Source organism: Glycine max, chromosome 2, assembly GCF_000004515.6.
Source record: "Glycine max cultivar Williams 82 chromosome 2, Glycine_max_v4.0, whole genome shotgun sequence".
Taxonomy (NCBI): Eukaryota; Viridiplantae; Streptophyta; class Magnoliopsida; order Fabales; family Fabaceae; genus Glycine; species Glycine max.
In genome coordinates, this window is record NC_016089.4 from 26,129,157 (window position 1) to 26,201,245 (window position 72,089).

General features: G+C 38.3%; 1 protein-coding gene and 1 pseudogene across 1 annotated transcript; both read left to right on the forward strand.

Annotated features, from left to right (window-relative positions):
- Positions 1-2,442: 2,442 nt before the first annotated feature.
- Positions 2,443-34,379, forward strand: LOC100809099 (pre-mRNA-processing ATP-dependent RNA helicase prp5). The gene is made up of 7 exons (XM_003518981.5): positions 2,443-2,653; positions 4,062-4,700; positions 5,275-5,363; positions 19,246-19,345; positions 26,550-26,804; positions 27,304-27,464; positions 33,832-34,379. Exons 1-7 carry the CDS (start codon positions 2,504-2,506, stop codon positions 34,127-34,129), a joined length of 1,692 nt encoding a protein of 563 aa, XP_003519029.1. The 5' UTR covers positions 2,443-2,503; the 3' UTR covers positions 34,130-34,379.
- LOC102668212 (uncharacterized) lies at positions 12,460-14,542 on the forward strand (annotated as a pseudogene).
- Positions 34,380-72,089: the final 37,710 nt, after the last annotated feature.

Genomic DNA, 72,089 nt, shown 5'->3' on the forward strand with positions numbered 1-72,089 from the left:
TCTACATTAGCATGTGCATCTATAAGTGCTTCGTCCATAGCCGCTACCGCCACCAGCAGTTGAGGAAGATCTGGTTTAACAAATGTGTCATCATGCACCACGAGTGGATGTCTAGGAGGATCCCTAGGCTGTGAGGGAGTCATGAAGGGATGAGATATCATGTAAAACCACTCCATGTAGTCTGCTGCACATTGTCTAAGTGCAACACATATCTGACCCATTGGTGTGAGGTATTCATAAAACTAAATCCATCTATCATCAATATCTTCTACACATAGACATGGAGCAGCAGAGTGTGATGGAATGGTTTGCACATACCCAAACTGTCGCACAACCCTTTCTGGTCGGTGTACGATAATAGATGGACACCAACGGATATGTCTAAAAAATAAAGATATCAACTCAAATTCTCTGAATGCACGGTGATCACTGTAAGGAATCCAACACACAACATTGGACGTCAATCTATCCAAACGCTTATGATATGTTGACACTAACAATTGCTTCCCATACTTCCAACGACAAGCACATGGTTTCCTCTCATCATAGTCTTTAGTAGCAATAGAAGAAGCAACAAAAGGAAAATGCCCGTAGACCCAACACTGCACATTTTAAAAACAACAAACAATCAAAACAACACTCAATATAAACTAAAGAACTATTTTTTTTAAAAAAATAAAATTACCTGTAAAAGTGTGATATATCCTACAAGTTGCATTGCATTGCTCTTTGACGTATCATTCAAATTCTCATACATATGGACCAGTGCAGTAGCTCTCAATGCGTAACTTCCATTCTACATCAGGTCATGAAATGCTACCAAGAATACCACATGAACGTGTGTGACACTCTTGTTAGCAAAGACTATGTAACCTACCAGATGTAACAAATATGCTCGAGTTGCTACAGTCCACCGTGTTGCGTCAAATTTGCTCTGATATATGTCTCGCAGCCAGGATAGCCGAACATATGCCCCATGACATTGTACTGTCTCAGCTCTGGCCTCTTCAGAACTCACTTCAAGCAATTCAACTAAGAGGAGGGCGACATCATCCACATGAAGAGCCTCAAAGCTATGGAAGACGCCTGTAATGGGTAGATGTAGCAACGATGTCACATCATTCAAGGTGATAGTCACCTCTCATACCGACAGATAGAAACTACTAGTTTCCTTATGCCACCTCTTTGCAAAAACAAATATAAGTTCCCGATCACCAGTGTCCAGTGAACATGCGATCAGATGACTTAATCTTGTGGCTGCCATTAAGCGTTCAATCTGTGGAACAAGCTTGCCAAATTTCTCTACCTCCCTTCCATGAGAGGACAACTTCAACTTAGGACGTTCCTGAAAATAAAATTTTTAATCATTATAACAATAATAACAAATAGTTATGAAAATATTATTTCTATCAGAATATAAATACCTCTCCATTCCAAACTATTAATACCACATGATGAACATAGTCCATCAAAACTGATGTGTCGTGGGGCTCGCTTGGAAAACCCTCGACATCAGTAACTACATCATCAACAGCTACCTCTATAGGCTCTTCATGCACCTCATCAGTCGCATGATCCACATGCTCAACATCCTCAACAATAGGTGCAACTTCTCGTTGCCTACATGCAGATGTTGTAGGCCTTTGCTGCTTGAGGGCTTCACTCGCATCACAACTCCCTAAGGCTCTTCCTATAACCCTACCTAAAGTCTAACCCAAACCTCCGTCGTAATCATAATCTGCACATTAAAATAGTCATAACAATTAATGTCATTCTTCAAATAGTATTTCACTTTCATTAATATATATTTACCAATTTATTATTTAACTTTTTAAATACTTTTACATATTCATAAATCAATATATAATTTTTTTAAATATTTATAGACTACATATCACTAATTCTAGTAAACTTAAATATATGATAAAAATCTTACAAATAACTATTTCAAATTTAAAAAATAATTAATTTGCATAAACAAATAACAAAAAAATATAATTTATTGAATTAAATAATTATTACTAGCCAACTTAAAAAAACAAATTTAATTAATTAATTAAAATTAAATAAATTACCAATTCGTATAAGTCATATAGGTTGCCAATCCGTATGATTTATACAGATCCCCAACCACACCCAACAATGACAATGGCAACACACAAACAACGACAGAGACGAAGAGCTACTTACGCCACAGAAGGAGAATACGACGACGATTGCAATGGAGTGACTGGTGAATGAAGGAGATAGTGACACAAACTGTACAAACAACACGAGGAAGAAGGAGAATGAGAAGGAAGGGTTTTTAAAATTAATGTGAAGGACATTTTTGCCACTTCACATTATTTGCTGGGTGCAGCAGCATTTCTGCTGGGTGCAGAAAGCAAAGGCCGTAAATAGGAGAAGCATATATATAACAGCGCCGCCCATAGAAAAAGCATATATATAAGTAGCCGCACCGTATACAGCCTCCTTCCTTTTCCACTCACTGTTAGTAGCAGCAATGGCGAAGGGTGAAGACGCTTTGATTCGAAAGAAGAATAAAAAGCTTCGAAAGAAGAACAGCAGCGGCTCTTCCTCTGTCTCCGCCAAGGTTGCCGCCGTTATCGCCGCCAAGAAGCGCCGCAAGGCCGGTAAACGCCGCATGTGCCAGGTACAAAACCTATCATCACTCCTTTTCTTTTTGCAAAATGTTTTCTTTTTAGTTAATTTTTCATTTTGGTGATTTAGTTTCGTTTTCTTGTTTGATCTCTTGTGCTTCACTTTTGTATTATTCTCGTTGCAGAATGTTAGTTAGCTCTGTTTGGGTAGTTTTTTCAATAAGCATTTATATGGAGGAATAAGTATGCGGACTGTTTGGCAAATGTGAGACTCAACTCTTCTGGTTTCTCCAGATGGAATGAAATTCCTCATTTTATTAGACAAACCTATGTTAGGGATAGGATTGACCTTCCTAATTATAGGTTTCGTTAATTTTGTTTTTGCTCTTTCATGGGTTTTGGTCTCATCCCCCCATGATCTTTTTTGTTTTTCTTTTTCCTTTGATTGATAAATTTCTGTTGGCTAGTTACAGAGGATTCATAGTTTACAGGATGGCAACATAATTGGGATGTCATATTTCCATGAGGATGGGCTTGCCTTCATTTAAGAAAACAAAAAAATTAGCTTTTGGAGAAGCTAAATGAGAGAGTTTATGTGAATTACTTATGCATAAGTTAATTGTGGGGGAAATTTAATTCATTTTACAATGGCTTTCTTTTTCTTATAATTACCACAGCCATGCTTTCACTCTCTGGTTCTTTCTTATTCTTTTTTAACTGTCTTGATTATATTATATATTATTGCCTTGCATTCCTTGGCTGTGGTTCTGACTTTTGTGGAAAAATGACAGAACTATGGCTTATAAGGGTTTTTTTTTGGTTGTCTTTGTTCAACACTTATGTCTATATTTAATATAAGTTATCCTAGGCTAGTACCCGCACATGTGCATGTTGTATGTGTAGTATTATTTCAAAAGTTTGGAAATTGCATGAATACATTTTTTTTTGTTGCTAAAACACAATCAGAATTGACATGCATTGAAATACATGCTGAGACATTTGCAATGATTAATGCAATGTCTCATGTCAGTATAAACTTGGTTTGAAGTTTGATAATGATTTAGCCTTTTTGGTCTTTATCTTTTGTTACCTGCATAGTGAGGTTCATAAATGATTATCTTCTGTAAACTGTACGCTTAGAGCCCCTCATCACCTATCATTTTTGGGAACAAAAGTACAGATTTTATCAGTTACTATTGACTATTGATGTACTGGTTGAAAATTTCTAATTGTCCCTCATTGTAATGGATAACTTAGGTTATTAGATATGATACACAATATTGGTGATTTGAACTGTTGGGTTGAAAGCAGTTTAATGTATTGTTTTCTTTGTTGAGTATGTTAATAAAGCATTGGTGCTGTTATTTCCATAAGCATTTGCTGAATTGTATTTATTGTGATTTCTTCTTGACTTCAGTAAAATAAGAATTGTACAAGTGATTTTTTTTCATGATATTAAAGGGGATGTGCTTTAGTCTACCTACTCTGGATGATCCCTTCAATGATCGAGGTGGGAAAGAGGAAACCAAAACAAAGGGTCCTAAAAAGAAATCCCATTCAAAACCAAAAGACAAGATGGATCATCTTAATGGGAAGAGTGCAGATGGAAAGAAAGGCGCAGTTGGTGGGAGGAAAATTGCAAGGGAATTGAATGATTTACAAAGGGAAAATGAGTCTGTCACAGCCAGCAATAATCTTACTCATAAATGTATCATTAACTCAGAAAGGAAAAATATTGATATGACTGAGATGGCTCATCTTTGCGGTACCAAACAGCGTGATTGTGACATTTCAGAGTTCCCTTCTAAGTTTATTTTTTGGTGTTTGAGTTCCATTGAAAATGCATTGCGACATGGTGATGCCTACACTGATGGAGAGGGTAACTCTTTCTTTTTGAATCCATGGGGATTAGAATTTTTGAAGTGTTATTCTACAGGGAAAGATCTGATAGAAACCAGTGGAACCTCTGCTACTGCTGAGCAAATTGCATGGATGGTTTCTGGTGCAGCTGATACTTTTGTCAGAAAAGAGAAAGAAGGGTTGTCCTTTCCCGGGCCTTTTCTTTTATTCCTTGTACCCTCCCAAGAAAAATCTACCCAGGTTAGTTAAATTTCCTCAAGTGCTTACAATTTCATTGCTGGTTCTTTGGGTGTTTTTCTCTCCTTGTATAAAAATCACTTTACTGACATGTACACCCAACATGTCTTCCCTCCTCCCCTTTTATTCTCAAAAGGAAATTGAGTCATGGGACCCCATAGGTTTTTTCATCTTTAAATTTGATGTTTGATTTGAAGCTTGACATTGTTATTAGGGATTCTGAATTTGATTCTTTTAATTATAAGATTATATATTGAATGACATTGCATTTTATTCTTTCATAATCAGTTAAACTGTTTATAATGAAAAAGATCTATGTACTTAGTCATTTAGTGATTTAATCTGAATGTCACCTAGACAGTTCATAATAGTTCACGATATGACCTTTTCTTGTTCTATTCAATAAAAGTCAATATTAACAAAACGGAAGAAAGTTTCACAAATTTCTTCATTGCTTGTTTCTAGTGGGATGGGGCTATTGTTGTTGTTTGCTTCATTGCTTGTTACAGTGGACCTTTACAAACTACTGACTTGTTTGTTATATCTTTGATTCTAAAAATTCAAAATTGATCCACAGGTTCGAACAGTTTGCAAGCCTTTAAAATCTGTTGGAATACATACAGTGAGTATTCATCCAGGTGCTTCCTTAGATCATCAGATTCAAGGGTAATTGTTGAAATTTCATTTTCTTTTTTTTTCCTTGCATTGCACAAGATATTGATGTGTGTGATGACTGTGATCAAAAGGGCACAATATACTCAGATAATAGGGAATCTTTAGCATTGATAATTTTGTTTGGTAAGGTAAGGCACACTGGTTCTCATTCATTCAAGTTTATTGTCCTTTATTTAGCTTTATTTAGGTACACAGAGGAACTGGCTAGAAAGAGTAAGGGAAGTGTTGTGGTGTGCAGTCACTAGGACATCGGCTATTAGGGGTAGTGTGATAGAGACTTAGGTATTATGGGGTTCCTAAATCCCACATCAAGTTTGAGTAGTATTTGGATTACTTAAGTGGCTTGGTTCTTGACAGCTAGCATTTAAGGGAGGATTTTTTAAGTTAAGCCTTAAGATGAAATTCTAATATGGTATTAGAGCCTATCTTAAATTCATTGTTGGAAAATCACCTTAATTTTGGTCACCATCCCTCCTTAATTGCAGCCTCTTTGGGTTTGGGTTGCCTTGATTGCATCCTCGAGGGGTTTGTTTGTCTCACGTCATCTAGAGATATGACTTAAATATAGTTTATAAAGCTTGGGTAATCATCACCTTACAATTCAGTTTTTGGGGGTTGAGTTAAGCTGTAAATTCAAATTCTAATAATATTTGTAGTGTTTTCAGGGTAATTTTAAGTGTAACTACCAGCCTTTATAACATAGGATTGAATCACTCAATCACTTTGATACATCCATGATTTAGGAGAAGTCATTGAATCATTAACCGACCATGAATGGGTGTGAGCCATTTTTGTCATATTTCTTACACACAAATTGTTGACATCTTTGTCTTCAATCTTATGTGCATGTGCAAGTTTATGTGAGAGTCAATGCAGTACCTGTGTAAGTGGTTTTAATTTGTATGTGTGTATTCTCTTTCTTTTATAGAATAGGAAATTATATTAAAGAAACAAAGTAGGGGAGCACATCTGTTGATGGTAAGCTATCCTGCTAAAAGAAACAAGAACAATCTAAACCCAAGCAAGAAGTGCACAGTTGTCATATTTCTTTTATATAAATTGTAGTCATCCTTGTCTTGAATCTCTCTTATCTGCATGTGTCAAAGGAAATCCCTAAGGACATACAATAAGGAAGCCAAAATGGTCATCTTCCCTTAGAGGATACTGAGGTAGTGATTGACCCTTCACCCTTGTCAAAAGTTCTAGATTTTATTCCTATCATAAGACTCTAAATAACAACATACGTTGTACAATGCCATAAGGACTTGATAGGAACTCATATGAAACAATGGAATGTAGCTCTTTACAATATGGAGGATCCATCTTGATTACACTGAAGAACTGAAAAAAAAGATAGAAACACCTGTAGGTATTTGAGGGTTTTCAAATCTACAAGCCCAAAGGGCCCAAAACTCTTCACACAGTTTCTTCTCTCCTCTCCTAGATCTATCTCTACTTTCTCTATCCTTACACCTAACCAATTTGGCAATGCCCTCTTCTCTCCTTGCCATGCAGGCAAGCCAAGCCTGCTACAACCCTATATAGTGCTATAGTGCAAGTAATAGTCATGAATCCTCTGACAGATTTTCATTTCTTTCCCTTTTCCGAACTCTTCCAAAAAGTGGTTGTATCTATCTTGCAGGACAGAGGTAACAACAAGAGAATAAGAATAAGATAAGATATCCAATTGGAAATATGTGGTTCCTAAGTCAAATCATGTAGTGAATATATTACAAGAAGAGAATATGATCAGATATTAACAAAAAAAAGAAAAACTATGAGAGATAGGTTTATTTGAGAAAAGATAAAAAAAAGGGTTCAAGAGAGTGGGATAAGATATCCACTTAAAGAAAGAAACTAACAGATATTGGGGGGGGGGGGGGATACAAGATACTAGGATAAGAAATCCACTTAGATTAAGTCAGAGAGAGAAGTGTAAGGAGAAGATCTCTTACTTCGCATGAGAAAAAATGTGGTGAAATTTTCTATTACATTACATGAGGGGGACAAAGCTTTAAAGACAATTCAACACTGAAGTAATATACACAATTTTGAAATTTAGCAAGGGGGCATTTGTCTGGGTCTGTCCCTGCCCACTAGGTGAGGAAAAAAACCTTATTTATGAGAAAGGAAGACCGAGTTAGATAAGACAACCGAAAGAGTTAAACAAAAAGAAAACAATGAGCCAAAGCAGGGAAATGCAGTGCATATTTGCCTAATCGTTGTACTTCTTAGCAAGGGAATTGAAACTCCTTTGGAAAAACAATGTGCAGAATACCAATGCAAGGCCTTAAACACTAACTTATGCCCCAACACATCATATGTAAGGGCAAAGAGATGCCCTTTTTGCATCTGACTGCACCTGATAAAGCAAAAGCAATACACAGTCAGAAAAGCTTTCACCTTTCTTATTCTTTCTTAAACATTTAAAATGCAAATGGCTCCTAGGTTGATGGAATTGATGCATCCAATATTGACCAAGAAACATAAATTTTTTTTTTTTGCTCAGCAAAATTAGGTATATATTGAAATGAAATAGTACCAGAGGTACTAGAGATACAACTATTGAAATAAATGTATAGCTGGTTCTTGTGTATACACAGACCCAAGCTATTACCCATATAGTTATTACATGATTATAGACCACCCTTCCCCACCTAGCTAATGAATGCTTCCTTTAGGTTTGAGGACCATTGATTGAAATGTACAGCGAAATCCTTCTCCATAGATTTGATCCACGTCCATAGTACGAGTACTGCATCATCCATAAGCTGATTGCTCTGTTTACAAGCAGCTGAGGGGGTGTTTGGAAGAGCTTATAGAGAGCTTATGAAAATAGCTTATGACTTCCATAAGCTTTTTTTTAGCTTATTCCAAATTGCCAATATGCTTCTTGATGTAGTTTATCAAAATCTCTTTTTAACTTATTCGGACAAGTTTATGGTATAAGATATTGTGCGATTGAATAAGTGCGTAGTTAAGTTGTTTACCTAAATGAACCCGAAATTAGTTTTGCAAATAACTCAAAATAACAATGAGGTCTTTTGTCCAATCAAACAATTTGACTTTGGAATCACGAATTACTTGTTTGGCTTATGATGAAAATACATTTTCTCATTAAGAGTAAGAAAAAGGAAATAAACATAATAGTAGAATAAAGTAAAACAAGGGATTCTAAAAGATTCATTAATTTCTCTATATTAGAATATTAGAGCATGTATTGTATAACTGTATAAACAGTTTTGTAATTTTGTGTACTTGTAAGGGCTGTTAGCCTTTGCTAACAACACTTCTCTAGCATTAGATATCTGATAACAGATTAGTTAGTTCAGTTAGTTTGTTAGTTAATTCAGTTAGCCTTTGCTATTAGTTAGTTAGATTCTGTTACTGCTAGTGTAAAGGTTCAGAGGTCTACATATACCTCTCATTGTAACCAACTCAGATTAACTTTTTATTCTAGTAATAATATTAGTCTTTTCTCTCAATTTTCTCATCTTCTCAAACACTTTCTCACCTTCTCAAACACTTTATCACTTAGATTTATCAAATATGGTATCAGAGCCTAGCACGCGCGACAAGATTGATTTCGAGAGTGTGGACTGCAGCCAAACAAGAAGTGTTTGGTCCTGAACTTCCCAAGCTTCATACTCAGGATTCACACGATCTGCAATTTATGTGCCTTGATCACTGGTTCTACATGTTGTCGCCAGTGAAGGTAGTTTGAATCATCGAGCTTCTCGGCAACGGTGTTTGGGAACGACTGAAATACAAGATTTGAAGGTGCGGAAGCCATGGATACTCAAATCTTGAATGATAACTACAAAGGATAGGCTCTCCATACCATTTTAGAATCTTTAGAATGTAAGTTTAGGTCTAACTCAATTCTAAAAGTTAGCTCAAGGGGTGAGGGTTGCCCTTCACTTATATACTCTAACTTGGCTTTATCTTTAGCCGATGTGGGACTTGGGTTTTTCCCAATACACTCCCTCACACCCAACACTTCTTGGGCTTGGTGCGTGGATAACATGTTGGGTGGCCCTTGGAATTAATATTGGATATTCTTTGGTACCAATTTTGTCATACCCTTTATCGCTCTCTTTAACAAGGATCCTGATTTTCAATTCCTTAAAACATTTCGTTGTGCTTGTTTTCCCTTGTTAAGACCTTATCATGCACATAAACTTGATTTTAGATCTCAAGAATGTTTATTTTTAAGGTATTCTTCATCTCATAAAGGTTACAAATGCCTGTCTCCTTCTGGAAGAATATACATCTCCTAAGATGTGTTGTTTAATGAATTGAGATTCCTTTATTCTGATCTTTTTCCCTCCTCTTCTAATTCAGTAAAAAATCTTGACTCTTATTTCACTCTTACTTCTAATCTATCTCCACCTTTAGTAGTCACTACATCTCAATTGTCTCAGCCATCTCCCTCTCATTCTACTTCTTCACCTCTTGTTCCTCCTGGTTTTTCCACTAATCCAATTCATTCACCTACAATTCCTCTTCTTGAATCTCATTCACTCACCCCCTTTGAATCCACATCTGTTCATCCTCAAACTTTACAGTCCACAACCATTAATACATCCTCCTTTGAGTCTCCTTTAGTACCAAGCTCTATACCAGCTAACGCACATACCATGCAAACAAGATCCAAATCTGGAATTCACAATCCTAAACTACATCTTTCATTATTTCTTACTCATTCTGAACCTTAAACTGTGAAGCAGGCTTTGGAAAGTGCATATTGGCTTGCTGCCATGCAACAAGAATATGATGCTTTGTTGAAAAATAAAAGTTGGGACTTAGTTTCTTTACCTTCTAATAGACTATTGGGTGCAAATGGGTTTTCAGAGTAAAGAAAAATGCTGATTGTTCCATCAACAAGTTTAAAGCAAGGTTGGTAGCAAAGGGGTTTCATCTAGTTCATGGCTTTGACTTTCATGAGACCTTTTCTCTTGTAATCAAACCTGCCACTATTCGTGTTGTTCTTAGCCTTGCTCTGTCACATGGGTGAGAGTTATTTTAGCTTGATGTAAATAATGCTTTCTTAAATGAGGTTCTTGAAGAATCTGTATTTATGACAACCTCCAGGTTTTGAAGTTGCAGATAGATCCCTGGTCTGCAAGCTAAATAAAGCTCTTTATGGCTTGAAACAAGCTCCAAGGCAGTGGTTTGATAAGCCGAAATCTACTCTACTTCAGTTTGGATTTGAAGGGAGCAAATGTGACACTTCTCTTGTCATCTACACGCAACAGGTTCATATTGTTTATCTTTTGGTCTATGTGGATGATATAGTCATCACGGGTAGTTCAACCTCTCTAATTCAGCAGCTCACAACCAAACTTCACACTGCATTCTCTCTCAAACAACTAGGTCATTTGGATTATTTCTTGGGTCTAGAGATTAAATATCTCCCTAATAACTCTATATTGATGACTCAGAGTAAATACATTTGAGACTTACTTTTCAAAACTCACATTACTGAAGCTTATTCTATTTATTCTCCAATGGTATCTAATTGCAAACTATCTCGACATGGTATTGATATTTCTCATGACCCAACTTTATACAGATCAGTGGTTGGTGCCTTACAATATGCTACTCTCACTAGGTCTGAAATCAGCTTTGCTGTCAGTAAGGTTTGTCAATTTATGGTTGCACCTCTAGACTCTCATTGGGCAGTAGTGAAAAGAATATTATGGTATCTCAAGGGCACTTCATCTCGTGGATTACTTCTTCAACCTGCTCTTGCTACAAGGCCTTTGGTTATCCATGCTTTTTGTGATGTTGATTGGACACCTCAGGGGCTGCAATATTTCTTGGTCCAAACGTAATATGATGTAGTTCCATGTGGAGTTTGTAGGCCTTGAATCTTCTTTATCAATGGAGTCCTTTGCTTCTTGAATTTAGATGTCAGCGGAATAGAGAAGGAAAAAAGATGATTAGAGATATCACTTCAAGGAGAAGATGAGTTAAGAAGAAGCTCACCACCATAGGAAGCCATGGATAAGAGTTTGAAGGTAGGAAAAGATGAGTAGAGGGAGAGGGAGAGAAGGGACACAAAATTTTGTGTCTCAAATGAGGTCTAAACTTTGAAGTGTAATACTCAAATGATCAAAGTTGAAAAAAAGCACACACATGATCTCTATTTATGGCCTAAGTGTCACACAAAATTGGAGAAAAATTAGAATTTCTATTCAAATTTCTCTTGAATTTGAAATTGAATTTGTGGAGTCCAATTTTGGAGCCAAAATTTCACTAATTATGATTAGTGAATTTTAGCTATGGTTCAACCCACTAATCCAAGATCAAGTCCAAGATTCTCCACTAAGTGTGCTTAGGTGTCATAAGACATGTATAAAGCATGAAGGACATGCACAAAGTGTGACTATATGATGTGACAATGAGGTGTAGCAAGCAAATGCTCACCTCTCTCTCTCTCTAAAATTTAATTGGATCGGGTTTCTCTCAATTCAATTAAATTTATTTTCCAATACACACATCAAATATTCACTTAATGCATGCGAAATTACAAAACTACCCTAATACACAAACTATAGTCTAGGTGCCCTAAAATACAAGAGTTGAAAAATTTTACATTTTTAGGGTACCCTATCTACATTATGGAGTCCTAAATACAAGGTCCAAAAATAATGAAACCTTAATCTAATATGTACAAAAATAAGTGGGCTCATACTTAGTCCATGAGCCCGAGATCTACCCTAAGGCTCATGAGAATCCTAGGGCCTTCTCTTACATCTCTGGTCCAATCTTCTTGGAGTCTTCTATCCAATGCGGGTAAGATTGCATCATAATATCTTGGTAATCCTGCAAACAAAAATTTAATTGGATCGGGCTTCTCTCAATTCAATTAAATTTATTTTCCAATACACACATCAAATATTCACTTAATGCATGCGAAATTACAAAACTACCCCTAATACAAAAACTATAGTTTAGGTGCCCTAAAATACAAGAGTTGAAAAATTCTACATTTCTAGGGTACCCTATCTACATTATGGAGTCCTAAATACAAGGTCCAAAAATAATGAAACCTTAATCTAATATGTACAAAAATAAGTGGGCTCATACTTAGTCCATGAGCCCGAAATCTACCCTAAGGCTCATGAGAATCCTAGGGCCTTCTCGTACATCTCTGGTCCAATCTTCTTGGAGTCTTCTATCCAATGCGGGTAAGATTGCATCATAATATCTTGGTAATCCTGCAAACAAAAAGTCACAGCTAGATCCAGCACTGAAGCTGAATATCGCAGTTTAGCTCAAACTTTCATTGAGTTGGATTTATGCTCTCTTAACAAAATTACAAGTACCATTCACTACTCCCGTGCTTTTCTGTGACAACGGAAGTGCTGTATCCATTGCTCATAACCCTGTGTTCCACAGTCATACAAAGCACATGGAAGTTGATGTCTTCTTCGTTAGAGAAAAAGTTCTGGTCAAATAGCTTTCAATTGTACATATTTCAGCCTTAGATTAATGGGCTAATGTGCTGATGAAGCCTTTTTCTTCAGCAATAGAGACAAACTCAATGTAAAGAGTATTTGTTTTGAAAACTCTTCCCCTTGAGTTTGAGGGGGGATATTAGAATATTAGAGCACGTGTTGTATAACTGTATAAACAGTTTTGTAATTTTGTGTACTTGTAAGGGTTGTTTTTCCTTTGCTAACAACACTTCTCTAGCATTAGATATCTGATAACAGATTAGTTAGTCTGTTAGTTCGGTTAGTTTGTTAGTTAATTCAGTTAGCCTTTGTTGTTAGTTAGATTCTGTTACTACTAGTGTAAAGGTTAAGAGGTTTGTATATACCTCATTGTAACCAACTCAGATTAACTTTTTAGTCTAGTAATAATATCAGTCTTTTCTCTCAATTTTCTCACCTCCTCAAACACTTTATCACTCAGTTTTATCAAATACTCTATTACATAATTGTAAATGTGAAATCTCCTGAGAATATTAGAACTCTAAATATGCAATCAAGATTTTAATGAATTTTATAAAAAATAAAAATATGTATTTTTGGTGAATTATGTAAAGCATACACTTGAAGGGAGCATTTGATTTGCTAAAAAATGAAGGACAAAACGGTACAATAATGAGTAAATAGGCATTTTGGTCCCTAACTTTTGGCCCCTTTTGCAAATTAGTCCCTATCTTTTTGAAATGTAAAAAATAGTCCTTATCTTTACATCCGTTATGCAAATAAGTCCTTATCGTTAAAATCCAATTTCCACTGTTAGTCATATGTCTATGTGGCAAGTCTTTGTCCATGTAAGCAAACCCATGTGACAAGTCTTTGGACTGAATTGAAAAATTATGATAAGTTAGGATAAAAACCATTCAAAAATTAAGTAAACCCATTTTCCCCAAAACGGTTTCACTGCCTTAGACTACGATTGCATTGGGTTTTTTCAGTTTCATTATCCACTCCAAACTTCTTGCGTTGCCCAAACACATAGAACAACAATGGTGACAATAATGAGAGTCGCAGCACAAACCCAGACACAGTTACAGTTGAAGAAACACATGATAGAGGGTTTCGGTTCCAAATACATGGAATTAAAATGGGTAAGGCGAAGAACAAGCAAAAGCTCTCAGCTTGAGAAGCGAAGAAGCTATCATCAAAACCACCTTTCCCAATTTACATTTCCACCAACCCACGCCATGTGGACCCGCACCATCTCCGAGACCTCTTCGCTGATTGCAACCACTCTACCCACCGATTCCCTACCCGACTCGAACCCATGGATATCCGCAAGCTCTGCATTGCATTGTCTCACAGTGTCGTTCTTGTCTCTGTCTTCTGCAACCCTCAACATGTAAACGGCGTTTTCCTTCAGAATTCATCGTCGTCTTCAATCGCGGATATCTTCATGCCGGTTTCTCCCACGAATCTTCAAGGAAAAGAGTCAAGCTGCATTGTATAAATAACAATGAACAAGATTGTTGCTTGATCAGCTACAGGAGGTTCAACATTGCCATTTTTTAAGTCATCTCATTGTAGATCTGAATTCAACTGATAGATAGGTAAAACATGTAATTGCAAGATTTTTTTCCCATGCTTTCAGTGCAAACATGGGAAAACTTGTGGCTTCTAGTCTCTGGAAGAATACATTTTTGTACAAAGCACAACCGAATATGGAATAAATTGCCAAAATTGTCTGTCTAAAGATGTGTCTTCACGTTAGTCCGTTAAAATTTTGTTTCTCATATCAGTCTCTTGTAAAATGTATCTTTATTCTTTATTAAAGACTAAAGTGGTGTGACAAATATAAATAAATTTGATAACGGATTTGTCTTTTTGAGAGACTAATTTGGTAAAAAAAAAAAATCTTCAGAGAACTATTGTAAAGGTGTTTGCACCCGCCTATTTTTTTTTTCTGAGGTAGTTAGTTTTTACTTTTTACCTTTGCATATGCCCACCTAATACGAGTGTAGAAGATTCCTGTCTGGCTGTGATAATGCACTTATAACAAGGGGGGAAAAAGTTAGCATCATGGCATGAGCCATGAGGGTACCCCCAAACGGAGTTTTGGTATAAAAAAAATTCTGATATCAAAGTAAAGTATCCTTCGAAACGTAAAACACGTTCATTTCTTTTGCTGCCCAACCCTTATCTAAAGAAGCTTACAGAAGACATCATCCCTTGAACATCTCATTTTTTCTTTCCTGCACTTTCTATGGGGATTATATGGGTGGAGGTCTGCTTGATATCTGCACATGGACTCCAGCTTTCAACCTCACTTTGGAAGCGTCAATGGTTTGCTGTTGGGTGGATTGATCATAACAACAAATATTGCACCAAAGTTGTTAATTCTGGGAATGCAAATCCTGTATGGAGAACCAAGTTTGTCATTCCTGTTGATGACTCGGTGTCAAACATCCAAGATTTGGCCCTGAACGTGGAAGTTTACAGTATAGACCCCGTTTTCTTCACGGAAAAGCTTCTAGGCTCAGCAACAGTTTTTCTAAGAGAGTTTCTTGTCAAGCGGGTAAAAAATTCTGAGGTGTCAAAACCAAGGCAAGAGGAAGTTGGAAGATACCAATTACGAAAGAAAAAATCCAGCAAACCAAGAGGTTTCATTGATATTTTAATTCATATTTTTGACAAAAAGAAAGCCAAATTCCCACCCAGGTATATTTTTTTTTTGATCAGCAAAAATAAGTAATTATATTAATGAAGTACCAGAGGTACTCTAAAGTACAGATATAGGGGTCAGATTTTTGGTTCCATGGCAGACTTAATGTAGTCTAACATAGAACCAATCTCTGGGTACAAAAATATAATAAACTCTAGTAACAGTCTAACATTACACCCTGAGCTACCTACTAAAACCACTTGTAATGTTACTAGACCAGTGGTTGTAATGGGTAACAAAATCCTTCTCCAAGTTTCGAAGCCATGTCCATAACAAAAAAACTGCATCGTCCATCAGTTTGGTAGCGTCAAATGTATCATTAGCAAAGATGATTTTGTTCCTGTGCCGCCAAATAGTCCATGTCAGGGCTAACCACCACCATTTCCATCTATTGGTCCTTATCCCAAGATTCACTCCAAAAATGTGCTGGAGGAAATGCTGTTTTGGGTTCATTGGGAAGGCCCCTACCATGTTCACCCAAGACCATGATGCCCACCAAACTGGTATGACCTTGCTGCAGTGAAAAAACAGGTGCCCTTCAATCTCATCCGTACTTCGGCAAAAAGGGCAGCTGCTGTCATTTACCTCTATATGTCTCCGCTGCAAATTAGCTTTTGTCGGGAGTCTATTGTTGAGTAGCCGCCATGCGAATACAGAAATTTTAGATGGGATCTTGAGATTCCATAATTCTTCAAAGGTGCTGTCATGACTCTCCTCCGCTGACTCAGCCAACATCATTTTGTATGCGCTTTTTACAGAATAATGGCCAGTTGGGTCTGCTGTCCACAACCATTGATCTGCTGTGTGAGGCTGAATTGACTTTCCTTCAATATCTTCTAGAAATGATACAGCCATATGTATTTCACTGTCGAACAACGATCTCCTCCACCTAAAGTCCCACACCCATCCTGAATCTTGCTGAAACCCCATCTGCTGAATAAGTTTATTTTGCTGACAGGATATGATGAACAGCCTGGGGTACTTAGTTAGTAGGGAGCCCTCACTGTCCAGCCAATTATCCTCCCAGAACTTAATCTTGTCTCCACGTCCAACCCTCCATGAAATTGCACTTTGTAATGCGTGACCGTGTTGTGGATGTTGGAGAGCCAGCTTTAGGTCCCTCCACCATATGGACTCGATGCTGTCTCGTGATGCTTCATTCAATTGTCTCCAGCCACCATACTTGGACTCTAACACCCTGACCCACAGTTCCCCTTGATGCTGGAACAAGTTCCACTTCCATTTTGCGAGTAGTGCCAAGTTGAATGTTGGTATGTCCTTGATTCCGAGTCCCCCTTTCTCCTTTGGTATGTCCTTGATTCCGAGTCCACCCAGGTATATGATAATTTCATATTTCACAACCTATTAATGTAGCTGCTCTTCTACATCTACAATCATAATTTTTTCTCTCCTTTCAGTAAGCTATTATTTCAGCGAGCTCTTATAAGTTATAATCACCTATTCAGTTGTCATCTTATAAATACAGCGGGAAGTATGCTTTACTTGTGTTGTTGAAAACTGCCTGATACCTGAGAAAAATAAAGGACTTAACAGAATAGAAGATAGAATATTCACATACCCCACTAAAATCACCTTCTCAGCATTTAGTAATTTAATGAAGTGAAGGGTAGCAAGCACAGAATAATAGAATATTCACATACCCCACTAAAATCACCTTCTCAGCATTTAGTAATTTAATGAAGTGCAGGGTAGCAAGCACAAAAAATGCCATCGTTTGTTGTGATTGTGAGTAGCATAGTTTGGAGATATTAGAGGAGAAGGATGTGAAAATGTAGAGATATTGCAGCGATGGGATAAACAAAGAGTAGAAGTAGAAGGGGTAAGCAAACCCAGTTCCCCATAACACATCCCTATCCTTACCATCATCACCTCACCCCAATTGCTCCAATTTCCTATCAGCTCAAGCTTTATGCTTTTCAAACGGATATAATACAATACAACTACCAGCAACACTGAAATAAGTAAACAACAGTGCCACGGAAAGCTGACAGTATTACACTAACTAGTTTTGACCAGAAACAAGATATTTAAGGAAAATGTTATGAATATATGATATTTGATCAAGTTGAGCATCATTCTATTGTTCTGCAAAGTAATTGACAGTAGATAGACCCAAATCAAATTTCAAATGAAAAACTTGAGGAACTGCAAAATAACTGACAATAACAACAAAAACTTGAGGAACTTCATTCACAATATTTCTTCAGCAAAACAATACTTATAATATCAGAAGATGCTACTACAAATTTTTCCTAAAATATATTCCTCCTAAAACTAACATTATAATTAAAATTGAAAAACCTAACAACACAATGTTTGTTAAATTTCTCTTTTTCTTCTGCAATGCTTCAATTTGTAGGTTCAAATCAGCCACTATCATTGATTCTCTTGTGACAGAAGAAGATTAGAAACTTGGTTTTCTTCTTCAACCCATTGAAAAAATTGACAGTTATTTAGGTCTTTTTGGGGCAATTCACAAGTATAGAATAACCTTCCTGAGTTCTTCCTTGTTCTTGCAGTTCGAATAGCTGCACGTCTTCCATGGTGGCATAGGCGAATGGTTTTACCAGAAAATGCAAAAGAACTACCACTTGCAGACATGGGGAAATCAAAGCCCACTAGGAAGAAGATGGAGTGAGGGGAGGAAAAAGATGGAGCGAGGGGGACAAATAAGACCAGGGAGAAACACACACACTTAAGACTCCACCATGTTGGAATTGAGAGGAGAGAAGCTTTAGAAACCCTAATTTGAGGAAGAAGAAGCAAGTGAAGAAGAAAATATTTGATAACTTTTTAAATTTTGCATTAAAGTCCAGTCTACATGTCACATTTTGGGACAATTTGTCACGTTGGATAGTCTATGTGACACTAAAATTGCCAATAATGCACCTCACTAACGCGTTACTTTTAAATTTAACGACAAGGACTATTTTGCAAAACTTATGCAAAGATAGGGACTATTTTTTACATTTCAAAAAGATAGGGACTAATTTGTAAAAAGGGTCAAAAGTCAGGGACCAAAATGCTTATTTACTCGTACAATAACACTTGTTCAATGTTTGACTAAAAAAATTGTCATGAGACAACACAAAAAAAAAACGAAGCATAGGACAAAGTCTAAAATTCTTGTTACTCACCAAACCACATGACAACTTTTTCCATAGCATATGTTATGAAAGTCAAAATTATACCACTTTTTCTTTATTGTGGTAAGCCACTTCTTTCACTCCCACATCATTCAATTACGTTGTGTATTTGGTCTGGCATGTGCAAAATTACTTGCTATTAGTCCCAGTAAGAAATCCCCATCTTCTCTATGATTTCTGGACAGTCAAATAACTGGCTGGCTACTTGTCTAGCCTGAGAATTCCATTACAAGAGATACCAATTAGGGAGATCCTATGTGGTGTGCAAGGCTGCACAATATTATTTTGATGCTAATTTTAGTAATTACTGCGGTTCAATTGATTTAATTTACTTTGGAAAGATCCTTTGATTTGCATGTGACATTGTAAAGAGAAACATGTCCCTGTCGGTGGAATAAATAGTAAATCCAAGGATATACATGAAAGATATAATTGTTTGCACAAATATTTTGGGCATGTGAATGCACATAATTGTTTTAATGTTTTATTGACTTACACTTTATGGTATCCAACTTCTTATTCAACATTTGTTTTGTTTTCAACAGTCTGAAAACTTGTGAGCCTGAGTTTCTTGTTTCTACTCCTGAGAGGCTATTGGAGCTTGTTTCTACGAAGGCAATTGATATTTCTGGGGTATCCATGCTGGTAGGTAGCCTTTTCTTCCAATGCCCCATTTATACAATCTTTTCTCTTTCGGTTACTATCTTATGCTTATTCCTTGTTATTGTATGTTAAATAATTTTTAACAGCAAGCAATCAGGAGGTTGAAATATGATAATACAAACTTTTGTTTTCAGTTACACTGTATATGTCATCTTTCTTAAACGGAAATTTGCAAGCACAATTCAAATGGTTTATATGTAATAAATTGGTTTCTGTAATTGTGTGTTGTATCACACAAATGATCCTTCATTTATAGTGAAATTGATTACAAAGGAAACATAATATTCCCTAATAATGATTATAATCCCTAATGATGGAACCCTAATTTGCGGATTGAATTTTTAGCATCAACAAATTGGAGAATCTATTTGGGACTTTCTGAAATTGGAAAAAATAAAAAAGAAAAAGACAGAATTAGAAATGGAGATGGAAAGAACAACGCCACAATCTTGGAAGATTAATAACTTGAGAATGATTCGTCACAAAGAATAGAATTCTTTGATAAGAACATAAGGTTCCACACAAGAACCAAGAGAGACATTCTCTCAATTGTGTCTAATATGAAATTTCATCAAAAGCTACCAACAAGTGTTCAAAGAATCTATTTATAACTCTTGTTAATAACCCCAAATTAGGCCCAAGGCCCAATAACTAATCTAATAATCAAAAGACTTGAAAATAACAATAAAAAGGTAACTGTCCATCACAGGTCCAAAAATAAGCCCAAATATATATATATATATATATATATATATATATATATATATATATATATGAACAGAATTTAAGTACCAGGGGTACTATGTACATAGATAGGATTCCATACACATGGTTCCTCAGTGAAACTAATATAGTTTGATTAGGAACCATATTATGGCTACATATGTAATACAATTGCCAGAAATCCAAGCAAAACTACCCTCTACTGATACATAAAGCCTTGTCGAATGTGACTTGATCATTGATTAAAGTGAATTGTGAAATCTTTCTCCAAGTTTCTAAGTCAAGTCCAGATTAAGAATATTGCATTCTCGAACAACTTATTGCCATTGAAAGGTGCATTGGAGAATATAATTCTATTTCGCATCTGCCAAATGGACCATGCTACAGCCATCCACCACCATTGCCATCTCTTGACCCTTATGCCATCCACCTGAACAAATGAATGTTGGAGGAAATGATGTCTTGGGTTTGATGGAAACACTTTTAATATTCATCCAAGACATAGTTTCCCACCAGATAGGCTGGATCTTCATGCAATGAATGAATAAATGGGAAGCCTCCTCCTCCATACAACCACAAAAAGGGCATGACAAATCCATGATCTGCACTTGTCTCCTCTGCAAATTTTTCTTTGTTGACAGTCTATCTCTAAATAATCTCCACGCAAATACAGCAATCTTACTAGGGATCTTTAATTTCCATAACTCCTCAAAACAATCCTCCTTACTTCCAACTGCTCCCCCCTCCCATAACAACTGATAGGCACTATGAGTAGAATATGTGCTTGATGGGTGTCCTATCCACTCTCATTCATCATCTCCTTGTTGCTCTATGGTCATGCCTTCAACCTCTCCAAGGAAACTGATAGCCGAATCAATTTCACAATCGAACAATGGTCTTCTCCAGGTAAAGTGCCACTTCCACCAATTATCCTTGTGAGATCCCAGTTGTCGGATAGTCTGGTGTTGCTGTGATGAGATGAGGTAAAGTCTAGGATATTTTTCTGCTAATGATTCCTCCTGACATATCTACCTATCCTCCCAGAATTTAATTCTATCTCCAACTCCTACCTTCCATCTAAATCCATCTTGGAGAACCCTTCCCTGGTATGAATGATGTACAACCCTTTTTAAATCCATCCTCCATGCTGACTCGTTGGCTGCCCTACCTGCTTCCTCCAAAACCCTCCATCCACCATATTTAGACTCCACTACTTTAGCCCAAAGTTCCCCTTGGTTCGGTAAAAGATGCCACTTCCATTTGCTTAGGAGAGCGAGATTAAAAGTGTTGATGTCCTTGATGCCGAGCCCTCTCCTTTCTTTTGGTAAGCACATTGTCTCCCGCCTAATCCATGCAATCTTGTTTTGGTCAGAATCTCCTCCCCATAGGAATCTACGTTGTATTTTCACTAGCTTATCCACCACTGATTGAGGCACCCTGAAAAAGGAAAAGAAATAGATAGGAATTGATGTTAGTACTGATTGTATTAATGTCACTCTCCCCCTAAACGAAATGTGCCTTTGCTTCCATTTTGCTAGTTTTCTCTTACATTTTTGGATAATCGAATCCCACATCTGACACTACCTCGGGTTGGCCCCTATGGGTATACGAAGATAAACAAAAGGAAAAGCCAGCAAACTACAGTCCAGATAATTGGCCGCATCTTGCTTCCATTGATCTGTTACTCCGAAAGCTCCAAAACAGTTCTTAAAAAATTGATCTTTAAGCCAGAGACCAGCTCAAAAGACCTTAGGATAACCTTTATAGCTTCAACATTCTCCTGAGATGGTTCCCCAAAAAAGATTGTGTCATCCGCATACTGTAGGATGCTGATGGGCACATTATTGGCACCAACTAGGAAGCCCTTGTACAGGTTTTCCTTAATAGCTCTCCTATCAACCTAGTCAAACCTTCGACAACAATATTAAATAGGAAAGGTGTGGGTCCCCTTGCCTGTCGGGCTACCATTCACCAGAATAGAAATAGATGCAGATTTCACACACCCTTCAATCCACTTGACCCATTTCGGACTGAAACTTGTTCTCTTCAGCATATATAGCAAAAAATTCTATGAGACTGAGTCATATGCCTTTTCATAATCCACTTTGAAGATAAGGCATGATTTATTACTCCTCTTGGCTTCATCTATCACCTCATTTGTTATGAGTGCACTATGAAATAAATGTCTCCCTTCAGTGAAAGCAGATTGGGCCTCGTTGATGATAGATGGCATCACCTTCTTCATTCGTTTAACCAATAGTTTCGCCACAATCTTATACATACAACCTATAAGAGAGATAGGTCGATAATCGTTCAAGAGATGTGGATCAGACACCTTGGGGATTAATGCTAAGAAGGATGCATTACAACCCCTAGGGAAAACACCATTGGCATGAAATTCATCTAAAAAGCGAAGCACATCTGGTTTAAACAACTGCCAAAACTTCTTTATGAACTTGAAGTTGAAGCCATCAGGCCCTGGGCATCGGTCACTTCCACAATCCCAAATAGCTTGCCTTACTTCCTCCTCTTGAAAAGGGGCCACCAACATACTATTCTGATGTTGGTTGATGGTCTGAAAATTAATACCATCAAGCCTGGGCCTGCAATAATCTGGTTCTTGAAATCTTTGTGAAAAGAAAACCTTGACTTCCTCCTTCACCTTATGTGGCTCATCTATCCATGTTCCATCAAGCATGACCCCTTCTAGAGAATTATTCCTGCGGTTAGCACTAATCAACAGGTGGAAGTAGCGTGAATTGCAATCACTCTCTTGGATCCATCTTGATCTTGCTTTTTGCCTCAACATAAATTCATGAGCTTGGGCCGCTACCCATAGGGCTTCCTGTAATTGTCTCCTCTTCATGCCTTCTTGTAAAGATAGCTGCCTCTGAATTGTGTCTTCCTCTAGTTTATTTAGTTCAGACTCAATCTTTTTGACCTTTTTGAAGGTATCACCATACTGTTCCTTGTTTCAACTCTTCATCCTTTGTTTTAATCTCTTAAATTTATCTTTGAGCACAAATCCTCCCTAACCTGATTGCTGATGAGATGTCCAACATTGATGAACGAGTTCCTTGAAGGAATTGTCTGATAGCCAACAGTCCAAAACCCTAAAAGGTTTAGGACCCCAATCAATAGCCTTAGATCGAAGTAGAATTGGACAATGATCTGAGAAATTTCTGGTAAGAGTAGTTTGGAAGCTTGCAGGCCATCTTCCAAGTCACTCTGGGGATACCAGAAACTTGTCCAACCTGCTCCTTGAAGCATCATTTGGTTTGTACCAAGTGAACTTTCTACCCAGTCATGGTACCTCAAGAACCTCCATATCATCTATCCATTCATTAAATTCATTGATGTTGCTATTTGCAAATACCCTTTGGCAACTGCCAAATCTTTCATCAAGGTCCCTGATGGAATTAAAGTTGCCCAAGATGCACCAAAGCCCCCTTGACACTGCTTCTTTTAGCTGCTTTACGGTATCCCAGAGAAGTCTCTTATTATGGATGTCACATGGTGATTAGATGGTAACTATGTTGACCTGCTGTGCTTCTCTGATCCATTCCCTCACCAAGAGAATAAAACCATTTCCAATAACTTTCCTCTGAAGCTTAAATAATTTTTCACACTACGCACAATATACCACCTGCTGTGTTAGTAGCAGGCTGAATCTCCCATGAAACCTCTACATCCCCCCATAACGCCTGACACATAGCATTGTCAATCATTTCTTTCTTTGTTTCTTGAAGACAAGACATATCCGCAGCCTCCATCTTTCTCAATCTTCTAATTGCTGCCCATTTTACACCCCTCCCCAAACCCCTAACATTGTATGAAACTATATTTATTGACTCCTTATGCTATCTCCCCGCCTTTCCGCTTCTGTCCTGTCCCTTTCTTCCATCTGCTTAATTTTTTCAATGATTATTTTCTGCTCCTCCACACCTGAAACCTCCACTTGTTTAGCCTTGCTCCAGATATGAACTACCTCTTGATTGTGCTGGATTTCGGATTCTGAATTTGCACCTAAATCTCCATTTTGAATAATAAGGGATATGCTCTGATACCATCTTAAGATTCTTTGAATGTAAATTTAAGCCTAACTCAATCCCAAAAGCTAGTGCGAGGGGTGAGAGTTGCCCTTCACTTATATACTCTTAAGTGACTTTATCTTTAGCCAATGTGGGACTTGAGTTTTTTCCAATACAAAATATGCAGCTAATCAAATCTTATAATTATGGGATTTAAATCCTATCTATAAAAGGAAATAAAATATATAGTGGGATTTTGACAGTATCCATTTTTCAAATCAATTTTGGAGAAATAACTAGAACCATGCAACTCATCTAACATGTCATCAAGTTTAGGGATAAGATGTCTATACCTTACAGTGATGTTGTTGATGACTCTACAATCCATGCACATTCTCCAAGTTTCATCCTTCTTTGGCACCAAGATGATGGGTATAGCACATGGGCTCAAGCTTTCTTTCACCCATCCTTTTTCCATCAAGCTCTCCACATGCCTTTGGATCTCTTTTGTCTCTTCTAAATTGCTTCTATATGTTGACTTATTTGGTAAGGACGCTCCTGGGATGAGATCAATTTGGTGCTCTATCTCTCTCAAAGGAGGTAACCCATGAGGGGTGTCTTTGGGGAAGACATCCCCAAACTCCTTCAATAATTCTTCCACACCTTAGGCAAAGAACTAGCAACAGAAGACAAACCATAATCATGAAACATTAGTAAATACATAGGTTGCCTAGCTAGCATCACTCTCTTCACCTCTTTTTCTCTCATGAACAAGCTCTGTATTTTTCTCTCTTCTTGATTTTCATCTTTTTTTACAGTTTCGCTTTTTTTTTTATCTCCACTCTTTTCTTTCTTTTCTCTCCTTTCATGCTTTCTCTTTTCATCAATTTTGTTTTTCTCTTCTTTTCTCTCTTGTTCTCTTTTCACTCTCATTTTTATTTGATCCTCACAAACCTCACTTGGAGACAAAGGTGTGAGGGTCACCTTTTTTCCTTTATGTACAAATGGAAATTTGTTTGTGACATCATTATGGACAACATACCTATCATACTATCAAGGCCTTCCAAGTAAGAAATGGCTAGCCTCCATAGGGACTACATCAAACAGTATCTCATCAACATACTTTCCAATGGAGAAGCATATCAAAACTTGTCTATCTACAATTAGCTCCCTATTCTCACTCAACCATTGTAGTTTGTAAGGCCTAGGGTGAGGGGAAGTTTTCAAAGCAATTAAACGTCTCCGCATCAGTATCTCATCAACTGTCCATGTTGTTTGTAAAATGTCTCCGTGTCAGTAGTAAAGGACATAAAAGTGGAATATTCCACAATTAAACGATCCAGCTTACCTAGGATGTCTGCATGTCCATGTTCTCCAGCTTAATGTTCATTAGGCTGGTGAGTACACAGTAGAAGTGATGGACATTGTAGGAATAAACTTTCTTGGACTTGGTCCACACATATTAACAGTTTGTCAAAGCCTAGTACCATGGTTGGAGGTTAGGGGCAAGAGAGAACCACAAGACACTACATAAAGAGGTGTCAATTTGCTTCCAACGAGCTTGGTTGTTGGTTGGAACATTTGTCAATTTTTTCGTCAAGTGATCGGCACGGCCTTGGCCTCGGAACCAAACTAAACAACAGCGGCCCAAGTGCTATAGCTGGCTGTCCTGATGAGTTTTTTGCACAGGATCAGCGGAACAGTGGTAAAAGTCACAGCGGAACTCAAGGCGGATGCGGTAGCCATGAGAAAAGTGCCAAATAGCAGTCAAAACAACCAAATGTGGTCAAACAGTAGCCAAGCGGTGCCAAACAGTGCTCAAACAAGGCCACCATAAGTGGAGGGTCATGACGGGAGGGTCGCCGGAAGAGGGTTTGTCGGAAAAGGTGTGCCATGCACTGAGAGATTGCTGGCGCATGAGATCCATGCCATAAATAGTTTTTCTGACATCTAGCTTCGAAATATTATTGTGTTTCTTTTTCAGCATCTGCTTGAACTTTCTGACTATATATAGTTAAGTAAATTGAGGAATGACTCGATCATTGTTTAGTTGTAGGGAAGGGAAAGGATTTGGGGGGATAACATTTCCGTGGAATCAACTGATTTTTTATCTTCAACATTGCTATATTTGGGTGGTAGAAACTTAGTTGATTTTACTCAAGTTATGTTCCACTTTTGCCATGTTATTTCTGTTATTGATCCTAAGATTCACATTTGTGCTTATTCGTTATTATTTTAAGTAAAAGTCATATGTTTTGAAATTGAGTGAAAAATTATGAGCATCTTTTTATATATGAAAATTACTGTATCTGCTGGCATATGGGTTTCTACAAATAAAGTATTCCATGTATTATACATAACTGAGTTCTAATCATCTCTTATTATAATTTATTCCATTTATCATGGGTTGACGATTCTTTTGATGTTAATAGGTTATTGATGGGCTTAATACTATCTGTAGTGCTGGCCACGCTGATACAGTAAAATCCATCAAGAATTGTATTTCTGGCAATCCCCGTGTTGTGATTTTCAATGATTGTGTCAGCCACATGTCGATCCCAATGGTTCGATATCTTCTGACAGGATCAATTTGTAGAGTCTCTCTCAATAATTCAATTAACAGCCTAAGTTCGTACATTATCCAATCTGTTGAAGTGTGTACGTCAGAAGAAGATAAAGTTGTTATGGTAAAGTTTATTGGTCTGCGTGGCATGAATTCTATTTCATAAATTTGTATCGTAATTAGCACTTAGGTAAAAAAAGGTTTACCAATTTTGCTTGATAGTGTGATATGTAGATTACCTGGGACTTTTCAACAAAGGAAATTTAATATAACAACTTACATATATTTGCAAGGTCTCCATAGGCTCAAATTATTTGACCTCAACTAGATATATTTTTCCCTTTCTATGAGGCTACAATTGCATTAAATATTTTGTTGATCTGTGCATCAAGTTTAGGATTTCAATTGGTATGTGTTTATTGTTCTACTTCTATGTTTGAATTTTCTCAATAACTTTATTTCCAGAACATTTACAATCTTTGTTTCATCTTTCACAAACCAATGTTTATATCTTCAAAAGCCTAAGTGCATATTATTCAGCTCTGGATAATGCTTGCATCTAGTTATTCATTTGTTTAGATACTTAAGTTTAAAAGCTCTAATGAGATTATTAATTCTTGCAGAGCATCGAAGCCCTGGATCAATTTCAGAGCAACAGTACACAGAATTCAAACATGCTATATATTTTAAGCAAAGATGTCAAGTGCCATAAATTGGTCAAGACTCTCAAATCCAAGGGTTATTCCGTTTCACTTGATTCTGATGCAGCAAATATTAATGATAGGTAAAGCATCAAATTTGGTTTTACATATGTTGGTTTGAAATTTTTTATTTTGATATCTAACATATCCAAGAGAACATTGTAGTAAGTTACAGGAAATCTACTGTACTGAAAATAGAAATGTATTCTCAGTGACTATTGCAGCTATCATCTGTTATTATGATTTTAAGAAACCTCCAATTAGGTCCAGCTTTGGTTGGCTCATCTTAGTTTCTAGTAACTTTCTGTGATCGAATGTTCCAACCTATTTTACAGTTTTCAAATCCAAAAATCACCATTATGCTTGGTCCAATTAAGAATGTTAAGCAATGGTTGATTTTGTTTTGTGCACCAGTAAAGCTGTTGTTTCTGTTTCTAGAGGCAAACTGGATTTCTTCTAATTGTTAACAATGGTCCATGCATTCAATTAGGATCTTATTAAGAACCAAAGATTCTTGCTGAATGCCTGGATGTATATGAAAGGACTTCTGTTTGTAAAATCAACCCTTGGTGAAATAAGGGTTGGGGTAGGGTTGTGAGGGAAGAAGCAACAAATAATATTCACTAGTGAGCCCAAGTTGACTAGTGGACCCTGAGCATTACAGAACACTGAGAACAGACAGCTGGCAGTGTGTGAATGCAGAGGGTCCTGGTTGGGAGAGAGCTGAATGTTTATAGGGAGGGTGTAGGAAGTTGTGAGAAGAGGAAGAAAAGTTTTGGTGGAAAGTGGGTGGGCATTGGCATGGGTGGAGATTGCTTATTGCAGTCTCTGGATATCTTTCTTTTGTTTCTTCTCTCCAATCTAAAATGCTACTGTTTCCGTGTTTTCCAGAGGCTTTCCCTCTTTTGTTTCAAACTGAGCTCGCATTTGCTGAATACATAATATTCACTCTCTTTTATACATGATTCCCAGTAATATTTACTCTGGTCCTTTTTAGAAGACCCAATTAACTGATTCACAAGGAAATTAGTTAATATAGTAACATTAAATTTGTCCTAAAGTTATGTATTTTTCCAAAAATTACTCCCAACATTAATGAAACAGTTGAAGCTTGAAATTTGAGTGAGGAAAAAATGTCTCTCACTAAGCTTATTCATAACTTGGTAAGATTACAAAATATATAGAGAAAAGATGGAAGAGAGAGACAGCCTACTCTCAGGCATATCTCTGCTAATTTCTCAGATAAGCAAGATATTACATCAGTCATACATCAAGTAAAGCAAGATATTCAACACTCCCCCTCAAGCTGGAGCATATAAATCATATGCACCAAGCTTGGAACATATAGACTGAATCCTAGGTCCTCTTAGGGACTTAGTCAAAATATCTGCTGGTTGATCATTGGAACTAATGAACTCAATGACAATCTCCTTGGACAATAGTTTCTCCCGAATGAAATGACAATCAATCTCTATGTGTTTAGTTCTCTCATGAAAAACAAGATTTGAAGCAATGTGAAGAGCAGCCTGATTATCACAATATAACTTCATTTGTCCAATTTCACAAAATCTCAACTCTTGGAGAAGTTGCTTAACCCACATAAGCTCACATGTAACCATAGCCATAGATCGATATTCAGCTTCTGCACTGGATCGAGCAACAACCGTTTGCTTCTTGCTTTTTCAAGAAATAATATTCCCTCTAATGAAGACATAATAATTTGATGTGGCTCTCCTATCCATGGGACAGTCAGTCCAATCTGCATCACAATATCCTGATAGTTGAGTATTACCCTTGTCATCATATAACAATCCTTTCCCAGGAGCTCTCTTAACATATCTAAGAATACGCATGACAGCATTCCAATGATCGACATGAGGATTCTGCATGAATTGACTAACTACTCCAACAGCAAAGAAAATATCAGGTCTTGTAATGGTGAGATTAATGAGCTTTCCTACAAGTCTCCTATACCTCTTAGAATCAGGATAAACTTCACTCTGATCTGCCATGAGCTTCAGGTTTGGGTCCATAGGACTATCAACAGGTCTACAATTTTGCACGTCTGTTTTCTCCAGAATATCCAAAGCATACTTCTTTTGAGAGATCATGACACCATCTCTAGATTGAGCCACCTCAATACCAAGAAAATACTTCGAATGCCCTAAATCTTTGGTCTGGAAATGACTGAATAGGTGCTCCTTTAGCTGGACAATCTTAGTAGTTTCATTCCCTGTAATCACTATATCATCAACATAAACCATTAGATAAACACACTTTCCAGGGGATGTATGACAGTAAAATACAGAATGATCAGCTTCACTTCGTTTCAGTCCAAAAAGCTAATAACATGACTAAATTTACCAAACCAGGCTCGAGGAGATTGCTTCAAACCATAGAGAGACCAGTGAAGCTTACACACAAGACCAGACTCCCCCTGAGCAACAAACCCAGGAGGTTGTTCCATATAAATATCCTCTTCAAGATCACCATGGAGGAAGACATTCTTAATATCAAGTTGATGGAGAGGCCAGTGGCGCATGGCAGCCATAGCAACAAACAGGCGAACAATAGTGATTTTGGCTACAGGAGAAAAAGTATCACAATAATAAAGACCATATATTTGTGTGTAGCCTTTAGCTACCAAGCGAGCCTTAAGTCGATCAAATGCACCATTGGGCCCAACTTTAACAGTATAGACCCATCTACAACCCACAATTGTCTTGCCAGGAGGAAGGGGAACAAGTTCCCATGTACCATTATTTTCAAGAGCCTACATTTCATCAATCATAGCCTGTCGCCAGCCAGGATGATCAAGTGCCTCACGGACAATGGAAGGGATAGTAAGTGATGATAATGAGAAAACAAAGGAAGTATATGAAGGAGACAAACGGTGATAACTTAAGAAATTATAAATAGGATGGGGATTACGAGTAGAACAAGTACCTTTCCTGATGGCAATGGGCCAGTCTGAGTCAGAATGAGGAGAAGAAGTGGAAGGAGAGGAATGACCCATGAGTTGAGGACTGGTTGAAGAAGGATGTGGATCACGAGAAGAGACTTCAGGTACGATAGATCCAACTTGTCTTGTCCTGTGTTGATATGTCATAAGAGGTGGAGGAGCAACTTCAAGTGAATTTGGTGGAGAAGATGGGATAACTCTGACATTTTGGTCTGAATTACCTGTAGGACAAAAAGAAGGAATTGGAAGAACTTCCTGGAGAGAAGAGGGATGATCCATGGAAGATGAAAAGAAGGGTGTGTCTTCAAAGAAGGTTACATCTACAAACATATAGTATTGTCTGGTGGTTGGAGAATAGCACTTGTAACCCTTTTGAAGACGAGAATAACCCAAGAAGACACACTTGACTGACCTAGCAGAAAGTTTGTCCAAATCAGGAGAAAGATTATGGACAAAACAAGTACAACCAAACACTTTGGGAGAAATATGAAACAATGGATCATGAGAAAAAATAATTGAATGACGAACTTGGTTGTCAAGAGAAGAAGAAGGCATCCTGTTAATTAAGTAACAAGCAGTAAGCACTGCATCTCCCCAATGATGGGTAGGAACATTGGAGTTTAACATTAGGGAGCGTGCAGTTTCAAGAAGATGACGATTCTTCCTCTCTGCTATACCATTTTGTTGAGGTGTATGAGGACATGTGGACTGATGTAGAATACCTTTTGAAGATAAAAAGGAAGAGAGATCATGAGAGAAATACTCTTTAGCATTATCACTTCTGAAAATCTTAATTGATTTGTCAAATTGATTCTCAATTTCCTTAAAGAATGATATGAGTATAGATAAAAGTTCAGATCTGTCTTTCATTAAGTAAATCCAAGTACATCTGGAAAATTCATCAATGAAGGTTACAAAATATCGAAAACCAAAAGATGCAACACGACTTGGTTCCCAAATATCAGAGTGAATGATAGAGAAAGCTGAGTCACATCTTTGTACAGTTTGAGAAAAAGATGATCTACCATGTTTTCCTAGTTGACAAGACTCAATCTAAGACTCTAAGATTCTTGAGACTAGGGATCATCATTTTCAACTTTGGTAGACTTGGATGGCCCAGACGATCCTGCAAAAGCTTGGGTTTTGAGGATGCAAAACAAGACACAGGAAAGCTGGATTCTAAATAATAAAATCCTTGTGATTCACGTCCTTTTCCAATTAGTCGACCCGTCTCATGTTCCTGAATAACAAAAGAATCAGCGGCAAAGGTTACTAAACAATTTAATGAGCGAGTCAACTGACTTAAAGAGATTAGATTATATGGACACTGAGGAACAAATAAAACATAATTTGATTGCAATGAAGGAGATAATGAAACTTGACCACTTCCTTGGGATGTAACTTTGGAACCATTAGCTACAGTAACAAGGTGAGGAACTTTTGAAAAAGAAATGGATGAGAAGGAGGACTTGTTACCAGAGATATGATCAGAGGCATTTGAGTCAAGTATCCAAGGACTAGGACTTCCAATGAATTGAGAAACACAAGCTGTTGAAAAACATGGTGCTGATGAGGATGATGCTTGATTGCTGGACTTCTCGGACTTGAGCCTCAAATACTCCTGATACTTTTCATTAGAGAATCCGGACTCCGGTTTTTCTGACTTAGACACCTGTGCTACTTTTTCAGGAGAGCCATGTAGTGAGTAACAGTTTTCTTGAGTGTAGCCCATCCTCTTCCAATAGGTGCAATGAGGACTTTCACCTCTTCCACCACGACCTCCTCTACTGTTACGGCCTCCCCCTCTCCCACGAGGTGCAACCATAGCCGATGTTTCCACCGCATCAGCTAGGTTTTCATCTTTCAACATATGTGGCACACGAAGCAGTCTAGTGATGAGAGAGTCCATTGATGGGACTTGATCTCCAGCAAGAACCTGATCTCGCACATGGTCAAAGTCTGAATGTAGACTCCTCAGGATAAGGACTATGTAGAACTTATCTAGTTTTCTATTCACTTCCTCTAACGAATCAGCCACCAGAAACCTCTTCAACTCTTCTACTGCAGCCCGAGCTTTTCCTATATGAGCAATCATGCCATGGCTGGTTTGTTTGAGGGCTGTAACCTTCATGGTTGCATCAAACAAACTCTGAATATCATTGACAAAGATTTCTTGGGCCTTCTTCTAGAAAGAACAAAATGTTTTGAATGATCTAAGGATCTTCAAAACGTCTGGCAAAACTGATTGTCATAAAACTGCACAAAGCTGATAATCCAGCTTCTGCCATTCAGGTCTTTTATCGATTGGAACCTCCTCAGCACCTTTCTCCAAGTGGTAATGGTGACCTTGGCCGAGAAACCACAGCTCCATTGAAGCAGACTAAGATAAATAATTTTTCCAGTTGAGTTTAGTTGTTGTGATGATTGGAGTTCCGGAGAAGGAGAGAACTTGACCAGACGAAGCCATTTCTACTCAAGAACACAAAATCCTAAGAGTAAACGGAGAGATGAGCAAGGTCGACACGTTCTGAGTGTCGAAACCAAAGACTGAAGGCTGGAATGGCCTCAGGACGCGCCGACGAGACGACTGGCGTTGGTCTGGCCGGATTCCGGCGCTAAGAAGACAGCGTGTGGCGACCACGCGCCGATGTGGGTGACGGACGGTGAGGGTGTGTGGTGACGCGTGGGTGACCTGTTGGTCATGCGACTTGTGGGGTTGGGTTGTGCTTCTCGAGGCGCACCAAATCCTGCTTGTCACCGGAAAAATGGCGATGACGGTGGCGGCATGGTGGCCGATGGCAGCGGACGGCGGCGTGTATAAATTCAGCTCTGATGCCAAGTTGAAGCTTGAAATTTGAGTGAGAAAAAAATGTCTCTCACTAAGCTTATTCATAACTTGATAAGATTACAAAATATATAGAGAAAAGATGGAAGATAGAGACAGCCTACTCTCAGGCCTATCTCTGCTAACTTCTCAGATAAGCAAAATATTACATCAGTCATACATCAAGTAAAGCAAGATATTTAAGCAAGATATTCAACAGAAACAGACTCTTGTTCTTTTTTGAATTCTTTTAATTCTCTCACCAATAATATATTTATTACTTTAATTTTTATGGGCTATGTATGTCAAGAAGCAAATTAGGGTTCTCAAACTGCTCTTCATACAAGGGAAAGATAGACTTCCATAGAGCTTAAAATATTAATGCATTCCACCTATTATTTGTTGAACTAAGAGAAGTGACTCATAATTAAGCATTTTTCTGTTAAAAAAATAATAATAATACTAGAGGCATTTCAAATTGGTTCTTATACAAACCAAGCAAAACCTCTAATTTGGTTCCTTATGAAAAGGACCAGAGGGAGTATTGTTTTTTCATAACTGATTTGTTGGATTTGGTAGGAGGCAGGGCTAGCTGATTGTAAAGTTTCCAACTAATTATCTTTTTGTTGAATGTTCAATAGGAGCTTACTGTTTTGTTTTACAGGGTGGATTCAGACCGCAGAGCAGCGGTTTCTTTGATTGATTTGGTGCAAATCTCTACTACGGATATAGGGACGTATGATGTGGTAGTCCTACCTAGTTTTGTACCCTCAATTGACACTTACGTGCATATTTTGACAAAGATGGCTCGCACAAGTGTCAATGGTGTATTGCACAGTTTCTTAACAAAAAGAGATACAGAACTTGCTGCACCGTTGATTGCGGTTCTTGAACAATGCGGTCAGGAAGTGCCTCAGACCCTTCAGGATCTGAATCATACATCGAACATGTTGGAAGATTGAATGTTGAAGGTGCTTAGTCATCAATTTTTTTATGTTCATTCCGTCTCTGCGGCTCATGATATCAAAAGATCAATTCCTTTTACTTTGGAATTTGGGCTGGGAGCTGAGTGGTAGGGATTGTAGGTTTCCTATGCTTGGAATTTGGAAACCTTCACGTTAAGAATCCCATTAAGAAATTTTTTGCAATATTATCTCTGCTTCTGTTTCAAGACTGTATTTTACTGTAATCGAATGAGCTTCTTTGTCGCAACATCATTTTGTTGCTTTTGTAGCAGCATAGAAACAAACATTTAATTCTTTAGATACTATCTTTTATTAAAATTAAGATTTTATTTTAGTAACTTATTAGTAAGTGTTTTAAGATTAGCATTAATTTTTAAAGTGAAATTTTAATTATAATTAGGAAACAGTGCTAATATCTTAAAACTGAATTTAAGTTTTTTTTTGAAAGCATCTTGTCCCACTGTATTGTGTACCAACTTGGCATCCATGCATTTAGGGCATCATCATAATTCCAGCAACTTTTTCACTTCGAGTTTTTAAATGGGTTTCACCATTATATACCACTTGCATACTTTTAATAATTAATTTGTCGGTAATCCGGTTATTTCACTAAATGATTTTTTATAAAAGAATTAAAAAAAAGGTACTGTAAAAAAAGTAAAAAGACTAACATTCATATATTATTATTATTATTATCATCATCATGTAGGCTTTGGGTTCCTTAAAAAAAGGATGCACTTTGGGACTTTATTCTTCTACATTGTTATGTGAATTTTATTGTTGCAACCCTTGCATGGGTAAAACACCATCACCTTGAGCACTGCCATTGCTACTACCACAAAAAAAGTAAAAGAACTGTAATCAAAATTGTAAAAAATAGAATGAAGATCAGAAGAAAACTCTATCAAAAACAGAAAATCCAACACACGACACATTCCGATCTTTAAAGCAAACTCACTCATTTGATATTGTGATTCTCTTGTTTTATTGTGCCCGCCAAAGATGCAACACACTTGTTGGGAACAATAACCGTGATTATTTATTTACAAAAACAAAATTAAAATATCAAAATAACAAAAACAAAAGATGGATGAAAGTTGGAGAAAGAAAAGATTAACGAAAAGAGAGAGTAATAATAATAATAATAATAATAATAATAATAATAATAATAATAATAATAATAATAATAATAATAATAATATGGTACGAAGGTTGAACAATATATTTGTCACCAATGCTAATGTCTAGTGTAGTCGATCACATCTGCTTAGAAAAAAAAGATAATAAATCTAAAATTGTCCCGCAAAAACATATACCATATTTTATTCTATAATGATTAATAAGCAAATTAAAAATTATCTACTAATACATCAGATGAAGCTTGTCCACTCAATATTTCTTCAAATATAGTAAGTCATATACACGTTCAGGAATTTCAAGAACCTCATGTTTTTTAGTTGTACATCCACCCAATAAAGCATCAATTTATTTTCTTCCCTATTTTTTTATTTTCTGATTAGAGAAAAAATAAGAAACTATAGGAGAATATAATAATAATAATAATAATAATAAAACAAAGCACACAAAAAGAAACTTGATCGTTGAAATATGATACAATGATTCAACAATTAATTACGTTTATATTAATATTTAATGAATTATTATATATAGTAATCAATTATTATATGTTAATAAATGTAATGAAAGTCATAATTTCTTGATGCTGAATCATTGTATGTTAAGATGATTTGATTGGATAACAATTAAAGTAATTAAAAAAATTCAATTGGAATAATATGTTTACTATTACTATTAGCATCAACATTGAATAAATTAAATAAATATTAATTGATTACATGTTAATAAATTAATAATAACAATTAAAGTATTATATATTAACCTTAATGATACGATAAACGCTGCAATCATTGGGACTCCGTTAGTTTCTCTCAATTCCCTGCGCTTTATCTTTTTGTCATTTGATTCAACAACTTCTCTTGATTTATATCAATTTTTGTCTCTTTTAATTATGGGTCTACATTATACAACTCACTCATTTCACCAACCAATAATATAATATGCTATTACTATAAGCGAAGAATAGGTTGTTTATTTTACAAAAGTGAGAATAAAAAAATGCATAATCTCGAGAAGAAAAAATTGAGTAAGAATCAATGACTTATTTGTCATATAAGAATAACAAAAAACAAATAGTTTCCAATCATTGGTTGATGGAAGAGATACAATAACTTCAATTTTGTGAATATTGAAGCAAGAATCCTATCCTTGCCAGAATGTGAAAGCCTAAAAATTGATATACCCAAAGTGAGAATAAAAAAAATGCAGAATCTTAGAAAAATAAACATTAAAACACAAAAAAAGAATGTTGTTTTAATTAATATAATTTTCTGTTTTCATCAAGCAAGAGCTATGAACAGATTGCTACTTGAGAAATTCTTCTTCCACCATCTTAGTAACTATGCATGCAGCTCATCAATAACACTTGATCAAGACACAGGGTTCCACATCTCTGACTCTGAAATGCTAATAAAAACTTCTAAAAATAATATTACATCATCACACTTGATCAAGTAGGAGAAAAAACATAATAAAATAGAATCTATCAATAAAGCCACAACTGCATGAAATTTGAATTCCAAAAAAAAAAATAAAAAATATATGAAATTAAAAAAATTATCAGACACAAATAATACATGAATATAGAATGAAGGGGGGGGGGGGGGATTGTAACAATGAGAATTAGGTATCAATCAAATTTTTAAGAAAATAATATATTATTTTAAATACTTTTCTATAGAATCAGTCTCTTTTTCAAAAAAAGAGAAAGTTTGTTTTTTTTTAAGATGGTAAACAAATAGTATAAATAAATAAATTAAATTTTTTCTTAAATGTTTTAAAAATAATTGATGCAACATAATTTGGGAATTATTTTTCTTATTATGTAACTATTTTTTTTAGTACATGCAAAGGATCACATAGGAAGTGTTGTAAGGTTTGCTATGGTGGTGTTTTGCGGGTTCCAGTTTGTGTTCTTGTTTCAGGTTTTCATTTTTCATTCCAAAAACAGACATGCACAGTTAAAACATTATTAAAGAAACTGAATACCTTTCTGTAGATTCTATTGTGAGTCCATTTGAATCACACCTCAGAGTCTGAAAAACTTCATCAAGTGGCACGATTTCCTGCAAAGAGATTAAAAGGAAAAAAGAAAAAAAAAATAGAATAAAACCATAATCCACACAAAAATTGAGGAAATTTGCCAAAAAAACAAAACAGAACTTAAAACTTCCAACACCAGGAACATAAAAACAAAACCCAGAATCACTCATCAATCCCATGCTTACTACTCGTATTTTTCAACTGCAAAAAGAAAAAGGTAGACATGAATGATATGGCGGCAAGAAACACATCACCGACCAGTGAAGCAGAACATAGTAATGTCTTGGAACATAATACCTGTTGTAGCAAAAAATAAAGTAAAAAACATTAGCTACCAAGCTGCAGTGAAAATGTTCATATCCTTTTTTGTTGTTATGCTAGAAAAAAAACAGCAACAACAACGTTTTTTTCCTTATTGTTTTTTTACCTGTAACAACAGAAAGCAATAGAGTAGTAATGTCTTGGAACATAATACCTGTTGTAGCAAAAAATAAAATAAAAAACATTAGAAAAACAAACATGCATGAGAACGAAAACCAAACATCCATGAGAACATAAAAAACACTAAACAAACAACCATGAATTACCAGGAAAACATCAATAACAGGAAGCAAAAGTCAAAACTTCTCCACTCAACAAAAAATGGACAACAGCAAAGGGACCAAAAACACAAAAAAATGAAAAGTTAACATGCTTGAGAACAAAAATAAAACATGCATGAGAACATCAGGGAAAGAAAAAAAACTCATATTGTCAACAAATCATTTCCTTACACCTTCGATGCAAAAGGAAAACCATCTTGGCCCTTTAACAAATGGGAATGGAGGCTCCTAAAATTACCCTCAGTACCTGATCAAGCAAAAAATAAAACTTGTACTGTCAACAAATCTAAAAGAACCTGAAGAAGCAGAAAAATAAAAAAAAAATCTGAAGAAGCGGAATGCTAGAAATACCTTGGCAACTCTGGTTGTAGCTCTAGACCAATGGGAAATGGCAATTGAGGGAAATAAAAAACAAAAAATAAATATGAAATTTAATGGAAAAGATCCATATAAGTGTGAGGAAATTCGGAGACGCGTTCCATCTCCATGATTAAGAGAACCACGAAAACTTCAAAGAGATTTGAAGGAAAAGATTCAAAAATAGAAAGATAAAAGATAAAAGAAAAAGAGGAGAGGATTGAGGAAGAGAAAAAGAAAGAGGGAGAAAGAGAAGATTGAGGAAGAGAAAAAGAAGATTGAGGAAGGGAGAGTAACATGGAGAAGACTCAGGAAGAGAGAGGAGAGTTCCGATTATTAAGTGAAATTAAATGGGGAGTGAAAATCCGCCAATCAAGGAGTGACATATATTCGAAACTGCACTTGCAACGCGACATGTGGCGGGGGCAACAGAAAAAAGGTGCAAAAAAATAAAGGGGCAAAATGATCAAAAAACCGAAAAAAGTGACATGTGTCGCAATTCTAGATAGGGGCACAATAGGCTTTTCCAGATACTTCTCTTTTATAGATAGTATATAGATAATAGGCTTCTCTAGTAACTTTGGGTATTGGTTGTTGCTAGGTGTACCCAACAATATTGTTTGTGCACACAACAATTTCAGTGAAGTGACAAAAATGTCCTTCACTTAATTTTAAAAATTCTCTCCCTCTCATCTCCCTCAGGCATTCTATATTCTTCCGCTGCAACGTAGCTTCCTCCTTTGTCTTTGCGTTATCGTTGTCACATCGTCGCCGTCTCAGTCTCCATTGGCTCCGTTCAGGTCGTCCGCACCACAGCAGTGGTTTTCTGCCGTCAAGGTAAGTTTTTTTTTTGTTTCGTGGTTTATTATTGCCTTTGGTATCCGTGTAACACATACAAATTATCTAATTCGTAATCCGTATAACTCATACAGATTAGGTAACCATATGCTTTTTTAAAATTATTAAATTAATTTTATTTATTTTTTAATAGTAAATGTTTTTTATATTTATAAAAATATTATTTTGATTTTTGTTTTTAAATATTTATTTTTTATTAAATATAAATAAGTTTGTAAATCATTATTGTTTAATTTTTAAATAAAAGATTATTTTTTTATGTTTTTAAATAGTAATTTTTTTAATTGTAAATATATTATTTTGTTTTTTGTTTATAAATGATTATTGTTTATTAAAAAAATAGATTATTTTGAATTAGATCAAAATTAATTGTTACAAAATTTATTATGTAGATTTACATGTGCATTAAATATACGTTAGAAATTTTAGTGTTATATATAACAACATTAATTATTTTATAAGATAATTGATTTATTAGCCTAGTTGGTTAGAGCGTTATGCTAATAACGCGAAAGTCAAAGGTTTGATTCCTACATGGATCATTAATTTTAAATTAATTTGTAAAATATGCTTTTGAAAAGATTCTTACATGGACCATTAATTCGTAAAACATACTTTTGAATTTTTTTTTTTAAAATCGTATGGGTCACTTATGGATTTTGGATTTCAATTGACCATTTTTTGAAAAGAGTGATATATTTGGACGCCTATAAATTTAAATACTATTAATATCTCTCATTTCTCTATCACTCTTTTCCTATTATACTAAATCATCAATCAAATGAGTTACTTATTTCTCTTTCTCTTCCTTTCTCTCTCAAGGTGTAGATATCTCAAGGCGTGTTTAACAAACATTTTCTTTTTGAAAAGTATACAAAAGATGAAAAAAAGTAAGCAAGTGTTATCTTCACCCTTATTATTTTTAGGGGTATTCAGTCTCTTTAAACTTTAATTTTTTTTAAATATCATCCTAAATTTTAATTTTATCTTAACTATTTCTTGGAATTTATCTCTTTTATAAATAGAAATCATGAACTTTGAATTGTTATGATTGATCTTAGAGTTTAATGGTATCAACACTTTTAATGTATGATAGTTTTATACTGTTACAACAATGTTGGTATAGAAAAATGTTGATCTTAACAATGTTTTAATAAGACGATTTTTCAAGGATTATTCAACAATTAAAGCAAGACAATTTTAACAAGACAATCTTAACAATGTTTTAAAAAAATGTTATCTCAATGATGTTGATCTTAGAGTCCAATGGAGTTTTAACAAGATAATTTTTCAAGGATTATTCAACTATTAAAACAATGAAAAGGACATAGAAGCAAGCTAGGATTCAAAGAGAAACTTAGAATGACTCTAGAGTAAAGTAAAAAAAAGTTAAAAAAAAGACTAAAAAATCTCTAGCTTTGACACTTGTTTTCGCACTAATTTTAAATTGAAATTTCGAAACTAAGATTGGTATCAAATAGGCACCAATTATAGAATAAATTTTGAGTCAAAACAACAAGTACACTTCTCTTTCACCTTTTTTTTTTTGGATACTGATTTTTCTGCCAACTTGTGTGATTTTTCGTATTTTTTCCTTTTATCCAAATCACTTGGTTCTTTTTTTCTAACTTTTTTTCTAGATATTTCGTATTTTTTCCTTTTATCCAAATCGCTTGGTTCTTTTTTTCTAACTTCTTTTCCAGATATCTAGATAATTCAGTAAAAATGTCTGCTCAAAATTCATAGTGATCAATTCTCAGTAATTTTTACAAGTTCGTATGTCCAAGCTGCCAGCACCAGCGATTTCAGACTTAAATTTTTTTTAACATGGAATATTGATTGCCTTGGGCTTACTTTCAACCTTCCTATGTATGTTGAACTCTCTAGGCTTGTTTATCACAGTTTTAGGAGTTCAATATTCACTTAGAATCTGTAACATCCCATTTTTCGTAAACTAATTTAAAAAAGATTGTTATTTGTAAATAAATAGAGTTTAAAAATGATGAGGTTTTATAATTAAATAAATAAGGGGAAATAACTTTATTAATTAAAATAATGATTTGAGAGAAAATAAAAAGGATATTTTATTATTCATTTGATGGAGAATAAAATAGAGTTTCTTTTTTTATAAAATAATAAAAATAAATAAATAGAGTAAATAATAGGTTGTGAATACCCCTAGCTATAAATAGAAAAAAGCTAGGTCAGTTTTCAGACTAACTCTGCCGCCTCCTCCGCCTCTCAATTTCGTTCTCCCTTCTCAACCTCTCTTTTCCCACAGACCACCAAACATATCTTAGAAAAAAAATGATCTCGGACTCATTAACCGTTGGATCATCGTGAAATTTAAGAACCATGTTCTCAGCCCAATTCCGAGCATTCTCACCGTTGAGAATTTTAAAATCATTTCTAAGCTTAGAGGAATACCCTTCGCATTGTAGCCTTTTATTTTCCCGCAGAAACCCAAAACTGTCTCAGTAAAACTATGATCCTGGATTTGTTAACCGTTGGATTATATTCGAATTGGGATATGTTGTTAGAAATTCAATTGCACAAACTTTCACTGTTGGGATTTGCAAGATAATATTTGTGGAGGGAGAAAAATGAATCACATGAAGATAGTGCAAGTGGAGACTTCAATTCCTTCTCATTCTCTCTAACGTTTGGGAACCCTATCAGAGCAACCAGAGGAATCTCAAGAACTTGTTATAGATGTCTCTATCGCTGTCGGAAGACATGTGAACCCGCTTAGAGGTAAGGGATGGGTTATTCACAATTGGGGGTTAGTGAGATCATGTATAGGGATCCTTAGAGAATTAAATTAGGGTTTTATTTTGGGATGTTTATTAAATTGCAATTTTTCCTTTATGATTATAAATAAAATATTGATGTTCTAATGAAAATTTCTTGATAAATTGTGCTCCTGATATTTGTATATTTTGACCTATGATTTTGATATAATTGTGTAATATTATTTGAGGGGTTTTACTCCCCAGGTTGTGATAGTCTTTTGTATAAATTGTTATATTGAGGATATGAAATGATGATTCAAATTGTGAGTATGTGATGAATTAAACATGTGATGAATGATGGAATACATGTATATTGATATGTGTATTGTGTTGTGAGCTATGAATCGTGCAATCACACAACTGTAAGACCCTTTAAGGGCGACGAGTATTGTGATGGGATCCACTGTGGGAACCCGACGGGTTAAAATGACTTTGAAAACAATTAAGTAATTGTGTGTATTGCATAGTTCGTAGGTAAAGTGTATATGATTCATGAGGTGTGATAATGTGTTAAATTGAGATTATACCGTTGTGATTGAGATCGAATGTATGTGATAAATTGAGTATGTATATGATTGAGATATATATGCGCATTGAGATGTTGTGTGCATTGAGTTGTGAACTATGAATTGTACAATCACATGACCATAAGTCCCTTTAAGGGCGACGAGTTAATGTTAAATCCCTTTAAGGGCGACGAGTTAAAACTATTTTGAGAACAATTGAGGAGTCGTGTGTTTTGTACAGTTCATAGATAGAGTCTGTGTGCTAAAATGTTTTCTGGGTTGGACCTGAATCAGGAGGGAGAGGCCCTGATGGACTCTTCGGAGTGTAGGCCTTGGGGGTCACCCGGTTTGAGTGCTCCTTTAAGCCTGTGCCTATCCCACATGGTTGGAGCATTCTCGCAAAACACTGTGACTCTGACTAGTCTCCCTATGATATTACCTAGTGAGAGTGACTTGACTTGCTAGTGTGTGGTTCGTCTTGTCATGTACTCCTCGGTGCCTGACGAGGTTTTTCATTGACATGGTACCACATTACATATAGGATTGAGTCTTAGTGTATCTGCTACATAATGCTTGTGTATTGTTCTATATTGATTGATTTGATGATATGATGTTTTGACTATTGAGTATGCGAATGTTGTGAAAATGAATGAGACGTGTGGTGGAATAACGTGAGTTATGCTCAAGTAAATTGTATTTGTTATATAATATTTATACCTATATGTTGTCTTATTTTTCTCTATTAGTTAGGAATGTGATAACTCACTCCCTCTGCTGTCTGTGTTTGGATCCTGTAATGATCTTGAACTTTGTGTTCGGAGGAGCAGATGACTAGGTGAATTACTTTAAGGAACCTTGTGCTGAAGAATGTCGGGACACAATGCTCTGATAGGATGTGACATTACCTTGTTTTGAGCCAAAATAATTTATTAATTATTTGAACAAGTTTTATTATGGTGTTAGAAAAGTGAATGTAAGCCTTTTACCATTTTGAAAAGCTTGTATTTAAATGTATTTTAAAAAAAATTAATTAAATTTGATCTCTTATTTCTTTTATTTATTTATATATATATGTCGGGGTAGAGGGGGTCACATGATCAAAATTTCAGCCACCAATTCATTCACCAAAACTCAAATTCACAATAGACACAATCATAAGGAAACCTAAAAGTTCAAGAAAAGGTTCACAATCAAAGACTCTCTAAGAATTTTGAATGAACATGTTAAGGACTAATTAACATGCAAGATTTGACTCAAATCAAATAATAAGTTAAAAGAATTTCATACACTCATGAACAAATGAGTTAGACAAAGAAACAAGAAAAATAAAATTTAGCACAACTTAAGAAATCTTATGTGACAAGTTTCATGACTAGACATGACTTCTATGAAAAAACTACAATAGGTGAACAAGTCACTCTAGATTTTTGAGATTTTATTCTACTTTAATGTTTTTGTAAGAATTTTATGGTTTAGGTTTCTGCCACAAAAAATAACAAGATAAAACTCAAAGGAAACACAATTCATGGTTCAAGAACAAGAACAAGAAATTTGAACCATAGAAAATCAAATATAGCTTCTACAACAAGTTTAATCGGTGGAAACTCTAAAGAATCATGTTAGCAACATTTAGCACAAGACATGTGAGGAGATACATGGAGAAAAATGAAGAAACAACAATGGAGGAAAAGGTAAAGTTGAAAATTAATGGAGGTTTAAGGAGCACTTACTTGAAGCTCTTGTGCTTTGATTACCACTTGATGGAAGCTTGCTTGTGAAACTTCAATGGAGGTTGGATCTTTGAGCTTCAATGAGTTCCTTCAATGGTGATTTTTCACCATGGAGATGCAACGGAAGACAAAGGAGAAGTGGTGAGAGGAGGCGCCATCCACTAGGGAATAAGCCATGGAAGAAGGAGCTTCGCCACCAAGAATGTGCCTTGGATAAGAAGCTTGGAGGGGATGCTTCAATGGAGGAAAAGAAAGAGAGAGAGAAAGAAAGAGGGGGGAGCACGAAATTGAAGGAAGAAAAAGAGGGAGAGAAGTTGAACTTTGAGTTGTGTCTCACAAGACTCTCATTCATTAAAGTTACCACAAGTGTTACACATACTTCTATTTATAGCCTAGGTAGCTTCCTTGAGAAACTTCCTTGAGAAGCTTCCTTGAGAAACTTCCTTGAGAAGCTACTTTGAGAAGCTTCCTTGAGAAGCTAGAGCTTAGCTACACACACCCCTCTAATAACTAAGCTCACCTCCTTGACAAACTTCCTTGAGAAGATTCCTAGAAAAGTTAGAGCTTAGCTACACACACCTCTCTAATAGCTAATCTCACTTCCTAAAGTTGAGAAGCTAGAGCTTTAAGCTCACCTTCTTGAGATGAGAAGTAAGAGCTTATCTACACACCCCCTATAATAGCTAAGCTCACCCCTATGTCAAAATTCATGAAAATATAAAAAAGTCCCTACTACAAAGACTACTCAAAATGTCCTGAAATACAAGGCTAAAACCCTATACTACTAGAATTGCCAAAATACAAGACCCAAAAGAAGGAAAAACCTATTCTAATATTTACAAAGAAGAGTGGACCCAACCTCGGCCCATGGGCTCAGAAATCTACCTTGAGGCTCATGAGAACCCAGGATGGTCTGTGTCGTCCCGACATGGGTAAGTATGCATATGGTTCAACTGATTTCTGATACCATCTATTGTTTGCAGGGATCGCACCCACAAAGACACCCAGTGGACCTGAAGAAGTCCAACAGGGCCCTGGGGTTTCCAGCTCTGGTTACGGGCCTCTGTCGGCCCTATAGGGCGCCCGTCCCCCCAGCAAGCTCATGCCATCATGACATAGGTAAGTATGCACCTCCCCCAACTGATTTCTGATGTCATCTATTGTTTGCAGGGATCGTGCCCGCAAGACACCTAGTGGACCTGAAGAAGGCCAACAGGGTCTTGGAGTTGCCAGCTCTAAATACGGGTCTCTATCAGTTCAAGGGAGTGCCTGTTGCCCCCAGCAGGGTCATCAAGCCCCCTACCAATCGAGCTTTCATCAAGAAGTGCTGCGCCCCCAGGCAGGCGCAGGGCGAAACACCACAGCAGCATTGGGATGGCCGGTAGCGGGCAATAGACACACCGCCACCACCTCTAAAGTTCACCTCAGCTCATCCATAAAAAGGTTAGAGCGTTGCCTACGACACATGGCCGACCAATAGGCGACCAAGTCCAAAGCCAAAGGTAAGCAAAGTACTAGGTCCATGACCGACAAATCATTAGGCGTCCAGCTCAAGATGTTAAAGAAGCGCTACTAGGAGGCAACCTAGTAACTTTTAAATTTCTGCTTGCTATTTGATCACCTTTTGTTTCTCAAGTCTTATTGGGACACACCTAGTTGCTCATGATCCTAAGAATTTAAATAAAACGAGCACAAGCTCGGAAGGTAGTCATACCTCACAAAATATATATATGTATGTTTAGGTAGAAAGATACCTTAGATATGCATGTATGTAAACAAAAAGACACTTCACAAAATATATATATGTATGTTTAGGTAGCAAGATACCTTAGATATGCATGTATGTAGCAAAAAGATACCTCACAAAATATATATATGTATGTTTAGGTAGCAAGATACCTTGGATATGAATGTATATAGCAAAAATACCTCACAACAATATACACATGTTTAGGTAGCAAAATACCTCATGAAAAAAAAGGAAAAAAAAACAAAAACAAACAAGAAAAAGAAATAAACAAATAAAAAAAAGAAAAAAGAAAAAAAATAAGTTGTCAAGCTGAAAAACCAACATGCTTTTGAAAAGAGATGACTTCCAACTTTTCTTTTAAAAAATTCACTGATCATAACTAGTTTTTGAAAAAATGTGTATACACCTGAAGGGTGAATGCTGTGAAGATTTTCCCGGACGCCCAAAATGGATTCGGATGAATGCACAAATTGATAAAAGAGCATATTTTGGAAACATTGGGTTGACTAAAAATAGAGGAAATGAATCCTGAGCCCTAGCATCACATGACCATAAAAATTCGACACTTGAGTGTCCACATAGGTGCATGCATGACCAGTTTTGCATAAAGTTTCCAAATCATCATTTTTGCATTTGTGTCATGGAAATAATGTGGGGCATCCCTTTTATCCTTGAACCAAACCAAACCCTGACATGTATCATGTCTAGCCATTCTACAAGCCTTGAGCCAAAATCCTGACTCACCATAAACCTTGACCCAGGGTGAGAATGTCAATCCTTACCCTCGGAAGCAAAAAAAGAAAAGAAAGGGAAATTCCCAATCAAAGAGTGGGAGAAAGCAAAAAGAAAAGAAAGGAAATTCCCAATCAAAGAATGGGAGAAAACAAAAAGAAAAGAAGGAAAATTTCCAATCAAAGAGAAAGCAAAAAAGAAAAGAAGGAAAATTTCCAATCAAAGAGAAAGCAAAAAAAATAAGAAAGGAAATTCCCAATCAAAGAATGGGAGAAAGCAGAAAGAAAAGGAAAGAAAGCTCCTGATCAAGGATCGAAAGAAAACAGAAGAAATATGCAGAAAGGTCTTTGGACCAGACAATATCTGAACATCTACAGAATTGTCACCAAATGAACAAAAAGGAAAGGAAACCATGACCTGAAAGTGGTCTTCTCCCTTTGATTACCAACCAAAATCCTGTGCATCGGTGGCTTGCTCGCCTCGCGCAAAACAAAAACAGAAAAGGAAAAGGCCAAAAACACACAAAAGCCGAAAAACACACCAAAAGAACCCATTCCCAAGGGAAGTCCTATTGATCCATGATCACGCATATAATTTTTGATTTGATAGGAAATAATTTGCAAAGTCAAGTCATGACATATCTATGGTTCGGAATTAGGATGAAACAATTACCTGTGCGAGATTGATACACTTTGAGTGGATTTCTTCTATTTTTGTCGAACCCAGTGTTTCCTCTAAATGGTCATTTAGAAACGAAATGCTAAACATCCAAAATCTCATTTGTGGTTATGAGAAAATTTCATCAGCATACTCTCCTTCCCCGGTAGACGCATTGTTTTTCACTCAAAAAAGCATATGCTGCTCTAATCGGTTGGAATATTTGTCTCTTTGCTAAAGCATGTTTGCATTTTAGTGGAGAAAACATCGAGACTTTTTCAAGTCTCACAAGTTATCAAGAACTACGTAGGTCTGAGTTCCTCATTGGAGGATACGTAGGAGCAAAAGCCTCGCTTTTGTCGACCACACCGCTCTTTGTTACCATGACCCAAGAGCTGGTAGCCCGCGAAGACACCTTACGGTTATCCGCACCTCGTCATTCAGTGACCCCAAGTGTGATTGACGAGCAGAGGCCAATGTGGTCATCTGCGCCCTTTCCGGAGATGTCAGCATCTTCCGGTGGAGACTTTTTCAAGTCTCACAAGTTATCCAGAACTACGTAGGTCTGAGTTCCTCATTGGAGGATACGTAGGAGCAAGAGCCTTGCTTTTGTCGGCCGCCCCACAATCTCTGTCATACTGACCCTGAGGTCATATGACATGCGGAGACAAATTATGGTCATTCCGCACACCTTTTTGCCATTCAGACACAGTTGTGTCCGATGGCACGCAGAGACAAATTATGGTCATTCTGCGCCCTTTTGTCATCCAGAGGCGGCGGGCCCGATGACATGCAGAGACAAATTATGGTCATTCTGCACCCTTTTGTCATCCAGAGGCGGCGGGCCCGATGACATGCAGAGACAAATTATGGTCATTCCGCACACCTTTTGCCATTCAGACACAGTCGTGTCCGATGGCACGCAGAGACAAATTATGGTCATTCTGCACCCTTTTGTCATCCAAAGGCGGCGGGCCCGATGACATGCAGAGACAAATTATGGTCATTCTACACCCTTTTGTCATCCAGAGGTGGCGGGCCCGATGACATGCAGAGACAAATTATGGTCATTCTGCACCCTTTTGTCATCTAGAGGCGGCGGGCCCGATGACATGCAGAGACAAATTATGGTCATTCTGCACCCTTTTGTCATCCAGAGGCGGCGGGCCCGATGACATGCGGAGACAAATTATGGTCATTCCGCACACCTTTTGCCATTCAGACACAGTCGTGTCCGATGGCACGCAGAGACAAATTATGGTCATTCTGCACCCTTCGTCAATCGCGGCTGACAAGCCCGTTGACAAGCGGAGATTTACATCATCTTCCGCACTTACAAGATCTGTCATACTGACTTTTGAGTCACGCTGACGGGCGGAAATACCCAAGTGGTTATCCGTATAAACATTCTTTTGCTATCTGTAAGACAAAACGCTTGATAGCATGCAGAGACTGACATCGTCTTCTGCACCTTTTGTTCCCCCGGGAACAACAAGTCATTTGCATGCGGAAATTTTATGGTCACCCGCGACTCTCGTCAACCGAGAGGAACAAAATTAGTGTCTTATCTTTACTTTCCTTTTATCTCCAATAAAAGACAAGTAAAGAGGGGCAACTGTCATACCCTAATTTCGTCCGGGGACCTTTGCTTGATGACATGCGACTTTTGTTTGGTCCTTGTGAGGTGCTTGGCACCCATCATTAAGCAATTTGTGAAATTCCGGGACATGCCGGAAAACAAAAGAAAATATTGATGCACAATCCGTAAGGTTCCGTGACACACCGAAAATCAAATGGAAACATCGTCGCACAATTAGTGAGGTTCCGTAACATTCCGTAAGTCAAAAAGGGGATGATTATGTAATCTGCAAGGTTCCGTAACATTACGGAAAGAAAACAAGTATCGTTATGAAATTCTTAAGTTTCCGTAACTTTATGAAAAAAGAATCACCAAAAAAAGGCAGGGGGTGTACTTAGTAAAAATGGGGGTGCAAATAGCAACCAGGCCCACTTGGGCCCTCCAGAAGATTCCTCCAGAAGGCTGTTGCTTCTGGAGAAAGCAACCCTGCTCGCTTGGGCGAGCTGAGCTCGCCTGGGCGAGCTGGGTGGCAAGCTTCTCCCCCAATTTTCTATAAATAGGGGGAGAAGTGAAGTGAAAAAGGGTTCAGCCCCTTAGGCACTTCTCTCTCTTTCGAATTTGCTTGGAAAAATTGTTTCCGTGAAGAAAATCCGAGCCGAGGCGCTTCCGAAACGTTTCCGTAACGTCTTCGTGAGGAATTTCGCGAAGGTTTCGTCCGTTCTTCGACGTTCTTCATTCGTTCTTCATCGTTCTTCGATCTTCAACGGGTAAGTACCTTGAACCAAGCTTTTCGATTCATTCTATGCACCCGTGGTGGTCCACATTGTGTTTCGTGTATTTTTATTCTAGTTTCATTTACTTTTTATACCCCCCTTTTGACGTGCTTATGCCATTTTATTTAAGTCATTTCTCGCTTAACCTAAAAATAAAATAAATTTCCACCGATCGTTTGAATTATATTATCCGTTAACTTCGGTTAAAATGAATTCCGACCATTCGGTCGTGCCGTAACCACGTTGGAAATAAAAAAAGAGGTAAAATAATAATATAAATAAAAAAAACGTCTTTTAGTAAAATAAAGCGGAAAATCAATCAGACGTTTTCTCTTTGAGATCTCTCATTCTTAATTGAATTGACTAATAACTAAAGTGAAACTAAGGCTAAAATAAACTCGCCTAGTCAAGCTCGTCCATAAAAATAGGTTTTTGAAGTTTGTCATTTCAATTTCTTACTAAGTAAAATGGCTCATTTTCAAGGTCCAACGCCTTAAAATGATCACCTTTTAAGTAAAAAAGAATCACTTGATAAAAAAGAACTACGTAGGTCTGATTTCCTCATCGCAATTGAGGAATACGTAGGAGCAAAGGGAAACACCCTTGTCGACCACAAAAAGGAGAAAAAATATAAAAAGGGTATAAAGGATATAAAGACATAAAAAGGGAACATAAAAATCAAGGTCATGTTTGCACATTCGATTAAAGGCTGCCGTCCCTTGGGACGGACGTGTGGGGTGCTAATACCTTCCCCGTGCGTAAATACAACTCCCGAACCTTTCACTTAAAAGTTCGTAGATCACGTCTTTTCCGGTTTTTCCGACGTTTTCCTCAAATAGACGTTGGTGGCGACTCTGCGCGTATTCCTTTCGTGGAACAGGCATCCCGCGAGTCACGCGTCGCCCTTCCGCTGAAGGGTAGGTTGCGACACTCATAAACCTGAGCCTTAAGGTTTTGGGTTAGAGTGTGGTGTCAGGCTTCCTTATGTGGTGGCTCGTGGTCCACAGGTGTACCCCTCGAATCTCCCCAACAATTGGTATCAGAGCCATTGGTTCAAGTTGGTGACTGGCTCAGACAAGTATGCAAGTACCGCAGGTGGCCAGAATGGCTAGCGGGCAGGGCAAGTACCGCAGGTGGCCATGGCTATACTCGTCGATGATAAAAGACTTCCGCTAGAGGGGGAGATGTGGAAGAGACTCACACTTGAGGGGGAGATGTGTTGGGTTACAAGTGTGAGGTGAAGTCCCACATCGGGTAGAAGTGGAAAGGTTGAGCACCATATAAGTGAGGAGAAGACCCATAAACCTGAGCCTTAAGGTTTTGGGTTAGAGTGTGGTGTCAGGTCTCCTTATGTGGTGACTCGTGGTCCACAGGTGTACCCCTTGAATCTCCCCAACAGCATGCCAACAAATAATGGTCCCCGGACAAAATTAGGGTATGACAGTTGCCCCTCTTTACTTATCTTTTATTGGAGATAAAAGAGAAGTAAAGATAAGACACTAATTTTGTTCGAGCGAAACATCATTCGGCCGATCAATATCCCAACTAGCGGAACCTGTCATTCAGAAAGAATAAAAAAGGCATCAGGGGCGTCAACAAAACTTCCATGCCTTGAAAGCGATAAAACGAGATAACCATGACGTTTCCACATGCTATCAAACTCGATCGTCCCTGCCTAGCAGAGAAGAATCTTGCACGTCATCGGACTTGAATGTCTCTGGATGACGAAATTAAAACCTACAAAGATTTTCAAAATAATCAGAATCAGACGACCAACATCATCCCGATATCATCGGACTCCTTCGCCTTGGTTGACGAAAGGTGCGGATAACCATAAAATATCTCTGCATGTCATCAGACTCGTCGTCTCTCGATGACAAAAGGTGCGGATAATGAAAAAAGGTGCAGAAGACGACGTTAGTCTCTGCGTGTCAACGGGGTCGCTTGCCTCTGGTTGACAAAAGGTGCGGATAACCATAAGGTACCCCCGCATGTCATTGGACTCACCGTCTCTAGATGACAAAAGGTGAAAAAGATGACGTTAGTCTCTGCGTGTCAACGGGCTCGGTTGCCTCTAGTTGACAAAAGGTGAGGATAACCATAAGGTACCCCCGCATGCCACATGACTTCACGGGTCAAGATTAACAGAAGGTGCCCGCATGTCATCGGACTCGCCGTCTCTGGATGAAAAAAGGTGCGGATAACCATAAGGTACCCCCGCATGTCATCGGACTCGCCGTTTCTGGATGAAAAAAGGTGAGGATAACCATAAGGTACCCTCGCATGTCATCGGACTCGTCGTCTCTGGATGAAAAAAGGTGCAGAAGACGATGTTAGTCTCTGCATGTCAACGGGCTCGCTTGCCCCTGGTTGACAAAAGGTGCAGATGATGACGTTAGTCTCTGTGTGTCAACGGACTCACTTGCCTCTGGTTGACAAAAGGTGCGGATAACCATAAGGTACCCCCGCATGCCACCTGACTTCATGGGTAAGGATTAACAGAAGTGTGTTTGTATGGATAACCACTTGGGTATCTCAGCCTGCCACCTGACTTCACGGGTCAGGATTAACAGAAATTGTCTTTGTACGAATAACCACTCGGGTATCTCCGCCTGCCACCTGACTTCATGTGTCAGGATTAACAGAAGTGTCTTTGTACGGATAAGCACTTGGGTATCACCGCCTGCCACCTGACTTCACGGGTCAGGATTAACAGAAGTGTCTTTGTACGGATAACCACTTGGGGTATTTCCGCTTGCCACTTGACTTCACGGGTTAGGATTAATAGAAATGTGTTTATATGGATAACCACTTGGGTATCTCCGCCTACCACCTGACTTTACGTATCAGGATTAACAAAAGTTTTCTTTGTACAGATAACCACTCGGGTATCTCCGCCTGCCACCTGACTTCACGGGTCAGGGTAACAAAAGTGTGGGACTAAAAAAAGTCTTGGCCGGAAGACGCTGGCATCTCCGACAAAGGTGCAGGTGACGACGTTAGTCACTGCATGCTATCGGGCTTTGAGTCTTACGGATAACAAATGAGACTTTTTTGCAATCTCAGCCGGAAGACGCTGACATCTCCGGGAAAGGTGCAGATGACGACGTTAGTCACTGCATGCTATCGTGCTTTGAGTCTTACGGATAGCAAATGAGACTTTTTTGCAGTCTCGGCCGAAAGATGCTGACATCTTCAAGAAAGGTGCAGATGACGACATTAGTTACTGCATGCTATCGGACTTTGAGTCTTATGGATAGTAAATGATATTTTTTCGCAGTCTTGACTGGAAGACGCTGACATCTCCGGGAAAGGTGTAGATAACAACGTTAGTCACTGCATATTATCGGGCTTTGAGTCTTACGGATAGCAAATGAGACTTTTTCACAGTTTCGGCCGAAAGACGCTGACATCTCCGGGAAAGGTGCAGATGATGACGTTAGTCACTGCATGCTATCGGGCTTTGAGTCTTACAGATAGCAAATGAGACTTTTTCGTAGTCTCGACCGGAAGACGCTGACATCTCCGGGGAAGGTGCAGGTGACGACATTAGTCACTGCATGCTACCGGACTTTGAGTCAGGCGGATAGCGAACGAGTGTGTGCGGGTTACCATATATGGCGTCTCCGCATGCCAACGGACTCACAGGTCACAATAGCAAAAGATGGGGCGGTCGACCAAAGCGAAGTTTTTGCTCCTACGTATCCTCAATTTGGGATGAGGAACTCAAACCTACGTAGTTCTTGATTTTGTGATGTGTGAGACTAAAATAGTCTCGTTGTTCTTTTACTAAAATGCGAACATGCTTTAGTAAAGAAATAAAACCTCCAACTGATCAGAGCAACATATAATTTTTGGTGAAAAACAATGTGCCTATCGGGGAATGAGAGTATACTAATGAAATTTTCTTATAACCATAAATGAGATTTTGGATGTTAGCATTTCGTTTCTAAACGACCATTTAGAGGAAACATTGGGTCCAACAAAATAGAAGAAAATCACTCAAATTATATCAATCTCACACATGTAAGTGTTTTATCCTAATTCCGAACCATAGATATATCATGACTTGATTTTGTAAATCATTTCCTATCAAATCAAAGATTACATGCGTGATCACGGATCAATAGGAATTTTTCGGGAATGGGTTTTTTTTTTGGTAGTCATGGTTTCCTTTCTTTTCTTATTTGCTTGTGACAATTCAAATATTGTCTGGTCCGAAGACCTTTCTGTATATTTCTTTGTTTTCTTCCGATCTTCGATCGGGAACTTTTCTTTTTCTTTTGTTTTCTCTCGATCAAGATCTTTGATCGGGAATTTCTCTTTTTCTTGTTTTCTTCCGATCTTTGATCGTGAACTTTCTTTGTTCTGGAATCGTGTTAGCAACTCAATAGTGAATGACTTTTTTTCTTGGGAGACCCCATTGTTCCTTCTTTCGAGGACAGGGATGAAAATTCTCATCCTGGGTCAAGGTTTATGGTGGTTTGAGGTCTTGGGTCAAAAGGCTTGCAGAATGGCCGGACATGATGTATGTCAGGGTGTTGGTTTGGCCAGTGGTTTAGGGATAAAGGGGATGTCCCACATTTATTTCCATGACACACATATAACAATGATGATTTGGAAATTTTATGCAAAACTAGTCATGCATGCACCCATGTGGACACTTATGCATTAAGTTTTAATGGTCATGTGACACTAGGTGTCGCAACATGCCCTTTTGCGGGCGAGCGAAGGCGAGGCTCACGGGTGCGCTTTCCAAAGGAGGAAAGATACGCGGAGTCGCCACCAACGTTTGTTTGTGGAAAACGTCGGAAAAACCGAAGGAAACCGGTCGAAATGAAAATTCTAAGTTCGGGAGTTGTATTTACGTTTGAGGAAGGTATTAGCACCTCTTACGTTTGTCTCAAAGGACAACAGCCTATTTTTCAGAATTGTGGAAATTGTGTTATCTTAACTTTTATTTCCTTTTATTTTTTGAGGTCGACAAAAGCGAGACTTTTGCTCCTACGTACCCTCCTTCGAAGAGGAAATCAGACCTACGTAGTTCTTTCTTAAGCGTGAATCAAGCGATTCTTTTTACTTGAAAGGTGATCATTTTAAGGCGTTGGACCTTAAAAATGATCCATTTTACTTGGTAAGAAACTGAAATGATAAACTTTCAAAACCCTATTTTTTGTGGACGAGCTTGACTAGGCGAGTTGATTTTAGCCTTAGTTTCACTTTAGTTATTAATCAATTCAATTAAGAATGAGAAATCCCAAAGAGAAAACGTCCGATTGATTTTTCGCTTCATTTTACTAAAAAGGTATTTTTTGATTATTATATTATTATTTTACCTCTTTTTTTTATTTCCAACGTGGTTACGGCACGACCGAACGGTCGGAATTCATTTTAACCGAAATTAACGGATGATACAATTCAAACGATCGGTGGAAATTTATTTTATTTTTAGATTAGGCGAGAAATGACTTAAATAAATGACTTAAGCACGTCAAAAGGGGGTATAAAATGCGAATGAAAACGAGAATAAAAGTACATGAAACAAAATGTGGACCACCACGGGTACATAAAATGAATTGAAAAGCTCGGTTTGAGGTACTTACCCGTTGAAGACTGAAGAAAACGAAGAACGAACGATGAATGTTGAAGAACGGTCGAGAATCTTCGCGTAATTACTCACGGAAACGTTACGGAAGCGCCTCGGCTTGGATTTTCTTCACGAAAATAATTTTCCTCAGCAATTTCGAGAGAATGAGAAGTGCCAAGAAGGCTGAACCCCTTCTCCCTTCACTCCTCCCCCTATTTATAGCAAAATAGGGGAGGAGCTTGCCACCCAGCTCGCCCAGGCGAGCAAGGTTACTTCCTCCAGAAGCAACAACCTTCTGGAGGAAGAATCTGGAAGGCCCAAGTGGGCCTGATTGCTATTTGTACCCCCCTTTTTACTAAATGCACCCATCTACCTTTTTTGGTAATTCTTTTTTCGTAACGTTATGAAAATTTACGAATTTCGTAACGATACTTATTTTCCTTCCGCAAGGTTACAAGTCCTTACGGATTATGTATTTACTCTTTTTTAGCTTTCGAAGAAGTTACGAAAACTCACGGATTGCGAAAAATACCTCCTTTCGATTTCCGTCACATCACGGAATTTTCATGGATCGCGTAAGCCTGCTTCCTTTTGATTTTCGGCACGTCTCGGGACTTCACATATTGTGCAACAAAGGGTGCCAAACATCTCGAAGCGGCCAATCAATGGTTGTATATCATCAAATTATAATCCCCGGACGAAATTAGGGTATGACACTAGGGCTCAAGATTCATTTTTCCTATTTAAGTCAACTCAATGTTTCCAAAACATGCTCTTTCATCAATTCATGCATTCATCCGAGTCCATTTTGGGCGTTTGGGAAAATTTTCACAGCATTCACCCTTCAGGTGCATACACATTTTTCTTCAAAAACCTTATGTTCTGAATGGCAAGTTCATTTCCTTTCAAAAGCATATTGGCTTTTTAGCTAACTAATTTTATTTTAATTTTACCTTTTTTGTTTTATTTTCATGAGGTATTTTGCTACCTAAACATGTGTATATTTTTGAGGTATTTTTGCTATATACATGCGTATCCAAGGTATCTTGCTACCTAAACATACATACATACATACATACATATATATATATATATATATATATATTGTGAGGTATTTGTTTGCTACCTAAATTACATACATGCATATCTAAGGTATTTTCGCTACCTAAACACACATACACATATTTTGTGAGGTATGACTAACTTCCGGGCTTGTGCTTGCTTTATTTAAATTCCTAGGATCATGAGCAACTAGGTGTGTCCTACTATGACTTGAGAAGAAAAGGTGATCAAATAACAAGCAAAAATTTAAAAGGTACTAGGTTGCCTCCTAGTAGCGCTTCTTTAATGTCTTGAGCTGGACGCGTGATGACTTGTCGGTCATGGACCTAGTACTTTGCTTACCTTTGGCTTTGGACTTGGTCACCTGCTGGTCGGCCATGGGTTGTAGGCAACGCTCCAACCTTTGTAGATGAGCTGAGGGGCTCTGGAGGTGGCGGTGGTGCGTCTATTGCCCGCTGCTGGCCATCTCCAGGCTGCTGTGGTGTCTCGCCATGCGCCTGACTGGGGGGGGGGGGGCGTAGTACTTCTTGATGAAAGCCCAGTTAATAAGGGGCCTGATGACCTTGTTGGGGGCGACGGGCTCTCCGTAGAACTAAAAAAGGTTCGTAATCAGAGCTGGAAACCCCAGGACCCTGTTGGACTTTTCTGGGTCCACTGGGTGTCTTGTGGGCGCGATCCATGCAAACAATAGATGACATAAGAAATAAGTTGAGCGATGTGCATACTTACCTATGTCACGATGGCGTGACCTTGCTGGGGGGGACGGGCACTCGGTAGGACTGATAGAGGCCCATAACCAGAGCTGGAAACCCCAGGGCCCTGTTGGACTTCTCCAGGTCCACTGGGTGTCATGTGGGCACGATCCCTACAAATAGTGGATGACATCAAAAATCAGTTGAGCCATGTGCATACTTACCTATGTCATGACGGCACAGACCAACTGATACTTCCGCAGGGGGAGATCGACATTGTGGTCGCTGGGCAGAATGTTGCTAAGTAGCAATGTCATCCATATCTATGTAAGAGTGGTCACGTTGTTGCGCATGATCCGCACTCGTCTCTTTGCAACGGCACGGGTGAAATCTTGCCCCGGTATGCATAGTAGCTGCGTGATAGCCTCCTCCTATGGTTGTGCTCGCACAGTTGGTCGCCCTCCAATATTGGGGGGTGGCCCAAGAACTGATAAAAGTAAACTACTAGCCCCTCACCCGGGACCACAAACCTCGATTAAGCATTAAGGGAGGAGGCCCTTGAGTTCTTTGAAGGAGCAGATGTGGAGCCCTCTGAAAGCGAGGACGTAGTCATCTGAAGGGGAGGGCATCTAGCCCTCTGAAGGTGAGGACATGTAGTCCTCTGAAGGCGAGGACGTGTAGTCCTCTGAAGGCAAGGGCGAGTAGTCCTCTGAAGGTGAGGCTGTGTAGCCCTCTGAAGGGGAGGACGTGTAGCCCTCTGAAGGTGAGGACGTGTAGTCCTTTGAGGGCAAGGACGTGTAGTCCTCTGAAGGTGAGGACGTGTAGTTCTCTGAAGGCGAGGGTGTGTAGCCCTCTGAAGGGGAGGACGTGTAGCCCTTTGAAAGGGAGGAAGTGTAATCCTCTGAAGGCGAGGGTGTGTAGTCCTCTGAAGGCGAGGGCGTATAGCCCTCTAAAGGCAAGGACGTGTAGTCCTCTGAAGGTAAGGGCCTGTAACCCTCTGAAGGCGAGGACGTTTAGTCCTCTGAAGGTGAGGACGTGTAGTCCTCTGAAGGCGAGGACGTGTAGTCCTCTGAAGGCAAGGACGTGTAGTCCTCTGAAGGCGAGGGTGTGTAGTCCTCTAAAGGTGAGGGCGTATAGCCCTCTGAAGGCGAGGAGGTGTAGTCCTCTGAAGGTGAGGGCCTATAGCCCTTTGAAGGCCAGGACGTGTAGTCCTCTAAAGGTGAGGACGTGGAGTCCTCTGAAGGCGCAGGTGTGCAGCCCTCTGATGGCGAGGACGTGTAGTCCTCTAAAGGAGAGGTCGTGCAGCCCTTTGAAGGCAAGGATGTGTAGTCCTCTGAAGGTGAGGGCGTGCAACCCTCTAATGGCGAGGACGTATAGTCCTCTGATGGCGAGGACGTGTAGTCCTCTGAAGGCGAGGGCGTGTAGCCCTCTAAAGGCGAGGACATGTAGTACTCTGAAGGTGAGGACGTGTAGTCCTCTGATGGCGAGGACGTGTAGTCCTCTGATGGCGAGGACGTGTAGTCCTCTGAAGGTGAGGGCATGTAGCCCTCTAAAGGTGAGGACGTCTAGTCCTCTGAAGGTGAGGACGTGTAGTCCTCTGAAGGAGAGGACGTGTAGTCCTCTAAAGGCAAGGGCATGTAGTCCTCTGATGGCAAGGGCGTGTAGCCCTCTGAAGGTGAGGGCGTGTAGCCCTTTGAAGGCGAGGACGTGTAGTCCTCCGATGGCGAGGGAGTGCAGCCCTTTGAAGGCGAGGACATGTAGTACTCTGAAGGCGAGGACGGACGTGTAGTCCTCTGATGGCGAGGAAGTGTAGTCCTCTGAAGGTGAGGGCATGTAGCCCTCTAAAGGCGAGGATGTCTAGTCCTCTGAAGGTGAGGACGTGTAGTCCTCTGAAGGAGAGGACGTGTAGTCCTCTAAAGGCAAGGGAATGTAGCCCTTTGATGGCAAGCACGTGTAGTCCTCTGAAGGTGAGGACGTGTAGTCCTCTGATGGCAAGGGCGTGTAGCCTTCTGAAGGCGAGGATGTGTAGTCCTCCGATGGCGAGGGTGTGCAACCCTCTGATGGCGAGGACATGTAGTTCTCTTAAGATGAGGGTGCAGCCCTCTAATAGCGAGGACGTGTAGCCCTCTAATGGTGAGGACGTGTAGTCCTCTGAAGGTGAGGGTACTAGTACCCAAGAGTCCACCCTTATGAGAAAGCAAGAGATTGACTCATTGAGAAGGTCTGTCATTCCAAATTCAAAAAGATTGGACAGTAGATGTAGGAAATCTATGTAGTTAACATGATTTTTAGGGATCCAGATGCATGCAACCTTTGTCTTGAAATATGGTAAATGTGAACTTCGTATGCAACAATGCAATGTAATGGAAAGTTGTACAATGTTCATGACATTCTTTCATTATTTTCTGATTTTGATTTGATTTGATTTTTTTTGGAAAACACAGATTGATTGTCCTTTTGAAAGAGGTGATAATTCATGCAACCTTATCCTATCTTTTGCAAATCTCTTCGGGAAGTCCCTCGGAGTGTATGTTCTGTTTGATTTAAACACTTGACCATTTTGGAGTGACGGAAATGGAGCAGTTTAATGTTTAATCAATCCATTGAAATCCTAGGGTTTGTCCCCCCCTTTTTTTTTGTTTAAAACATCGACGGGTGAGAGCTTTTGATCTGCCCCTAGGTTCGCTTGAGGCTCATGCATGGTGCCCCTCATTGCCCCAGTGTAAGGCTTTGAGGTATCAATTGTTATCTTTCTTCATGACCTTGTAGCTGGGAACCTATTGGGTGAGAACTTTTAATCTGCCCCTAGGTTCGCTTGAGGTTTATGCATGGTGTCTTTCATTGCCCCAGTGTAGGGCTCTGAGGTATCCATCATTGTTTTGTTTTCACAACCTTGTAGCAAGGAAGAATGAAAGAGGCGGTTGATTCTCGCAAAAAGAATTTTTCAAGGACGAGAAATAGTTGAAGGATTTTTTCAGTTGACGGGTTAAGTCAAATGAATCCTATTCTTAAAATCTCATTTCTCTCTAAAAAAGACAAACTTTTCGGAATGATAAAATGACGTCACATGAACTTCTATATTTTTACTTAAAAACACAGTCAATCAAATGCTTTTTTCCTTTTTCTTTTTGAACTTTTTTTTCCGCTTTACTCGTCGTTTTACGACACCCTCACCAAATATGTAGCACGAGTAATTTCTGATTGAACGGTCTTGGAAGTCCGAACTCAAGAGCGCAGGTCGCTTGAGCAAACAAACCAATGGCTTGCACCTACATTCTAGTGGAAGCAAAGATGTAATTATGAGAGGATGAGGGACAAAGATGTCAAATTTATTCATTTTATTTAGCATTGTAACTGTGGTTTACAATAATGGCATAAACTTGAAAATCATGATGAGTCATTAGAGACATCTAACAACAGCTTTCAAAATTGCCCCATGTGTGGTGTCGCTTGTCAATGTTAGGATTTACAAGCAATTCTCCTCAAATTTCAGCCAGCCCGCATCAATTAGACCTTGCACCTTATGCTTTAGGGCCCTACAATGCTCAATGGAATGCCCCGGGGCTCCTCCATGATAAGCACACATTGCGTTCGAGTTGTATCCTTAGAGAAATGGAGGTTGATGAACCTTGGTTGGGGTTATGGCTACCATTGAATTGCATAGGACACCGAAATTGGGGTGAATTCTACAGGCTTTTTCGCAGCAAAATTCATTTCTTGGTTGGTGTTTTGGTTTGTGCTAAAGGTGGTGTTCGTCATTGGAAGTGCGGTAGACAGGCTTTGTGGTTGATTTAGGGATGGCCTTTGTGGATAACTGGGTGGTGGGTAATGAGAGGAGCTGATATTGGCTAAGTAATAATGATGTTGAGCTGGTGGGGGAGTTTCCAAGTAGGAACGACAGTCGCAACATGGGTTTCTCCTTCATTCTCACCCTCTTCATTTGCCCCAGTTTTCTCATTCGTCCAAGCAAGATGATTAAATTTGCCTCTTTTCAGACCCACTTCGATCCTTTTGTCGGCGAAAACTAAATCAGCAAAGCTTGAAGGTGTGTAGCCCACCAGCTTTTCATAGTAAAATATTGGTAATGTGTCTACCATCAAGATTATCATCTCCCTTTCCATCATTGGGGGTGCCACTTGGGCTGCCAGATCTCTCCACCTTTGGGTGTATTATTTGAAAGATTCGTGCCCCTTTTTTGCACATGTTTTGTATTTGCATCCTATCCGGAGCCATATCAGAATTGTACTGATACTGCCTAACGAAGGCAACCATTAGGTCCTTCAAAGAATGGACTCGGGAAGGTTCCAAGTTAGTGTACCAGGTAACAACTACCCCAGTAAGACTTTCTTGGAAGAAATGTATCAGCAGTTCCTTATCTTTTGCGTATGCCCCCATCTTCTGACAATACATCTTTAGATGGTTCTTGGGGCAAGTAGTCCCCTTGTATTTGTCAAAGTCCGACACCTTGAACTTGGGAGGGGTGATGATATTGGGTACTAGGAACAACTCTTCTAGGTTAGCAAAGGCATAATCTTCGCCTCCTTCAATGTCCCTGAGCCTTTCCTCTAGATGATCCAACTCTCCCATTTCTGCCATAGCATGAGGGTTTTTACCTGGTGTGGAATGCAAGGGGTGTGGTTGTGGGTGATATTGAGGGCCCTCCAAAGTGTTTTGCTAGGGTACACCACCAACTACTTGCCCTTCAGTGGCATATCCGAGGCAAGGCTCAAAGTCGGCTAGATTGTGGTGGGGAATTTCATGTGTCTCCCCCATGGGTTGGGAGACATGTGCATGATCAGATTGAGGTTGTTGGCTTTCAATGAGTATGGGAGCGGAGTTATTGACATCCTCACTAGGAGTGTATGCCACATTGGGTGGTGTATAGTTGGGAGGCAAGGCATATGGTGGGAAGGCATGCTTGTTTTTCGCACTAAATGAGGGTCGCTCGTACCTCCCAACTCTTTGCCTTCCAGACCTACCATATCTGAGGTTGGATGATTTATTTGGTTTAGGCCATATGGGGGGGTCAGGTCCACCTCATCAATGGTGCTGGTAGCGGCTATTGTAGCTGCATTGACCTCCATTATCTTCTTCATGCTCATCATGGCCTCCATCATTGTGGCCATTTGCTCTTTCATGGCCTCCATGTCGGTCTTCATCTGCTCTTGCACCTCCTCTACTTCACCCATTACTTTAGCTCTAGATTGGGTTCGGTAAGGGCATCGTAAAACGTGTTCTTTTCTTTTTTATAACAATGATTAAGTTCATTTTTTTTCAAGGAAAGAATGCAATGAGCAATGCAACCAATGAAAAGCATGGATGTATGCGAATGATGCACAGTTGAAGTATTGCGAATTTTTACGCAGGACATGGGGTTGAATCAATTTAGATTTTCAACATGGTCCATGACATCTTTGTCAAGGTGAAACTGGAAGTAACAAGGACATCAACAATCCTAAATGTGTTTGGCAATAGACGAAGCAGCGATGTAACTCGATCCATCTTTTGCCCCAATTTTTTGCAAGATGGTTACTTCCATACTTCAACTTGACTTGATGAACCTTTTCATAAAAGCATGGGCTTGGTTCAACCCTATAATCCAAGGAATGACAATTCTAATCGCCAATACTTCAACAACATTTCATAGGGATGAAAGACTCAGGAATACGCATGCTATGCATGGTAAATGTAGTTATGAGATTGAGATGCCCGAAGAAACATCATTTCCTAGTTAACCACACATTAGGTACCATACTCAATCATTTTATTTTTCTTTTTTTTTTGAGAAATGGGTTTATAATCCCAACATGGTTGGCTCATGGTACCTAAGAATGTAGTGTTAATTTTCACGCTTCCTTTTTTTGTTTTTGTTTTGTAGAGGAAACCGCAAGGATCATGCATAAGTAAACATGAAAATAAAAGGTATGCAAAAAGCATGTTAGATGCAGATGCATGGTGATGAAGTGACTTATGCAAAATGCAATGCATGAATATGGTAAGTGACAAATGCAGGAACGATATGTCCATTATGATGCCATGAAGAGATGCTTGTGTGGTGCATGATATGAATGCATTTACGGACACGAGAGATCGAAAAATAATCTCTTCTTACTTGCGCATTTGGGGGTGCAGTGCCCCATGTGTGCAGTTAAGAAGGTGATATGGACCTTCCGGCTTTCCCGTGACAAAAGACGAGACCAATATACAACGCGTTCGTGACGACATGATGTAGATGCGCTAAAGAACAACACGGGGATGTACACAGTATGACAATATCCACAACTAGTCATACAACAAAGGCGTACATGACATTTGGGTTATATGCATAATAGTATTTAAAAGGCACGCAGCGTGTTCGCTTTGTGCCCTTATTTTAGGGACCTAAGCGGGAGGAAGTAAAAGGCTTTTAGTGATAATTCTCAAGGTGGTCATATCTCTCTTGATGGTTTCTAGAGGTATCATCCCCTTCGAAAAAACATATTGCGGCAGTAGGGGCTACCAGCAACAATATGTTATCAAAGAGAAAAACTCTAGATGAGGGTTCACTATTATCAAGCAAGTCGAAGACCCAGCATGACCACAAATTCACCTCCACTCCTTATGTTCCCATGGACCCGGGTATAGGGCCCCTTTTCAACTCACCGTGTGTGAAAAAAGGTGTTGGTGTTGTGTGCATCAAATGAATAACTATCTATCTCATGCATACATTTCAAAAACATACTAAAAGCATCAAAGAGTTATATACAAGAACATAAGAGAAATAAAAGGAAACTGACAAAAGAGGAAGTCATGATTTTTCACGAGATTAGAAGGCCTAACTCTCTAAAAACAGTTCCCAGTGGAGTCACTAACTGTCGCAATCTACCCTTCGGCGGGAGGGCGACACGGGGCTCATGGGCACATCTTCCAAGGGAGGAAGGCGCGTGGAGTCGCCACCAACGTTTATTTGAGGAAAACGTCGGAAAAATCGGAAAAGGTGTGGTCTATGAACTTTAATCGTGAAAGATTTGGGAGTTTGTTTTTACGCACGGGGAAGATATTAGCACCCCACCCATCCGTCACAAGGGACGAAAACCTTCAATCAAGTGTGCAAATATGACTTCAAAATTATGTATTTTTCCCTTTTTTATGTTTTTATGCCTTTTTGTATTTTTTATCTTTTTGTGGTCGACAAGGGTGTTTCCCTCGCTCTTACGTATTCCTCAATTGCGATGAGAAAATCAGACATACGTAGTTCTTTGAGAACTAAACGTTGGTTAAGTTGTTTTATCTTTATTCGCAAGATATATTTTAACTGAACAAAAGTCGTTTAAGGCGTTGGACCATTAAACGATCTTTTGATTTTTGGAAAGGAGAGAAACGTTAAGGTGTTGGACCATTAACGATCCCTTGGTTTTGAAAGGAGACAAACGTTAAGGCATTGGACCATTAACGATCTCTTGGTTTTGAAAGGAGAGAAATGTTAAGGTGTTGGACCATTAACGATCTCTTGGGGTGGTCGACAAAAGCGAGGCTTTTGCTCCTACGTAGTTCTTGCAAAAGCGGTAAAGTTACATGCTGATTTTATGCTTTTGAAAGATCCATGTTAACCAATAAAAGCAAAGAGGACCTTTTAAGGCGTTGGACCTTAAAACGGTTTTTAGTGATTTTTGTGGACAAAACTTGATTTGTGAGTTGATTTTAGCCTTAGTTTCACTTTGGTTATTGGTCAATTCATTCAAGGAAACTTCTAAAGAAAAACGTCCGATTGATTTTTTTGATTATTTTATTCAAAGATATTTTGATTATTTTATTATTATTTTTTCAAGATATTTTGATTATTTTATTCTTATTTTGCTTTTTTTGGTTTAACCGTGGTTACAGCGTGAACGATTGGTTAGATTTTTCTTTAACAGTGATTAAAAGACATTACAACACAAATGATCTGTTGAAATTCATTTATCATTTATTAGGCGAGATAACAACTTAAATAAACGGTTAAAGCACGTTAAAAACGGAAGAAAAGAAAATTGAAACTGAAAGAGATGAAGATGAAAGCAAACAAAACAAGAAATGAATTGAAAGTCTCGGATTCGAAAACTTACCGGTTGAAGAACGAAGAACGGATGAAGAACGATGAAGAACGGCGGAAAACCTTCACGGATTTGCTCACGGAAACATCTCGGAAGCGTTACGGAAGCACCTCGACTTGAATTTTCTTCACGGAAACAATTTTTTTCACCCAAAACAGCTGAAGTGCATGGCATAGGGGTTAGGGACCCTTTGAAACAACCTCCCTTCGCCTATTTATAGGAAAAGGGGGGAGGAGGTTTCCGCCCTGCTCGCCCAGGCGAGCTGGGTTGCTTTCTCCTTAAGTGACCCAGCTTCCAAAATGCTCTAGAAGGGCCCAGATTCAAAAATTTGAAAATTTCTATTTGCACCCCATCTTGATAAGTTCACCCCCCTTTTTCATAATTTACGGAAAAGTTATGGAAGCCTTATGGAAGCATATAGGACTCAATTTTCTTCTTTTTCCTCTTCCCTTACACCAATATCAAGTGAAATATGCTTACACAAGGTTTTCGGAAATTTTACGGAAGCCCCGGAAGCATAGAGGACTTGATTTTCTTCTTTTTCCTCTTCCCTTTCACCAATATCAAGTGAAATATATTTACCCAAGGTTCTAAGAAATTTTACGGAAGCCCCGGAAACCATTTTTCAACAAAACGTGGAGGATCTTGATAAGTTCACCCCCCCCCCCCGTTTTTGTGTTTTTGGCTGTTTTCTTTCCGAAATCTCACGAAACTTTACGGATTCCACCACGATGAGTGTTAAGCCTTTCGAAGCGACCAACAATGGTCCTCGGATGAAATTAGAGTGTAACGGTTTATTTACACACACCCCACTTTGCTAAATACACTCCCATTTCCTTGTTTTTGACCGGTTTCTTCTCGAAACATCTCGAAACTTTACGGATTACGCAACGATACTCTTTTTGCCCTCCGGAATGTTGCGGGACTTTACGGATTATGCAGCAATGCTCTTTTTGACTTCTAGAATGTTGTGGATCTTTACGGATTGCACAAAAATACTTGTTTTGACTTCTGGAATGTTGTGAGACTTTACGGATTACACAACGATGGGTGTTAAACATTTTGAGGTTGTCAAGCGAAGGTCGCATGCCAACAAATAATGGTCCCCGGACGAAATTTGGGTATGACACCTGCATTGTTTTAAACGAATTGTACAAATGGGCTTGCTTTCTGTATATTTTGACCATGGAATTAGCTTCCTCATGTTTTAAAACATAGGGCTTGATATAAAATTTGCATGAAATGAATTTCTACAACTCTTGGAATTTAGGAAACAAATTTGTGAACTTTAGAGGCCAAGTATAGGGCATTTTCGAAATCAGACCAAATGGGAGTGGAATGGTAGGATTTTAAGTCCAAAAAACAAATTCCTTACATAAAAAACCTTCAGAAACATACATGGTTTTCCCAAATTGGATTTCCATATCAATGGGAATGTTGATGTTAAAAGCACGTAATTAGACACAGTTTCAAATGAGAAAGTGTTTGTATGTGTAGAATTACATGGAAACCAGGATATAGCCTATGGATTTAATTGCCTTCATTGATTGAGAATTATTATGTGGAAATGCTATGATTAAATGTTGTAAGACCAATTGATGAGAATCCTGAAACTGGCCAAATACAGACCAAAGGCCCAAGTGGAGAAGGACGAAGGCCCAAGTGGAGAAGGACAAAGCCCCCAAGTGGAGAAGGATGAAGGCGCAAGTGGAGAAGGATGAAGGCCTAGAGGCAGAGACACTATCAAGACTATTAATTGTTTCTGAAGGCCCAAACTAATTTGAAGGCCCAAGTTAAATATGTTTTTTAGTTATAATTTTTATTTATTGTAATTTTGGCCCAAACTGTTTAGAAGGCCCATGTCTATTTTTATCTTTTTGTTCAGATACACTATAAGTATTGGTTTGATACAGGCTACGGAGTTTTTGGATGATGCCACTTCCAGTGAAGGAAGATAAGTCAGGGTAGACGCCACAAGGATTACCTTGATAAGTCTGAGATTGGTTCAACAAGGAACCCAGAAAGAAACTCTCACCCAATTTTATGAAAATGCCAAAAGTCCTTTTATTGAAAACAAAAACCAATACTTATAGTGTATCTGAATAAAAAGATAAAAGTAGACATGGGCCTTCTAAACAGTTTGGGCCAAAATTAGAATAAATAAAAATTATAACTAAAAAACATATTTAACTTGGGCCTTCAAATTAGTTTGGGCCTTCAGCAACAATTAATAGTCTTGATAGTGTCTCTGCCTCTGGGCCTTCATCCTTCTCCACTTGGGGGATTTGTCCTTCTCCACTTAGGCCTTCATCCTTCTCCACTTGGGCCTTTGGCCTGTATTTGGCCAGTTTCAGGATTCTCATCATTCCCTCCTTCTTGGAAAACATTTTCCCTCAAATGTCCAGGATCATCATCGGGTTCAAGTACCACTTCCTTCCTTTTCTTGTTGGCTTGCTTGGCATAGCTTTCATTCTTGTTTGCAATTCGCACCTTCACTTGGTCATACAATCTTTTCACATACTCAACTTTGGCCTGTGCATCCTTATGCTGAGTCTCTTGGGGCTTGCTGTTGTAAGTTGGCCTGTTAGGCAATGAAGCTTCTGGAAGGAGATCAACTTGATGTTCTATGCTTCTTGAAGGTGGCAGTCCATGAGGAATCTCCTTGGGAAAAACATCTTTAAATTCCTGCAATAAGGGTTGAACACTAGGAGAAACATAAATAGTTAACTGATTAGAATTATCACTCTCCCTCTCTTGTGTATCACTCCATCTCTCAAGTGTATCACTCTTCCTTTTTCTATTCCTCTATGGTGCCTCACTATTGTCTCTCTTTTGTTGTCTCTTTTCTCTCCTTCTGATTTGGTCATCACACACTTCTCTGAGGGATAGAGGTTTATGAATAATTTTCTGGTCATGGTGCTGGAAAGAAATCTTGTTGGTGAAGCTATCATTCACTACTTTGGTGTCCTCTTCAATGTTGGCCCTCACTAGTGCCATCTCCATCTCCTTGTCCTCAACAATCAAACTTCCCTGGGATAACTGATCGAGGCCGTACCCGAATCAAATAAACATGAAAATGCAGTAACTAGGAAGTGATCCTAGGTCGTTTCCCAACGAGCAGTGACAAGCCAAATGTTCATAATATACTTGCAGTAACAGTAACGATGGGGGGGGGGGGGGTGTTTGGTTGTTTGGTAATTAAAGAGCAGACAAATAAAATGGAATACGAAACTACTAATATTAAAAACGGGTTGTTTCCTCTGATTCAGAAGCCACTCTCTTATCCTGGGTTATGGAGAATTCGTCCCTAACAGTCAACCACTTAATCCAACCCTATTTCAATTTACTAAGCGAAAATCAACTTAGGGTTTTCAATACGTGATTAGGAACCACATACACCAGTTAGCCCTTCGTCCATTAAGCATGAACGCAAGTTAGGCTCAGAGGCAATTAATCGAACACGAAGCGTGCACTGATTAATATTCACGAAATTGGGATAACTGGTGAAGGGAAAACTGCCAGGAAACCACATTACAAACGAAACCTCAAAGAGAGTTGGGCTTCGTCCTCAAAAGGAAACAACACCAGAAAATCTAGCCTTCCATGGATTCAAACAGAAAACGCAAATGAAACATGAAGCAGAAACGTAAATGAACAAGAACATAAATGAACAGAAACGTAAATGAAAGTAGAAGAAGAAGCAAGAATGAACTCGTAATTAGAAGCAGAAAACGGAAATTTGCATTAAGAACGAAAACTGTAACAAGGGCATAGAAAAACGTGAAAACCTAAAACCAAAGCTCTGAATAATGAAAATAGCATAGCAGAATAGAATGCCCTCACGAATCCCAAGGCAGCTATTTAAAAAGAGTCACTCAGAGTCACTGGGCCCTATTACAATACTCTGGCCCAAAACGAAATAAACACTGAACAACATAAAATAAAATTGCGAAATTTCCTAATTAGAAATTAACTAAGGTAAGCGCTGCTTTATTTGCCCTTTTCAAGTCCACAACCAAAATCCGGATTAAGCCCAATGTTTCATTAATTCCTGAAATTAGATTAAAAACATCAAATTAGCTAAATGAGCCCAAATAATAAAACTGCCTAATTAATTGACAATTAAGACCAATCAATAATTAAAATGGTGCAAAAAGGGTTTAGAAAATAGAAGAAAATGATGGCACATCAATAACCTCTAGAGTTTCTGTCGCATGGTTCTAATGTAGCTAGTTGGAACATATCTCTTTCGCATAACCCTTCTCATCTCAGTCCATGTATCTATCTCTCGCCCTTCTTCTCTCTTCATCTCTCTTTGATTTTTCTTCCACCAAACAAGGGCATAGTCTAAGAATGTAGCTGCTGCTAACTTCACCTTCTGCTCTTCCAGATAATCATTGTAGGAGAATGCATGCTGAATCTTCATCTCCCAGGTAAGGTAGGCGTCTGGGTCACTCCTGCCTTTAAAAGAGGATACATTGAGTTTTACTCCCTCAATTCTGTCTTGCCCCTCTATTCGGTTCGATCCATCATTGACCCTTCTGTTGCCACCATAAGGTCTCCTAGCATTTGGATTCATTTGGTGCTTTAGTCCTTCTATTCGCCTGTAGAGCTCTTCATTGTTACGTTTCAACAAACGTTGCATTTGTGTAGTCATCTTGTCCAGTAATAAGCGCTGAAATTCGTCCAGTTGATGAAATACACCACCATTGTCACCAGCTCCTGCCATGATTAAGGAACAAAGAATTTTGTAGTAATTTTAAAAAAAAAATCCAGGACCTCACCGCACTCTACTCACGTGTTTCTCTCTTTGATGGTAGTTCACTCGTGTTTGATGCTCTCAATATAGGCTTTTGTGTAATGTATTCCCTCTTGCCTTTTACCACTCGTGTTCACTCTTAAGTTCCTGGATGGACCAAATTAGACACACAAGGAAATATAAAATAAAAGGAAAGAGAATATAATTATCACAGACTGAGTAATAGATTTGATTTGGGATAACAACTTGGACTTGATTTGGATAGCAGATTGGATTTGATTTGGATAAAAGATCATATTTGATTTGGATAATATATTAGATTTGATTTGGATAACAGATTAGATTGGATTTGGATAATAAATTAGATTTAATTTGGATAACAAATATGATAACATAGAAGATAACAGATAGGATAACAAGTAAGATAACAGATATGTCAAACGACTCCATTGCTGTCACTTCAAAATTGTCAAGTGACTAAATCAAACAAAACATACACTCTAAGGGAGTCCAAGAAGAGATTTGCAAAAAAATAGGATGAGGTTGCATGAGTTATCACATCTTTAAAAAAAACAGTCAATTTGTGTTTTCCACAGTCAATAATGTTGAGCCCCTTGGTACTAGTACCTATTGGCTTGTTTCATAGGACTCAAAGTCCTCACTTTTATCTTTCTTAGGACTCAAAGTCCTCACCTTTATCTTTCATAGGACTCAAAGTCCCCACTTCTTGTTTCATAGGACTCAAAGTCCTCTGTCATTTACATTTGAAAGACTATCATAGTCTTTTGTCTTGCAAAGACAATCAAGGTCATTCGCTCCTTTACTTTTCAAAGACTATCACAGTCTTTTTTCTTGTGGAGACAATCAAGGTCATCCACTCTTTTACTTTTCAAAGACTATCACATCTTTTGTCTTGTGGAGACAATCAAGGTCATCTGCTTCTTTACTTTACAAAGACTATCATAGTCTTTTGTTTTGCAGAGACAATCAAGGTCATCTGCCACTTTATTTTTTGAAGACTACAATGTCTTTCGACTAAGACTATCACAGTCTCCTTTATTTTTCAAAGACCATCAGAGTCTTTTTTCATGCAGAGACTATCAATGTCATCCGCCTTTACTTTTCAAAGACTTCAATATCTTTTGACTTAGACTATCACATTCTTCTTTAATTTTCAAAGACTATCACAGTCTTTTGTCTTGTAGAGACAATCAAGGTCATCTTCTCCTTTACTTTTCAAAGACTATCACAGTCTTTTGTCTTGTGGAGACAATCAAGGTCATCCGCTCCTTTACTTTTCAAAGACTATCATAGTCTTTTGTCTTGCAGAGACAATCAAGGTCATCTACTCCTTTACGTTTCAAAGATGACAATGTCTTCAGTCAAGACTATCACAGTCTTCTTTATGCTTTCAAAAGGTGACAATGCCTTCATTTACATTTCAAAAGATGACAATGTCTTCAGTCATTTATGCTTTCAAAAGGCGACAATGCCTTCATTTACATTTCAAAAGATGACAATGTCTTCAGTATTTATGCTTTCAAAAGGGGGCAATGCCTTTATTTACATTTCAAAGACGACAATGTCTTCATCTCAAAGACTTCAATGTCTTTTGTCCTTGTTTGTGCTTCATAGGACTCGACGTCCTCTGTTTCTATGCATGAAAAAAAGCTTCAATGTCCTTATTTTTCCTCGGTTTCACTTCCTTGGTTTTCGCCAGTCGCCTAGTCGAATAGCAAGATCGCTCGAACGAAATTAGTGTCTTTATCTTTACTTTCCTTTTATTTCCAATAAAAAGATAAGTAAAGTTGGGCAATTGTGATACCCTAATTTCATTTGGGGACCTTCATTTGCTAACTTTTTGATTCTTGCTAGCCAAATTGAGCTGCTTGACACCAGTTGCCATGCAATCCGAAAGGTTTTTCGATGTTTCGGTAAATAATGTGGAAAATAATCAAAAGGGAGGGCAAAAGGGTCATTTTTACACTTTTTCTGACCCCTGGCTCACCCATGCTAGCCTCTGGCTCACTTGGGCTACCAAAATAACTTCATGGTGAAGTAACCAGCTCGCTTGGGCGAGCTCAGCTCACCAGGGCAAGCAAGGATGCTTCAGAATGAAGTAACAACTCGCCTAGGTGAGCTACCTTCATCCCAACTGCCTTGTTTTGCTATAAATAGGCATGAAGGGAGGCTGAGGAAGAGTTCCTAAGGTCCAGAGGTCCAGAATTGAGAAGAAAGAAGAGAAATGAAGAAGGAAGAAGAGAAAAAG

Excerpts from the sequence above, each read along its gene's own strand:
- LOC100809099 (XM_003518981.5), top strand. The coding sequence starts at position 2,504 with ATGGCGAAGGGTGAAGACGCTTTGATTCGAAAGAAGAATAAAAAGCTT. Across the intron at positions 19,346-26,549 it reads TTTCTGGGGTATCCATGCTG|GTTATTGATGGGCTTAATAC; the intron begins GTAGGTAGCCTT and ends TGATGTTAATAG. Across the intron at positions 27,465-33,831 it reads GCAGCAAATATTAATGATAG|GGTGGATTCAGACCGCAGAG; the intron begins GTAAAGCATCAA and ends TTTGTTTTACAG.